Source organism: Scatophagus argus, chromosome 21 (genome assembly GCF_020382885.2).
Source record: "Scatophagus argus isolate fScaArg1 chromosome 21, fScaArg1.pri, whole genome shotgun sequence".
In the NCBI taxonomy this organism is placed as follows: domain Eukaryota; kingdom Metazoa; phylum Chordata; class Actinopteri; family Scatophagidae; genus Scatophagus; species Scatophagus argus.
The window spans coordinates 13,291,892-13,363,980 of record NC_058513.1 but is presented as its reverse complement, the minus strand read 5'-3'; the positions used below and the strand labels follow the sequence as shown (position 1 = coordinate 13,363,980).

Genomic DNA, 72,089 nt, shown 5'->3' with positions numbered 1-72,089 from the left:
CTTAGTGGAAGTTAAAAGGGACCTCCCAAAAAGAATAACTAATTAATAAGACTAATAATCAGATTCCCAGGTCACCTGCATTAACATAGCATGTTGAAAAGCTGGAGGACGTTTTGGCATGTAAAATGATGACACACATTACCTTAGGAAGTGTCAGATTGATGGGAGTTAAACAGATTATACAACGCCTTTTCTCACCCCATAACTGTTTGCAGCTTATCACAGCAGTTGTTCTATTATTGACTTCATTTCAGAACATCACTGTAGCTGTAAAGACAAGCATGTACCTTCCATTCATAAAAAAGCACACTGGCTAAATTGAGAAAACAGTGCAAGGCTTTTGCATAATGATACTAGTTCAAAGCTAAAGAGGGAAAAGGCATTTGGCAAGTTGGATACAGATCATAGCTGTGAGTGTGATATAACCCTGTGTGATGCTGGGCTTCCAGCAGCCGTGGCGATAAAGCAGCTCATAGTGAGCCATGTGAGAATGCAAAGCAGGCCATCTGATAGCAGGGAGCAGAAGGTAGGAAGGAGGCATGTGTCTGGGACAGGCAGCCGAGGAGCATTTGTCAGGAGACAGTGACAAAAGGGGGTTGAAGGGGCCTTGCTCAACGCTATTCAGAGATAATTTGTAAGCCCGGCTGTTGAAGCCAGGCCAAAGACTCGCGAACAGCTGGAGCCCTGCCGTGATTGATAAATGTGGGCCTCCAAGAACTTCATTTTGATATGAATGAAGACAAAAGCGCGACAACATTCTGTGAGTGTTTAATATTACCGTCATTAAGTGGCGACAGTGGACAAACGCCCTGTCCTCAGCTGGGGATACACAACGCCAAAAGGGAGGTCAGTACCCCCTGGTAATTAACATTTTTATGACAAAATACACATTTCGGAGCAGATTTGTAACTAATTCAGGTTTCAAGCTGAGTGATTAAAAGGACATTTAATCAGGATTAAAAGGTTTTGGATTACACCAAGGAATAATTAGCAAAACAAAAAAACATTTATAGCTTTGATGGCTGAGATAAAGTGTTAGTCTTCTTCGTCCAGAATAACAATATAAACAGCAAACGTGCTGTTGGTTTGTCATATTCTACAAGACCAAATTGTTGACTTTTCTTTATCCACCTTCAGATAGTAATTCCTGGGTGCTAACAACCCTACATAAACAGAACGAGGCCTCTCTTTTCTCACACTGATATGTATGAACACTAATCTAATTACACTGCAGGCAGTTTGTCATGCTAATCGTGCAATAACCGAATTTCAACAGCACGCCATGAAAAGAGTTTCGCCGCTTCTCTGTCACAGGCTTTTGCAGATGTTGTGACCCATGCTGATGTGGGTCATCGAGAGCGAGGGTGACCAGCTATGATCCGTTCACTTACTGGGTTCACTGACTTTTAAACCTGATGGAAATGTCTTTATCAACAGCTGATTTTTATTTCATCGCACCTCCGGTAAGACCTTTCATTTGAAGTGAAGTTTTTAGATAAAAGAAACAAGGCAAGCGGATCAAACTGAATGAAGTAATCCTTTTTTCTTATTGATTATGCTTTTTCCAAATAAGCTGTTTTATCAACAGGATTTCCCATCTATTTACAGAATTGAGAGTAAACTGTGCACATTCATCCCTGACCTATTTAATGGCTGGATTGTGCCAAAGACCTACACAGGAAAATTGAAAAGTTTGCCATCATTAAGTGATATATATGGCTGTGACCAGAGTCCATAAAAATTGGGAATTGTTCTATTCTAATTTAAAATTCCATTTCAGACACTTCTCACAGTGACAAAGGAGAACATCCATCCAGTAATACAGTCGAGATTTCGCTGCCAGGATTCACGATGAATGAGTGAATATTGATGAAGTTGAAAACTCCACCGGGTCCCCTTTTTCTACATCACTCCAGTGGAGGATGGGATGGGGGGAAGGGCGGGCTTATACTGGGTTTCCATGGAGAGGAGCACCTTTCTCAATATTCTGGATCCCAGTGTTCTGTGCCGAGTCTCAAAAGGAGATCAATCTCACTTTGAAGCACTGGGGGCTTCATTTGTTTGTGAAGGATGTGAGGTGCTGCCTAAATGACTATGCCAATTCTTCAAAACCCACTTGCAGCTGACACTTGGTGCCTCTCCATTCATTGTTTTTTTGGGGCTCAAGTTCACAGACACATGATTGAATCCAACCCACTTATGGAAAGTCTTGCTCAGGATAAAAGATCTGAGCAGTGGGAAGTCATATTTGTCACTCAGCCGAACCCCAGAATTGCATAGAGCAGAAAACTGAACAGTAAAAAAAAAACCCTGAAGAAAAAGTAGAATGAAATTTTGTTATATACAAAAGAAAATCTGAAATAAATGTGCAAACTATACACACATTAGCTGACAATTTGTCTCTTACAGCATAAATATGATTTTATTTTATTGCTACTTTGGGGGCATCTGGATGCAGGAAATCATCCCAAAAGTATAAATAACTATATGAACAAGTATGATTACTAATTATTGAATTATTGAAGTTTTAGTCCAGAGAACGCAGTAATTACTTGATTGGTTTGGCAAAAAATCTGATTTCTGGAGATAATGTTTGTGACTCTTTGGTCATAAAGTAAAAGTAAAAATCATGATGATATTGTTTTTGTTATAAAACTTTATCCTGCGTTTTCCCATTGGGTTCTGGTTTGAAAATCTGATTTCAAACAAGTGGGCAAAAAATCTTGCAGGTGATTCTCGACTCCATCGATTGTTTTTTAAAATAAAGAATAAAGGAAAGCTTTTGTAGTCCATCAGAGACCATTGCACCATCGGAAACTACAGGCTTTACTGCTCTTACACACAGGTTGTGGGAATGAAGAAGGAACCATTTAATTGCTGTTTTTGGACTACAACCTTGACATTACAGTTCATATAAATTCATATGGTGTTGTTTTCTTTTTTTTTTTAGTAAGATCAATACACTTTTGCAGCCTGAGTTTTTGGGAAATGTTACAACAATGTAAACCTGCCTGTGAAACCCAACATAAATAAGTCCTCCCTTGGTCGCCAGTGCTTAAGTAGCAGCGCGTCAAGCCATTCTTCTCACAGTTTTAGCAGTGCAATGGCCCATGCGGTTCCCTCACAGTGTGTTTAGAAGAGGGTCCTCCATGTCTGCTCAGTTGTGCCTGGTTTACCAACACTATTGATTGCAGGTGATGTTCTGGACAGAGTCCATCTGACCTCTGGAGGGGCTTAAATACATCATTGTCCAGAGAGAGACCTCCTGAGACTCTGGTTATACTGTGTGTGCAGCCCTGCACTTCACTCCCAGACACACTGATAAAGTGGCAACAAAAAAAGTCAACAGGACACATGGATAAGCACTTCTTACTGCATTTCAGAGCTCTGCAAAATCTAAAAATACAGCTGGAGGACTATGTGGGGTCATAGTCCACTCTGAATGAAGCAGTTAACATGTCGTACATTTGTCTTTCTTCAACCTGTGGACATTAAAAAAATGTGGAAAGAAAAGCTACAGCCGAAACTGGTTCATGCATGTTGTGATTCTTCAGCCAGCACACTTCAGACACTCTTGCTTGCTCTTGTCATGATCACGCTGATCTGTTCTTCTCGTCGCCTTGCTGTGAATTCTAATTGGCGTTATTAATCAGCAATCATGTTAACACTCTCCCTAATCTGTGTGGCAAGCTTTTGCTCCATACACACCTCAGAGCCATTGATGGAAATCCAATGAGACATAGGTTTACCTGCCATGAAAGTACCTCAGCAGCAGTCATCAACACATTGTGGGGAGTGAGGGGGGAAGTACACTTTAAATTAATTAACATCAGACCTCTTGTAGCACTTCATTTCTGTAAACAAACAGTCTAATATGCAGCAATTAATTAGATATGCCAAGCTTCCTTTCTGCTCCTTGTGTTGATCTTTTGTCTTGTAGTGACTTCTCTTTTTTGGGGGGCAAATTTTAGGGTTTTTATCCGGTCAGGATGAAACTGCAGAACCTCACAAAGGAGATGTAAGACGTGTGTTCAGTGTCATTTTTATTTTGAGTTCTGCCAACAGAGTCATGATAAACCAGACCAGAAATAACGGCTTTGCCTCAGAAGTTAATTTTTTGTCTTGCAAAACAGATTCAGTTTTAGTTTTCTAGTATCATTTAGATATTACATTTGAAAAATAAAAGACCATATAAAAGTAAATTTGGAAATTAACATTAAACAACATTATTAAATTATTAAAAGGCAGATATTGTCAAGATACACCAAATCCTTACTTTTTAACCGTAAATATATAAGTTCACATACAGTGACTGAAAAGTCTGTCGTAATGTTGAGAAGAAAAAAAAAACATTATTATATGTGCTTTTCATGATGATGATCTAAAAATAAAACTTAAAAAGCATCAGAAAATATTAATATCTGATAACTTATTTATTTAGCTGTAGGCCCTGTAATTTGTCATTAAATTTAAGGGTTTTGTTCGAGACCCTATCACAATCATTTAGAATTTTCACGCAAAAATAAAGTAAATAAATAAAAATAAATAACAAAAAAATGGATTATTTCTCAGTGACACTTACTCCAAAAAACAGGGCCCCACTTTTCTGTTTTCCTGATTTCCATTTCATATCTGCAACCCTCACGCGCCCAGCTCTGCATGATAGCTGCTCATGGGTGATGATTTTCAAATCGATTTGCCATTCTCACAAACGAAGGGCACAAAAGGCTGAGCAATCAGTCCAAGGCTGGCTGCTTTTGGCCCAGAGAGAGGAGAGACACTCTGTGAGTGGAGGGCAAGCATGGCTGATCTGAATCATGAAGAATAATGTTTAGCCTGGCAGATGATTAGGGATGTTAATTTTTTTGGAGGGGGTGGGGGCAAAGGGGGCTGGCACTTGGTGATGTGACTTTGGCTATCTGAGCAATCTGGCAGGGCCGATCGTGGCGAAACGCTGCTCAATTTGCTGGGGCTCCTGCTCCATTTGCCTGTTAATGAGCACTGTTGTTGGAGGTACCCATGTGTACCATGTCATGAGGCTAGCAGGCAGCACCTTCACCTGACGCTCTGACCACAGAGGAAAATGGCAGCCGCCGTGACAGATGTTTTCACAGTCCTGGGGAGGGAGCTGTGGGAGACCTGTACAGTCAGAGGGCCCGCATATATCGGCGGCAGCAACTGTTCCAACATGTGTCTGCCTCGGTGTACATCGAAAACAAGGAGTCAGCTCTTTTCTTTAAAACAATATGAAAATGACGAGTCCCTCGGTGTGACTAAATAAAGGCTTGGACTATGATGTTTTGGGGGGAAGAAAGCTATTCTTTTTCGTGTCGGTTCCTGGTGTGTGATTCAGTGGGAGGAGCTCTCAGTGTCACAGCATGGAGGGCCCGGGCGAACTCATTACGTCACAACATGACAACAGCACTTAATTACTAATGAAAGGGTGAACTCTCCACAGTCCACTTCTGTTAAATGAATCCCAGACTAAAAGGATTGCATCAGTGACACTGACTGTTTTTGAAAACTTGCTTTAAATTACAAACAGTTTAAATGACCACTGGGTGGTTTATGAACTACGCTCTAAAATTACTTTTCTGTCTTTTCTGTCAAGGTTTGGACTTACTGCTGTCGACAGCCATTGGTTTCCATTCAACTGACAGACTCTTGAAACTCACTTGAGTAGAGTAATTCATCACTGTGAATTCTGTCAAGTCAAAAATAATGCAGGGAAGGATTTAAAAAGCCTGTTCAATAATTTTCACAGCATTTTATATCAGTGGAAATCATTGGCTGTCTGGAAAGTAGGAAAATATCATCAAAAGGTGAGAAGTCTATTTTGAGGTATTTTATGCACTTTACTCAAGGATTTTTCTATACCACTCGGGTTAAGAGACAAATATTGTACTTTTTTACGCCACCACATTTATCTGACGGCTATAGTTGCTAGTTGCTTTCACATTTTACATACAAAACATTTGATCTTCTTCTACAATATTGTTATGGATCTGATTATTGGTTTATACTATTGTTAAAATTAGCTCCATCCCCACCAGCTACAACACTTAAATGAACTTTAGGAGATCAGTATTAAAAAAAACAATATTATATCTAATACATAATATAGCAGTATGAATACGTAAAGGGTACTTTTACTACAGTATTTCCAGTATGAGTACTTCTGCCACCATTGACGAGGTGCATTTCATGTGATTTGTTTAAAAAGGCAAACACGCTGGCACAAAAACCACAAGGACTGTGGGAAACCAGAAGCTTCTGAGTTGAGATGAAAGTTGAAGGTTGCTGTGGTTATTTATTGATGCCACTGAGTGAAATGTGCCAATAGCTCAGCTATACATTGTAACACTATTACACAGTGCATCATTAAATAGATCCATAAAACAGACAGGCAACCAGACCAGATTTTAATGACAAATGCGCTGATCTGAGATAAGTATAAATACAGTGTAATTCAGCAAGGTTTCATGCCTGGTTAAGCATGTACATCTTTTGGCGGCCCACTAACTGATATTACTTCAGTGCAATATTTCAGAGCACATCAACATCCCGGTGAAATTAACTCTGATGTGTGAGCTGGGCCCGAGTCCGGCACTCCAAACTGTCTTGTGATTATATCGAGATAGATAGAGCAAGCCGTGCACAAAACTCCCCACAATCTACAAGCTGTCCTGGCAAATTTAAATATGCCTCAAAAGAAAAAGAAAAAAAAAAAAAAAACAAATTGGGAGAATGATTCTCTAATGTTTGTGCTGCTAGAAAATAGGTAATACATGCAATGCCCCGAGAGTGTTTTTGGAGGCAGTTGGTTTTTCCTTTGTCTGATTACTAAATCCAGGGTTGATACACAGATGTAAATATGCTGCTTAGAAGCTCCCTCCTCCTCCTCGGCAATCGCTCCCTCCCTCTTCTCTTCCATCTGGCAGACAATAGTTTAAAATTCTTAATCCATGAGCAACCATTGAACATTAGTGAATTGCAAATTACAGATGTTTTACTGTCTCTCCCACTTCTTTTTTTTTCTGTTTTGATCCGTGCATCCCACTGTCACTCAGTGTCGCGTACGCATCCCTCGCTCCTCTGCATTCATTAGACGCCCTGTGCCATCATGGCACCATATGACACTGTCATCATTTGGTAATTAAACCTTTGCTCGTTTAAATATGAAAAGCTGGCAAGGGTGTGATCATAAACAATGTTGCGCAAACCAGATTTTCCAGACTAAATGAGAATTCAAGCAACATCATGCCAGAGATTGATTTTTTTTTTCTCTCTCTCTCCCTCCCTGTCTTCACTTTGTGCAAAACAAACATTAGACAAAGTTGCTCTTGTGCCAAACATATCAGACTGTCACACATTAAAATTCATATAAACAGATACTTTATTTAAAGCACAAAACAATGCACTTTAAAAAATAAACCCAAGCTTTGTGTCTAATGCGACTGACACCATAAAAGTATGTATTTTTACGGTCATAGTCACAGATGACAGCTCTCCTCTTTCAGTCCAGAAGTAAACAATGATAATAAACCAGTAACTGACAACTTCCAACACCAATATGTGCACAATAACACCATTATGGCAGAAGGATTTTTAAATTCTACACTTAAATGATAAGTGCAGGACATCAGTGTTGCACTCTTCTATCCCCTAAACACAGTTATGTCTTTCATCATGTTGGCCCACCAGACAATAAAATTTCCCCAGTGCCTGAGGACAGCAGCTCCCAGATTCTCATCTACATTCACACACAGGCCTCCATCACTGCAGATTTAGCCAAATGGCTGTGGAGAGGAGGAATGCCCGAACCATTACAAGCCAAACTACTGGCTTTTTATTACCACTAAACAATCTTCCTTGCAGCCGTCCTTTAGTCTACCTCCAAGCTTGGAGCCGGTGAGAAAGTATGTGGGAGGAGGCCATTCAGTCACATTATGGCTTTCCATAGATCAAGGTCACAATTTTCATGATCATTACACCACTGAAGGTGACAGGAAGCATTTACAGAAGTGATCAGGAGCTTATGTGGGAGCCGCTCATCCGTAGATTTCTGGGGAGAAGAATATATGTGTATACACAGCCTCACACACACACACACACACACACACTAATCAGCAAATCACACTGTGCTGCTGACTTATTATCATATCATCCTCACAGTGAGGACAAAAGACAAAGAAGAAAAAAAATGAAAGATAACAACAAGACAAAGAGGGAAAATAAAAGAAAATTTTTAAAAATCTACATTTGTGAGGTCAAAGCCTGCCACCAGGAGGTGACTGCTACATTATGCATTTGCATGCCATAGGCTAACACATGTCAGCGGCCCAGTGGACAGAAGCTCTGTTTCCCATATTGCTGACATGTGATTTGAAGCTGCTGGCTGTCTGGTTGGGACAGAGGCAGCTGGCGGGACACCTCTGAGCTGCCTCAGGGTGATCTCTGCTGCACACACACACACACACACACACACAGATCCACCAAAGGATCCAGACTAGGGATCAGCTTCTCCCACAGTGATGAACCCGGGGCCTTATGGGAGGACTGGCTGGTGTGTGCTGCCTCTATGCAGTGGAGGAGAGGTGGAGATGGTGGAGGTGAAGAGGAGGCTTTCTTTTCAGTTTAGTCACTTGTTTTTGTAAAATAACAACAAAGAGAAACATTTGGGAGATGTCATAGTTGAGCTTTTGTGGGAAAAGTAAAAATAAATGATCAAGTCTTTGTGCTTGATCCTCTCACAATTATCCACAATATTCCTGATTTAAGTTTCCTGTGCCCTTACAATTTGACTGTAAAGCCTCTCCACTCTTTGTTAAATTCCAACCAGAGGGGCACACATTTAACTATTCATGTGGAAAGTTTGATGGGGAAGAGAAGGGATTTAGCTCTTGTTCCCAGTACAATAAATGCAACACGGAGAATACTTTTGAAAATGACAAGATACAGACCTATTTTTAATCCAACACTGCAGGGCATATTTAACAATTACTTGCAAATCTGCATAATGAATGAGGAGCAGAGAGTTTATTTTAAGTCTTTGGCCCTTTATTCTCCAATTTAGTGTGTTAATGTACAGGAGATGGAGAGACAACGTGTCTGAAATATTTGGAATATTTGTAACAATTAAAAGGAATTATGGTGGTAAAACAACAACAACATAATGCTACTACCACTACTACTAATAACAATAATAATAATATTATTGATAATAATAATAATAATGATGATAATAATAATAATAACAATGTTGGTCCTTCTTTCACGATTAAATGCAAATGAGATGTTAATTTTGCTTAATGATTTGCTGTACCTGAGGCGTGAAAAAGCTGAGAAACTCAACTGTCTGACTGCTTTTGTGCTCGGGGTATGAAAAGTAATTTAACAAAGTGTTTTCTAATCAAAGTAATGTAACCTGATCTCACTTGCATTCGGATCTTTTAATACAATACAAAATGACTGAAACCACTCAGTAGGTGGACTAATGACGGGACAGATGAGCAGCTGAACCTGAAAACACAGCAGAGGCAGAGAGAATTTAATTGGAGTTAAAGGTGGGAGCAGGTAACGTGTGTGGATGTGTTTTATTTTTGTCAGTACTAAGAGTGAGAGCTGCTCAAAGTCCTTCATCTGTTTTATCATCTGAAATACGACCCTGACAGCTGTAAACTTCCGCATTGACTTTTACGCCTCTTCTTAATTTTTGATGATTTCCCATCAAAGACAGTAAACGGTTAAATCGGCGGCATTAAACTGACATGTTTAGCGTTAAGCACATCTGCAAAGAGAAGCAACGAAGTAGGAGTTGGAGCACCAAAAGAAACAAAACAAAAATAGGTTTAAAAAAAATTGTATTTTATAATGTTTGAATTATAAAAAAGAAATTGATCTGATTTGAAAAAATCAGTATTTTATTCTAGCGACCAAAAAAGAACAGTTACATGTCCCTGAACTAAAAAGACGACTAAAACAGTCATTTATTGTTCATGTCAGGTTCCCACAATCCTGTCTGTCAGCTATTTGAAAGCTGAAAACGTGAGTGAAGAGTTTCGCAGCTGGAGCCACAGTTTTAAGCCTTATTTACTCACAGGATAATAAAGACAAAAAAAAATGTTTTGGTGCATTAAAAACAGATGCAGCCTGGTGAGTGAAGACAAATTAATGATTGATTAAATAGTAATCCCACAATAAGGAAAATTACAGGGGAATTATTGGAGATATCTTATAAAAACGAACAGAAAATACAGAAAACTGTCAGAATATTACCGATTTTTCCTTAAGAGAAAAAGTTGACCAGTGATGTGTGAAAATCAACAGCCCACATATATTGAGTTGATCACTCTGCAATATTAACGCACAGCTTGGTTTCACTGCATTACGAAACAGACGCTGATATGAAAAGATCGTTTTGTTTTGTTTTGTTTTTTTGCTGTAAGACTTTCCTAAACAGACACAATCACACAAATGAAAGAGAAATCATATCGATAAGAAACATAGGTCACGTTCTAATTTTACATTTAATCGTTGGGATCGATGAAAAACGGTCGTAATGATCCAATTAATTATGAGCAAAATTAAAAGCAAGTGCAAAATCAATCTTTCATGGTGTCGAGGATGGAATCAAATTGATGCTCCATCTGTTCACGCCAGCGAGATTTGTAGCCCGGAGTACAGCAGGCTCGCTGCTGGAGCGCAGGACATCAGCGAGGAAATCCAATAAGGTACAGTGTCGAGAGGTATTTCTGTTAGTTTTACAGGATTTGGTGGAGGTGGAGGACAGTGGGGAGGCTGCAGCCGAGCTCAAGTCTCTTCCTGCTCATTCAAGTGTAAAATTATTAGAATTAACACTCATTTGAATATATTTCAAGAGCAAATAGCTGGGCTTTAGTGTATTTTTTTTTTTTTTTTTTTACAAATTTGGTCAAAGAAAGAAACTGAAGAGAGTATTATATAACATTTATTTAAGCATGCAGAATTTTTTTTACATTAATTTCAGCATTACGTGAGTCTAAAATCAGATTCATTTAAAAATGAGCAGAAAATCTCCAGACGGACCCCCTTCCCTTAAATCCAAAAGGATTAATATTCAACTTACAACCAGTGGTGTCAGCTCCACTCTGCTGGGAAACTCAGATCGATTGGTGACGTTGGAATAACGCGAGACAACCAGCAGAGTCTGCATGGGTGGAGGAGGAGGAGGAGGAGGAAAAAAAACACACATAAATGACACCTCTCCCACCTCTAGAAATAAAAGTTCTTTACCGCCACCCAGACGCCTCGATCATCCTCCCCACAGTTGCCTGAAAGCGTGAGCTGATGTGCGGCGGGTGGAGCTGCTGGACCCTCGGTGCTGCTCCTTCCCTCTCCACCTCCTCCTCCTCCTCCTCCTCCATGCCACCTCTCCTCTTTCCTCCTGCACAGGCCATTAGGAAGCGGGGCAAAAGATAAATTGCTCTCTGTCAATACATTACACCTCTCCTAATGGGTGCACCCGGGCTCCAAAAACATTTTCCAAACTCTTGACATGCAGTGGCATCTTCTTAAATACTGCAATTGCGCGTCAGAGTGGACAGTCAGTCAGCAGTTGTGGGAAAATGTATTCCAATTTAATTTCTTTATGAAAGTGATAAATTTGGGCTGTTTTCTGGCTTCAGTAACGAGATGATAAGATGTAAAATTGAAAAAGAAAAGGAGGCGATAATTGATTCAGTCTTTGTATTGTTGAAATGGCTTTTTAGGAGCTCTCTGACCCCGAGTTGTGGCAGCTGAAAAGGGCGCCCCCCCCTTGCCCCCCCCTTCCTAAAAAGAAAGAGACAGAGAGGTTATTGGGCCCATCTGACCACCCCGCACCGCACGTGCTGTTCAAACACAAACCAAACAAAGTAAAAACGTGAAAACGGTGCGTTCTTCAACTTCAGCATCTTGCCCTCCCCCCATTACTCCCCTCATCCTCATCTTGCTTAATTTTTGCAGGGAGATCCAATTGTGGGGAGCAGGAGGGAGGACATGTGGGGGGGATGGAAAGGGGGGGGGGAGAAAAAACTGAGGGAGGGGTGATGATGGTTGTAGTGGTGGTGGTGGTCTTATAGGAGGTGGGGGTGGGGGGGATGTAGCTTTAAGGGAAATGTGCAGCCGGGTGTGAAATTACAGCCTATAGTGCTACATATTGTACCAGAAGCTCACTCCAAAAACAGTAACAAAAAGAGAAATCATCCCCTAACCTGACCAGGAGGCAGCGCGCATGATGTGGCCGCCTGCCCCTAAGAGATGCCCCCCAGCCCCACCTACAGAAGCCCCCGACCCCCGCCCCGCGAAATATGGCCAAATGTGTAGCAGGAGCGCGTACCTAAAAAATAAAATAAAAAATAATAATAAAAACAAGGAAAATGAGCAAATCATCCTGAAAGCGCGTTTTATTTTGAACTTTATTTTATTTATTTTCATTGTTATTGATAGTTGTCACGTCATGCTAAAATAATAATTATAATGATATATATACATTTTCATGCTTGTTTTTTAAAAATCCCTTCCATTTATTTGCTATTTTGTTTTTCTCCAATAAAGCACTTTGTAACTTTGTTGGAACAAGTGCTTCACAAATTAAAATTATTTATTCTACAATTTATCTAAAGAATCATATTTTTTTTGTCAGTTAAAACAGTTTTTTTTGAGTGTTTGAGACATTAGGAATTTCTATGAACTACATACTGAAAAATAAATAAAAATATTCATAGGATCCAAAACGGTGCACCTTGACTTTCGTGACTCCATCATGCATTATTTCCCCTTTTTTTTATTATTTCCCTTTCAGATGACTTCACTGCAGGTGTGAGAAGGCCTTCCTGCTGTTTAATTCTTTGCAACACCACCTCACCTGGATCTATGCTCATGGACAATTGTTCCAGAAGAATATTTTTACTTCTCAGTTTGACCACAGGTACTCAAGTGCACCCCAAGTTTAACTTTTTGGACTACTTTGACAGCGCCTTTAAATTTGAGAAACCATGCAGCGCCATCTACAGAAGCTAAGCGGCACTGCTGCCGTGCGGATCAGTTTCACCTCCAACCTCCAGCCACCAGCAGCACCAACCAGCGCTGCTCCCCACGTTGGACCAGTGCAATCATCACACCATCAGCTGAATGTGAAAACCTCATTAGCTGTTAGATACTAAACACCAGACTGACATTTTCTACATCAAATAGAAGCCAGAGTGAAGGCTGCAAACAAATTATTTTAGGCCTACTTGGGGGCTCCAGAGCGGACCTAAACACATAAGAGCAAAAACTGAATTAATAATGAAAGAAATTAAAAAAAAAAAAGAAAAAGAAAAGAAAAAAAATGATGGAGCTAAAAGGAGGAGATCTGTGATATCCTGTGTAATCCCAGAGTCAGGCTGTCCGCGTAAAAACGGGGGAAAGGGACTAGAAAGAAACACAAATTTTAAAAATAATCTCTATTTCATTGATTCAAAACTCCCAGTAAGCGAGCACATAATTCACAGCTGTTATAATGTCTAATAAACTGATATTTGCAACTCCGAATCCGTTCCTTATTTATCTCCCTCCCCTTCCTGCCGGTGTGTCAGACCCAGAGACCTCCTCATTTGGACCTCCGTTTTTTTATCTGTTTTTGCGTTGGCGAATCACAAAGTGTTGGCATCTATTGCCTTTGTCTGACAAGTCATCCATATAAGCAAAAGGGGGGTCTGCAGAGGGGAGGTGGTGGGGTGCGGTGGGGGGAGGAAGAGAGTAGGGAGGGGAGGGTTGCAGCTTTTAGAACCACAGACACACAGAGAGGCTTCATTCCCAGCCCAAAGATCCAACCTAACGCATCCAGCGCGGAGGAGAAACCCGATGCGTGTGTGCGTGTTTCTCCGCCGTCTTGACGCGTGACTCAAGGCCACCAGGATTTGAGGAGATACCGGGCCCTGCACGCTGGACCTCAACGTTTCATCCCTTTTTGAAAAGAAACGCGGTGTGCCTGTCGGCATGCTGTGAGAATTTACCCCTGAAAAATACCGATAAACACAGGTCGTACCACTGAAACAATCCCTCGGTCATGCTGCGCACCTGCCAGACCTCCGCTCCCGGACCGGACTGTTGAAGAAAAGAAAGGCAACTTTTTGGCGAAGAAGTTGCCATTAGATCGGTTGTTGAAGTGGGGCCGGAGGGGCAAACTAGGTCCCTCCATCGAGTAGAATCGTCTTTTTTTTCTTCACATTTTCATCCTAGATAGGAAGGCGAAACGGCGACTTCAGTTGATTATCTCTCTTTCCTTTGCTATCCAATGGATATTCACTGCAAAGCAGACCCCTTTACAGCTATGCACCGTAAGTAGCACAACCCGAGTTTCTCTGCCGCTGCAGCTTTTGCATGTATGCATATATATAAAACAAAATTAAATAAGAAGAAGACACATGTCACTTCTGCACAATGCAAAGGGATGTAGCAAGAGAGCGTGGCGAGTTTTGTGTGCTAACAGCATCTTGGCGCATAAAAACAAACAGTTAGAAGCTAATGAACTGGGCACGCAGGCAGACATGGGGACGTGAGGCTGGTGGCAGAATAAATAATCTCATGTTTCACACCTGTGTGCAAATTTCAGCCAATATAGACCGGTTCTGAATTCTTAAGAAAATATAATAAATGAAAGTAACACTTTGCGCACAGAGCCAGTGACGTGCGGAAATTAAACTTGTCACAGTAAACAAAGGCAGGTTGTCTGTGCGTGTGTTTAGGCCTGATAAGTCAGGACACATTAGTCACACGTGCATTATTCAAATTATTAAAATAACAACAAGGTCTCTTAGTCCAACTTAAGTCCACATACAGTGATGTCTACTGGTCTTTTGGTGACTGCGTGTGAATAATTGATAACCTCTTCATTTACCAAATAATATGTAATATGAGTAATCAAAACTCGTTTAATTATTTAAAATTACCGTGCAGGGAAAATGAGGGAGCCTGCAACTTAATAGCCAACATGAGCCGTGGAGCTGCTGAGAAAATGTGAAGTCTGTGTTTAGACTGAGGAAAAAGTGCAGGAGACTCAAATAAATTCATATTTGTAAATATTTTAATCACAGCTCCACATACACAGGGGTCAGTACAGACTGGATTTAAGGCAAAACCTAATTGTACTTGCAGCACAATAACAGTGGGACAGCTGAAAAATAAAAATATTTACATGCTGTATAATTAGGTACTCAGCACTTAATGTGAGCTTGTTTTATTTTATTTTGAAAAATACTGCTCTATAGACATATTTGTAATTGATCTTACTTTAAAAGGACAAAGTTAAAGCTAAACTGAGTTGTTTCAAACACAAAAGGAGGGCAGAACAGACCACAAGTGTGGAGAAAAACACACCAATAAGAAAGACAATTTTTCAACTGCAATATGTGGTTTTTTTTTTGATCCATTAAAAAAATAAAATAAATTTAAAAATGCACATTCAGTTTAGGAGACTTGGCTCGCAGTGTTGTGATCAACTCTCTAAACCTCATCAAAACTTTCAAAATCCTCTTTTATGCATTATTTTTTTATTTTATTTGATTCTATTTTTTTTGGTATAATGACTAAAAAAATATATTAATATTTGGTCATTGTTCTGTATTTATGGAACATATGAAACATACAAAGTAAGACTCCTAAATGTGACAGTAAACAACTTTCTGATTAGGCCAACATAAAACATAAAAAACATAAAATGAGCTATGTAAAAAATAATAATAATAAAACAAAAATGTTTCTTAAAGGCTTTTTCATATTGCTATAAATACATGCAAATCCACCTGCTCAACAGGGGAGTTGACCTTCATTTATGCTATAAGAGCCTATAAAAGGTGCCATTTTACCTTCACTACATTTAAAAAACCCTCACCTGCGTCCTCCTCTCCTCTACGACTTTATGTAATGTTACGGTTGTGTCTGTGCTGCTGTTGTATCCCACGTAGGGCACGGAGGTGTGAACCAGCTCGGCGGGGTGTTTGTGAACGGCAGACCCCTCCCGGACGTGGTGAGGCAGCGGATAGTGGAGCTGGCCCACCAAGGCGTCCGGCCGTGCGACATCTCCAGACAGCTGCGGGTCAGCCACGGCTGCGTCAGCAAGATCCTGGGCAGGTGGGTCCAAAGCGTCCGGCAGAAGCCCCCCCTGCAGCCAGGTTCCCTCTGCTCGGTGTGAGGTGGCTGCACGTACAGCGAGGTTCAGCAGTGCAGGAGAAGCAGGAGGGAGGAGCTGAACCTCCTGCAAAACTCAGATCACTTTTTCTTTCATTTCTAAGCAGGTTTTAAATATTTTATAAATTAGATGAACAAGGCATCGAATATTACTGCAGTTCATTGGGAGTTTTCTTTTGTTTTTGTGTGGTTATTGGTGCTCACTGGACACATTAAATAGCAATTTTACAGAATGCACCTTTGTCATTCATCCATGCGTGCGCTAAAGGGTTTTTCTTGCATTTTATAGAGAAGTTGTGTTTGTTTTGAGACATCACGAATGTCTAAACACTCAGATTTTTACCCATAAAACCCTCAAGTGTGATGTTTTGCTGGAGAAAAGTTTAAGTTTGGGACACTTTCTCGTAATAAATAAATGAACAAAACTGAAACAATAGCTCTCCAAAGCTTGGAAGTGAATGAGTGAATTAATGCCTATAAAAAAACGCATATCATAGAGAGGTGACCTGCTGAATCTTAAATACCGCAAGCAATACTCTCATTCGGGATTATATTTATTTATTTATTTATGTATTTCATTGCAGATACTACGAGACTGGCAGCATCAAACCAGGTGTCATTGGTGGGTCTAAACCTAAAGTGGCCACGCCAAAGGTGGTGGAAAAAATTGCAGATTACAAGAGACAAAACCCAACGATGTTTGCGTGGGAGATCAGAGACAGACTGCTGGCGGAGGGCATCTGCGACAACGACACCGTCCCCAGCGTCTCATCCATTAACAGGTAGGAGAGCAGCGTTTCAATTTAACTTAAAAAAACATATTTCGTTTTGTAAATTTAGCTAGGTTACACAACAGGCTGCAGGATGTAAACGCTTTGATAAAGAGGGCCGGCAGAGCGCAAACTAAAAATGATTCATCACAGTAAATCCGTGCTAAGCGCACCACCCACAACAGAATATTGTTTGACCAACTTTGTGCTGCCCGGCACGCCGAGGCTGCCTGCGGTCTCAGAGGTGCAATTCAATCTTTCAGACCAAACTCCCTCAACAATCAGCAGTACATCCAGGACTGAGTGAATCTGTCGAGATGAAAACCGATCAATATTCGGTGACCAGATCCCGTGGCGCTATAAAGCAGGCCAATTTTCTTTAGCACATCTAATGTGTTGGAGCTGCTGCTGCTGCTGCTGCTGCACAGACAGCGACAGCAACACTGGGCTTTATTTGGAAGAAATAGTCTGAATGTAATCTGTGGCATCAGAATAAAACATGATGAATTAATAATAAAAAAGAGCAAAAACGCTTTCTAATAATTCGGTTTTTTAATCAAACAACTGATTTAATTCCTTGCATTTGAATTTGAGGTGACAGCGAGATAGAGAGGGATGCATGAATGTGCTGCAGTGCTTTTGCCTTCATTGTGGTACTAAAACTCTTATCTGCATCATTTACACACTGATACATTAAATGTCAACATTTAACATGTTGACTATCAGGTTTTGTTGCTGCAAATCTTCAGTTATCTTACAGTAATTTGTAAACAGCACTATAGTCACAGAAAGGAAGCTGCAGGAGGACCCAGGACACCCCCACATCCCCCCCCCACACACCCCCCCACCAGAGATCCCCGGTGATGAACTTTGGTTAAGAGGCACTGTTCCATAGAGCCAGCATCAGCATTACATTTTAATGAGCTGACGGGAGAGCACGGACAGCTCCACACAAGACATCTTTTAAATAGAGAAAAGGCTGAAGAAAATTCATTTCATGCTTCGTGGCTGCTTAAAAAGCCCCATTTAAGGAGGCTCAGACACATGTATGTGATAAATTCAAAACGTACATTAATATCATTAAAAGAGCCCTATAAAGTTTTTTTCGATTCCAATTAAAGCCTTCTATTTTGGACGGGGGAGGGAGAGGGGGGGTAGCCTTATGTGTCTTTGTTTATGTGGGAAATTAAATTGTGAATACAAAGAACTGTAATTCTATCAGCCAAATACAGTATGAGAGCTATTTTGCATTTCTATTATGACTTAATGCTGAAGATTTTACTTTTTTTTTTTAGGCAGAAGGAATGTAAGATTTCAATGTGTTGCTCTGTTCTCCAATGGCACACACACACACACACACACACAGATGCACGCACTGGAGCATACACACAAATGAGCTGACACACGCATTTGTTTTGATTTAGCTGGAGGTGAACATTTCAATATGTGTTTGAATTTCTAAAGGAGCAGTCTGCAAAAAAAAAAAATCAATGAAAACATCCTTAGTGCTTCAATCACCGTAGCACACTTGGCTCCGGATCATCTGATGTTACTTCAAGTTGTTCCCTGGAAAGAGTGAGTGTGTCTCACAGTAAAATAAGCAAGTTAGTTTGCCTTAAAATAAACTGCAAGTGAAGCTCAAACAAACAGGGCCTTCCCAGTTAAGACAATTCAGAAAACACAGCAAAAACACTGCCAAAGTCCTTTCCAGTTGGATGAATCTGACTGGGGCCAGTTGTGGGTTTCTGTGGCAGACGGTCTGACCTCAGGACTGTTGACAAAAGAGGATGCTCTATTTAAACACCTTTCCCCTGCATGCATTATTAAGTGGTACACAGATAGTGTTGTACTACGAGTCAGGGCCACCACAACCAACAAGTAACGCTAGCCTGCTGGTAGACATAAAAACGACAACAACAACAACAACAACAAAAAAGGTCCTCAATGGCGCCAGATATTATTGATTCAGAAGGAAAGCAATTTTAATATTTCTTCAGGGGATTTTCAGCAACAGCCAGGTCATTAATTCATTCTCCCAAATTGCTTATTCAATATCAAGAACATGGATACCAAATAAAGTCTTTGGATTTATGTAGCCCACACAAGTCAAGGGGTCGAATAACTGTTATGGGGAGAAGTGAAAAAAATTAAAACATCAATATGCACTCTGAGGAAAGGCTTGTTGTTAGGTAGCTTTGCCTCCAAGGGGAGTTTTCTGTCTTGGATTTTTTTTTTTTTTTTTTATCAATTTGTGACAGTGTTGGATTTATTTTTCTAAAGCCTTCTGGCACCTACAGTAACATCAACATCCACAGAAGCATAAAGGAAAATATAAGAGTGTGTATGCGTGTGTGCATATTTTCAAAATTATAATCTGGGCAATTATATATTTTATCATATTTTAATTTTCCTGACGTAAAACAGAACAAAGGGAGAACATCTGAACTGTTTTAAAAAAATCAACCCTATAAGGATCCATAGGTCTCTCCAGGCTTCTTTTCCTTGTGCTCTAAAATGGCTCTCGTGGCATGCATGATGAATCGTTTTAAAGTTTACAAATTATTGTGACAGCTCCCTTTCTCCCCAAGTGCCATTCAGATTAAAGGAATCTAATGCTGGCGTAAGCTTGTGCAAGGCAATAAGGAACTATTGCTTTCCTGTCACATATAATTTATAGCTTTCTATTTGCATCTGTTTGCCCGTGTGACTAATCCCCAACTTTTTCTCCCCAAGCCCCGATCAATACCGCCTCATCCGCATTGGCACATGGGGGCTGCTGGTTCTACAGAGATGTTTGATCCGGGAAGCAAAGGGCTACTATAGGGCTGCGATTGGCCCCAGTGAAACCCCCACCCCCCCACCACCAATCCACGGTGGGGGAGAGGGAGAGAGAGCTGATTAGTGTGGGCCAGGTAGAGTCAGTGAAGCCGATCATTGAGGTGAATTGATGTGATTTCATGCTTTGTTTGCAAGATCACTCAGACCAAAAGTGCAATGAAGACTTTTCTGCGGAGCTCACCTTTAAGGTAGAACCACTGACCAAAACCACGCCTTGCGTATGAGTTGCGCTTGATATCTTAATCACCACAGTGTCGCCATAGCGGATGCTTTGAGCAAACATTACGCAGGGAGGGAAGTCGGTCATAGAGAAGCGGCAGCTGACATCTGCTCTTCCGCTCTTCTCCAGGATCATCCGAACAAAAGTCCAACAGCCTTTCCATCCATCTCCTGATGGGACATCCCTGTCAACACCGGGACATACAATAGGTAACACTGCCACTCACAACACCAACCTCAGCAGGGGCATCATAAAGAGTTTCAGCACAAGCTGTGAATGCATGTATATTCAAATTCAAGCTGGTTACTAATTTTTCTTTTTTTTTTTGCCCTCCTCCTCCTTCAGTACCAAGCACAGCATCTCCGCCTGTAACCAGCGCCTCCAATGACCCTGCAGGATCCTACTCTATCAATGGGATTCTGGGTATTCCAAGATCCAACGGTGAAAAGCGGAAAAGAGATGAAGGTAAGAGAGTTTTTCAGTCTTGTAGGGGGGGAAAAATATACATAAGCTCAGCTCAGGATTAACACGCAGAAAATATCTAAAATCCTGCCAAAAGAAAAAAAAAAACAAAGCTTAAAAAAGTTGAATAGAATTCTTTGCAGCTTTATGCTATAAAACCCACTTTGCTGAACTTGCAATTACAGCATTAAAGCCTGCTTCGGTTCCAGTAGATGACCCTTATAAAACACCTAAGTCTGAACTCTGTTACACCGCTGTGTCAATCTGCCAAGGAGTCTTTTGATTTGAAGACACGACCTCCGCTGTTGTCTCCTGCAATTAATCTTTATGGAAGTGATTAAAGGGCTTTAGATAATTACATGTCAAGATGATGTAGCCAACCACCCGGGTCAGTCAAGAAAGCCCCTATAGCTCTGTGGAGGGGCTTTTTTTCTTCTTCTTTAACAAAAGTGTCTCCACTTCTGCTGCTGAAGTGGTAGGTTAGTGGATATAAAGGGGGCCTGAGGCGATATAGATTATTGGTTCTGTAAGCAATAGGCTTGCTTAATGTCACTACATAAGCAGCTGATGAGAATAGCTAAACAGAAGCACTCATGTTCCAGAGCATGCATGGGTATGGAGGGATGATGTGGCTGCTGAAAAGGGGCAGTTATCTCAAACAGGGTGGGGAATGAGAGCCTTATTTCTGCAGTGCTCTGGAATGAGAGCTAATCAGAGCACGGCAGTAGTTTACATTGCATCTTCTTTGTTCTGGCATTTGTCGAGAAGCACGGGGGTTTGCGGGATATTGAGTGGAATTGATGTTTTATGTGCGTGCAGGGAGGGTGGGATGACTAATGACCTGTCAGAGGTAGATTTCCTGGCAAAGATATAAAAACCAGCATGACGTGGACATGGCAAATGACATAATCAAGTCTTTCCCTGTAAGAGATGCAATCGCGCAGGCATAATGCAAACGTCTGGTATTTTCAGGGGTTCATTTTCAGTCGTTCGAGGACCTCTCATATTAGCCAGGGTGTAATGTCTAGTCACTGAATGATAGAATGCACACATTTCTATGCAGATTGCTACTGAAGGGCAAAGAGGTATTAAAGGGCATGGAGAGGAATGTATGTGTGTGTGGGTGTGGGTGTGTGTGTGTGTGTGTGTGTGAGCGAGAGAGCTGGTCTGTTTTGTGGAGGTCTTCCAGGTGACAGCACCATGTTTCTATGGCTATTCAGTCTCAAATGATTCCCCTGATGTGCTGCCATTTCTGTGATTTAGGTGCTCGGCCAGCATTGCGATGAAAGAGAAGAAAGGTGTGTATGTGTGTGGGCGTGTGCACTTGCGTATGCGTGTGTGTGCTTGCGTCAGGGTAAGACTTGTGCTGAGGGTTGACGGAGGGAGCCGTGGTTCTTACATACCATCTCAAAGGCCAGCTGGTGCCTACCTGGAACCACAGGGTTGGAATACTTTATCTTTCCAAAACACAAACCCCAGGCCTTGGCCGTACACACATGGCTGCAAAAGCAATGTCTCGCCTGGAGCCACAGTTTGTAAGAATAGTATATTACATACGATGTTACCCTGTAGACGTTATTGTCCTGTTACTGTCTTCTCTTAAAGCGCACCTTACCCCAAAAACAAAGAAAGAGAATATCAGGATTTTACAAACGGCAGGCTGAAGTGTCCTCTGACAAAGGGCCTTAGCTCTCACACTTTGGTGAAATCACTGATATTTTGGAGGATGTGCAGCTTTTTGCAACCATTCGGGTGAAAACTGAGTCATATCAGGAAAACAGCAAGTAATTTTGTTTTGAGATTTATGTCACAGCTCCATTATGCCATGACCTGTGGGTGTATATGGCTCTGTATAATGATATAGGCATTCTGTCATTGCCTCAGTTCGTGCATTTTTAGTCACTTTTTATGAAAAATGTCTGGAAATTATTAAACTGGTTACTCCTTTTTCTAAGCAAACAAGACAAAAAACACTCCACATCCAAGAAAGCTACATAAAAGACCAGAGTATGTGGCTCTGAAATCAAGCAAACAGAAGGAAGAAGCATGTTTTGTTTAGTTGCTATTGTTGTGTTTATGATTGTTTTCAGTTTAAAGCAGATTTTATTATTTTTTTTTTAAGCTGAGGTTTTTCAGTGTTGCCTTGTTTGCTTGTTTCAGACGTATTTTACTTCCCTCAGAAGGCAGTAGTCTATAGCCAGTGAATGCTTGGATTAAATTTCCTCATAGCACAGTAGCTTGCCTGAGCCCTATTTAACTTGGTAAGCCTCATGATGATTATGGCACAACCAGTCATTATCAGGGGTTGAAAACATGAACAAAAATGAGCAAAGGAAAGGAGGGGAAGCAGCGTGCAACCCAAGCCCTGGTGAAATGGATTGGCTGTGTAGCCCAGAGTATTTGTTTTAGGCAGTCGCTGTGGCGCACTGCCAAGCAGACACACAGTTTCCAAGTCAGCAGTGCCCTTAAAAAAATGGTCCCCCCCCCCATTACAGGAGGGATGTAGAGATAATGTAGTGTGACACACGTTATGTACACTGGGTCTCGGCAAGAGGAGCTTCAGGGACACAGGTGTCATAAGAGCCATTAATCTGCTATTGTCACGTGTTATTGCAAATTAAAAGTAGCATGTTACACTTGGCAGCCATTGTTGAAGACCCACAGAGTGGGAGAGAGAGAGAAAGAGACCCCTGGAGATGGCGTCTTTGGTCACCACGGCTGTCCGTTTTACAAAGTGACATATATTAGAATTTGCAATTCTGCAGAGGAAAGCTATTACCTCACAGATTAACATCCACATACCCCCACCCCAGTCCAATTCCTCCACCCCCACTGCTCTTGACACTGCAGACTTCAGAAAAGACAAAGGAGAAACTGGTTCTGTCAGTGAAAGACAGATATTTCATAAAGTGTCTGATGTTTAAGTACAAATCTGCTTTCATGGGTGTTTTTGTTCAAACTTCTTGTTATTAGTGAGCGTCTGAGTGAGCTGAATTGACCCGAGCAGACAGCTTGGAGGTCTGCTGAGAGCACGCAGTGTCCATGAAGTGTGTCCAGGCCTTTCAAAGTCCTTTCACGGGCGGCCCCACAAATTGCACAATCAGACCTGTAGATGATTCTTAATTTCAGTCGTTCTGATCGTTTTCTTGCTTTGTGTCGCCGCTTTCTTCTTGATTTATGAGAGAAATACCAAGAGAGAAATTTCATGATAAGATGGTGATCATAAATTTCAAAAGCCAACAACAATAGCCAGTGGCAGTCAGAATGAATGTGATTCTGTGCTTCAGTAGCTGTTGAATTAATTATTTCTCCTCTGTGAGCGTCATGAGGACTGAGCCGATGTGTGTGGAGGGAGATGAGTGATGGAGTAGGCCGCCGTCACACCCTGCTATGTGTATCAGCGTCTGTTTTAGGCGGAGAGGAAACATCATCGCAGGAACTCAGAGCGCAGCAAAATGTCAGCACCTCAGTGCAACCTCCAAATTAAACAAATACGGCTTTTAAAAGGTTAAGAGCATCACAGCAAATTGACGACCATCGGTTAGCAATATTACCAAAATATTCCCCTCTGAATCTGAATATCTTGATGATTTTATTCATTGTATGGTCTACAAAATGTCAGAAAAATAAAATGAACTTCACTTAATTTATTTTGTTTGACAGCCCAAAACCTAAAAAAATTTTTACAGTGACATTAAAGTAAGAAAAGCAGCAATTTTTCACATTTTGGAAGCAATTTTTCACATTTTGGAAGCAATTTCCCAGCCTGGGATCAATAAAGTATATCTATCTATCTACGTATTTTTGACATTTTTGATGATTTTTATTGATTCCATCAATCTACTAATCATTTTATTGTCTAATCCTTTTCAACACTAATCACAGATCTTTAGTGACGCAAAACAAACGTATCACATTCCAAATGCAGTATTTCATTTATGTTTACATAATCAAAACATTCAATTAGAAAAACAAAATGCAGCTGAGTTCATCCAATTTGTTTCAATTTGATTTCATTAACTGAAAATTGAATCAGGCGGGAAATTATAGAGGGGTATTATTGCAAAATACATAAAGTGTTAAGGGAACGAGAGCGTATGTATGTTGACATGTTAGTAAAACAAGGAGCAGGCTGAGAGGTGGGGGGGTAAGCTGGTTCATTGGGGGGGGGGGTTCATGACCTCAAGGTGCCAACTCACCTCTTTGTGCCTCAAACAAGAAAACAAGAACTCAGGAACTCTATTTTGATTGTGTGAAAAAGTTGAAACTTCAATTCTGAAATCAATCTTTCCTCTATTAAGAGTCAGACTTCCGGAAAAAAGCTCCTATTCATGCTCAATCTTCATTTCATTCAGGATAATTATTGTGTTTTTGTTTGGCGGGCAGTCACTCAGACTCTCTCCCGGTCACAGAGTTGCGTTGGCTAAAGCCTCCTGCTGGGGGTCGTGACCTCTGGGTGCCAAACCCACAGAGAGGAGTCTGCTTTATAGAGCTGGTTATCTGATCTGATGGAGGCTGCTCCCTCGTTACCGGAGTGTTAATACAGACTGATGTCAAGATGAATACACTCAACTCCAGAGATGATCAATAAACGACCACAGAGCGGGACAAGGCCGTAACGCACCGACAAAGCCACTGTGGTCAAAGATTAGTATCACTGCTGCATAATGAGCAGATTTGTAAACGTCTATAAAATGGATGTTACTTCTTTTAGTGATTATAGAAACTTAACAGCACTTTGAAACTTATTCTGTTCATGATGATTTAATGTGGCTCACATAGCACAAAACATGTTAAACTTGGAACAAAAAAACTAATTAGCACAAATTATTAAGAATTAATGTGTTAAAATGACTACTTTGCAAGGTCAGGGGACCTTTGTCGTCATGGTTACAATAATAACCACGTGGTTAAGGTTAGCAAAGGATCGTGGTCGCGGTTGAAAGACCCCAAAGTTCAGTGTCTTTGACTGTTGTGTTAAAGACTGCACACTTTGTACCTCTATTGTAACATCACGCTACTTCCTCCTTTGCTCCGGATGGACAAGAGTCATAATTTTTGCACCTGCATTGTCATTTGCAAGCATACAAACATTTCTCTGCATTTGCTCAAGCAACTGATGCTTTAGTTTTCTTGGGAAGAAGGTCTCAAAAATGCTCAAAGATGCATAAAACTGATTTACGCTACTTAAACATTCTGCATGTCACCAGAGTCATCTTCATCACCAAAACACAGTCATTGCTGATTTGTCAGATGGGAATCAGTAGCTGGGAGGGCAGATGGGACTGTCCTCAGTCTGAGTGGGAGGATGAGTGTGTAGGTTGACCCAGGATGGTTTGTCTTGTGTGTGGGAAGTGTATTCCACAGTGGTGAATGACAAATATGGTGGGGGTTATTGATCAGGTGTTGTGTCTCTGACCGGCTGATGGAAAGTAATTAATGAGTCTATTTGCTTTGGTAGCAAAGAGAACAACTGAGTTTGATAAAGTGACAAGCAGCAGCTATAGCAGGTGAGGGCCTTCACTGAGGCTGGATGTTCACCTGGATGTGTCAAAATGCTCAGGAGTAGTTGAAGCTATTATCAGTCATTTCTGCCAATTAGATATGAAGCCACAGTCAGGAGACAGTTGGCTTAGCTTAGCATAAAAACTGGACACGCTAAGTGACCTTTTAAGGTGCTGGTTGGAGGATTTTTTTTGGGGCAAAGGCAGGCTAGCTCTAAGATAAGCTAAGCTAAGATAACAATCTCCTGACTTCTCCTAGCTTCATATTTAACAGAAAGGTGAGAGTGTGGTTGATCTCATCAAACTTTCACCAAAACGGCAAAAAATGGTATTTAAACTCCACTGCAGTCGCACGTTGTTTGAAACCACCAATACTTCTAAAATCTTTTTAGATACAAAAGTTTAAAATGCAAGCAAATATCTTGGCTAAAATTTGGGGAAATGTGTATTTAAAAATGAATTAAAACATTTACATTATTCCCAGTTAGATCTAATAGTGCAGCTGTTAAAACACAACATCTTGGGTTCAATCATAGCACTCAGTGTGAGCAAGTATAGCTTCATGAGTAGCTTGGAAAAGGCACAGAAGTTCGTTACTAGTGCTTGTTTCACCCTTATTTAGGGTAACATGAGATCAGGGATAACAGCGCCATTAAAAGGTGATTTAGTAGCCCACTGTGGTTGAAATTATATTTAGTGTGGATCGGTGACATCATAGTCAAAACCTGACCAACCAAATAAATATAGTATTAACGCTGATTTTTGGTGCATCAGGTCGGTGCATCTTGCAAATATTTCCTGCGTTCATTTGTGCGGAGAAAACAGACTAAACTGTTGACAAGACATTGTTAGCAAATTCACAACTTATTTATTGCTTGACATTTTTGCAGCTATCAGCACAATTGCAGGTCTCTCTCTCTCTCTTTCTCTCTCTCTCTCTCTCACACACACACATACACACACTCTTTTATAGCTCCTTCAGCTCTTCATGGGAAAGTCGGGTTCATCCTCTGGCCTCAGTCTGTGAAAAAAGGTCAAGCTGCAGAATAGAATGGCTATAACCCTCCCAAATGGTACTATCACACAGACATGATTGATCAATTGAATTCCATGGCAGAGAAAAATGTGGGATTAAGTAGAGTATTATACGCACAATGAGTTGAGGCATGATGTTCATTTCAAGTTCATTTCAGCTCCCTCTTGCCACCAGATCAGGCAATCAATAGGGGCCTTGCATATCATATATCACCACTCTCCCACTGAGGGTAGAACATAATCTGCCGCAAATTTAGAATGACAGATTTGCAAGGGAGCTGAAGCTTTCTGGGATCCGGGGAGGAGACCTCCAGACATAGCCACTGCAGCCGAGAGAGGGGTGGGGTGGGGGGGGTGATGGAGAACAGCTGGGGAGGTGGGGGTACGGTAGGATGCTCTGTAAAGGCTTTACAACATTGCGCGCAAGTGACAACGGGAAAAGCTAAGGCATCCTTTTCCCAACAGTCGGGTAATCAGGTCAGGAGTCAGGAGAAAATTCCTGTGTTTGGAGAGCAGGATGATTGAACCAGACTGTACGATTTTATTCAGCCTCTTGTCCAACGGCGCTGTTTCCAAATTGAAGCACACATTGCTAGAGAATGAAAACGGTATTGAATTGTGAGAAGAGGGAAATTGTGCTTTAAAAAAAAAAAACCTGCTCTTGTTTTCAGCGAGCACCAGCAAGGTTTTGGGGAGGAAAGAAAGGGATGGGGGGGGGGGCAAAAAAATCCCCTGGCTGGAATGAAAAGGCACTATAATGGGTTAGCTGCTGCTTTCATTAGTATACATGCTTGCCACAACATGTATGTATTTGCAAGTGATGGCAATCCATCAATTACCAGAGGGCTCTCAGATCATGATGGTGGTACTACTGTGGTGGGGGTTGCAGGGAAAAGCTGGTGTGATGTAGCCAGTGGCTCACTACAGCCATTAAGGAGTGGAAAAACCTGCACTCCATCCCTTTTCCGTCCTCCTCAGATCCCCCACAGAGGTGGTGCAGAAAAAAACATGAGGAGAATATAAAGTACATAGCTTGACGTGAAGGCCAGATTCCCAGGGTCAGTATCCCGATTGTTGCTCTTTCTTCTTGTAGATGGTTCAGATGGTTCTGGCCCAAACAGTGATTCTCAGGGTAGTGTGGAGAGTTTACGGAAACACCTTAGGGCAGATGCCTTCACACAGCAGCAGCTGGAAGCGCTGGACCGGGTCTTTGAACGCCCCTCGTACCCTGACGTCTTCCCTACATCGGAGCATATCAAACCCGAACAGGTTAGTGGCACTGCAACTCCTTTACCCCAACTGTGCATGCGATGCTGAATGAAAACTACTTTGTCACAAACATCCCCAAATCATATCCAGAAACTAAAGCTAATTAAACAAATGTCTGAGATGGCCAAGCACTGGATTAAAGCCAAGCACGAGTAATGCTGGAGGGTTTACCAGAAAAACTCCCACACATTATTGATTCTATGATGAAAAACACATTGCTTGTATCCCCTGTAATTGAGAATAACAGTAAGGCAACATGAAATGAATCAATACCTAGATTTTTCTTTATTTTTGCTGTGTTATTCGACTGCTTCTTCTTGCCTTTGTTGTGTAATTTCCAATTCTGTGTCATATCTTGATGTATAATGACATGAAAGCAGCCTTTACTGTAACACGTATTCATGAAATGGACGTATGAAAACATGTATTCCCTCTCCTTCCTTCTGATATCACGACCACACTCGCCATCCATCCTCATTTCAAAAATTAAGAGGCATTTGGGGAACAGCCACCCCCACACCAAAACGACAGCCACAAAGCACCGCTTATTAAAAGCTCTGGGCTTATTACAATGGATAACCTTTATTTACTTTCATTATACTATTAAACAACAAGAGACTATTAATTTCTCCCACCAAACTACAAGTCAGACCCATAAAGCAAAAGCAGTCGCCTAATTGAGTTCATTTTAATTTCTCTCCAATCGGGGCGAATTACGCAGGTGATAAATCAGTGGGACAGGCCTCACCTCCAGAAGAGGGCCTAATTTGCAGCTAATTACAAAACTGATTTCTACTGGAAGATCAATACCAAAACGAATTGGAAATGACTTGCAATCACAAAGAGCGTCAGCGAGAGTATTAAAAGGCACAGGGAAAAAGGGTTAGACTAAAAAAGGGTGCAAGTGAGGGAAAAAAAAAAAGAAAAAAGGAGGCCAGGAACAGTCTAGAAAAATCAGGTTTAATTTAATGCAATATTAATCAGAGCACTTTCTCTTTCATGGGTGCCTCACGTTTTTTTTTCCCTGGAAAATGTGGCCCTATTAGCCAGTGTCTGGGTTCTGTAGCGGGGCATTAAAAACCCATTCTGGAGATGCAAAACTCAATAGATTCACCCCTCCCACACTTCTGCTAGCCATTTGGTCATCCCTTTCAGACCTATCTTTTCAGCTTTCCCCCTTCTGCCCTTTATCTGCATGATAAAACGTCTGTTTGGCGTCCGAAGCCTCTGAGAATAGAGGAAAACATCCGACATTGTGCCAGTGAACAGTTGTAGCAGACAATTAGAGTTTATCGGTGATAGTGGCAGACAAGAGCGAGGTCACGGGCGTCCCCCTGTGGGAGCGCAACCCACTGAGCCACTCAGGCTCACACTGGGCTTTGGACAAACATTGTCAACACTCAGACTCCGGAAGTCTCATCTCATTAAAAAAAAAAAAACAACAAAAAATTGCTAATATCTGCCATGAGGGTCTTTTAGAGGATTTACAAAATGAAACATGACGAAGAGAGACAAGCTGGAGAGAGATTATTTTTTAGATTTCTGCACTGATTGGAATTTTGCTTGTGGAGCTCAAAGTACTGAACATTTTTCTTTATTAAAATCACTTCCAGAAACAATGTCCCACACACAGTTTTTACTGGAACTACTCAGTCTCTATGAAAACTGTTTTCTATTAATTATCCAAAGTAACTAGAAGATTGTTTCTGCAAAGACTCACTAACCGAAACGTTTTATCTGTAGCACTGAGTATCAAAAATCTCAGTTGGCATCAAAAGCCTGACTAGAGTCACAGTCTTGTTTTCTAATGACATAGAATCTGATTTAAATATTGACAATTAAAAACTAAATTGACAATCTTTGAAAAAGCATTTGAAAAGTTTTATTTGTGAAATGAAAAGAAATAATCTAAAGAAAAAATACTGAGTAATAAAAGTAAAAAGTAAGGCAAAAATGCTGTTTTCTTATTGGTACTCAGGTAACTTGGGTATCATACTGCCACCAGCACAGAACATTTTCAAAGGGTAATTAATTTTTTAATTAAGATGTGTTCTGGAAAACCAAAGCAGAACAAATTCCATTCACCTCCATTAAAGTGAGGCTGAGACGGAAGTTTCAGAAGTGAAAATCCCAAAACTTGGGCACATAAAACCATCTCTAAATGAAATGGGTGAACTAGTCCTTTAACACGATGTCTGTATGCACACAAGAAGAAACAGATCAGTGACAAAAAGTGCAAGTTGTACAAGTGATTCCATTCAGAGATGAGATGTAATAAAAGTTAAAGGTGGTTTAGACTCCAAATTAAAAGCAAGAAAAAAAAGGGGGGGGTGTAAAAAAGGTGAATGGTGTCTCTCAAACAGGGCCACATGGTGTGCCTGTAACAAAGCAGAACTGCTTTCTCCCTTGGCTGATCAGGGGTAGGACTGCAGTCAAGCACAAAGGGCCAGCTGACGCCTTGGCTTTTCACTCATCTCAAAATCCCACTTCCTCTCAGACAATACCAAAATACATTCATGATATGCTTGAACTGCCACCTTGCAGCTTGAACACTCACACCACACACACACACACACACTCACACACTCACACACACAATGCTCTCATACAAATTTATACTTGCGCAGGCCTGTGTGGAGCGCTTAATGGAGGAGGAGAAGGGAGGATTTCCATCTAGGTATTGTTTGGTTGTGTAATGATTCAACTGTCCTTTTCCCAGGCTAATGAGTACTCGCTCCCTGCCCTGAATTCCAGCCTGGACGAAGTCAAGCCCAGTTTATCCTCTAGCTCCAACCCAGACCTGGGCCCCAGTGTGTCGCAAAGCTACCCTGTAGGTAAGATCAAGTGCCATACAGTACGCCTTTATGCTGCCAAGCCACAGCTTCAGCTGAGGGGGTTTGAACAATGTAAAATGACCAAGAAAAAAAAAATACATTGCTTGTGCTATTGACAAAAAAAAATTAAAAAAGACTGAAATGTGTGAAAAAATAAAAGCAAACCCAAAAAGTTAAGTGTGAAGACTTTTTAATACGACTTCACTCTGAGCTGAAAAGGTGGTACGATGATGCGATGAAAGCTTAGCAGCTGTCTTCCGCCTTAGTTTTTTGCTGAGCAAGCAAGGCGATAAGAGAGATTGTGGGTGGGTGGCGGGGAGGGGGGTGAGCTGTTCAGTCACCGCCGGACAAGGACCTTTGGGTGTCAGCACATCAGAACTATGACTGTGTATCAGAGCAAGGTCTTGTGTGTGTGTGTGGGGGGGGAAGTCACCGTGCTGGACTGAGTGCTTGTTGGCTGCTGCTGCTGTGTTGCTCCTGTGATTTGTTCGCCTGGAGACAGTTTGTGTGTCTCAAAGCACGAGTAATGCGCCTCGGTAAATACGCTCTGGCATTTCTTGCCACCTAATTCTAACACCATGATCATTTATTTCACCCTCCCTATCTCTCTCTCTTCTCTCTCACTCCAACCCCCACACACCCGTCTTCTCTCCTTGTCACACTTAATGACTGCTTGGCTAATTGAAATATTGTTTCGTAGTTGCCGTGTTATTACCAAGAAGAAGGTTAAGTTTACTGAAAGTTTACGATGACTGTCGGGGACCTGAGATTAATATACAGAGCTTTTATTAAAATTCATATAATTATGCGGCAGCCATCAAAGGCAACGAGTTCTGGGTGGGGGAGGACAGGGTGATTGAAAATTGCAGCAGCCCTCCTTCTCTCAAACGATAGCCAAGCAGTCTTACGAGGAAAGAAAGGGCCCTTTTCTCATTAATATGTGGGAGGTAGATTTCCCCTGTAAGACAGGCCTCCTGAGAAGAAAGGTGTGTGTTTGTCCTTTGTGCGCTGATGGCCTCCGTGGAAAGCAGGTCTGGTTCTGCAGGCGGCTTTGTTTGCACCTGGGATACTTTAGATGGGCTCTGCAGAGAGGGTCTCCTTACTGCTTTACAGGTGCAAAGAGACATGTAGAGGAAGAAAGATGGGATTGTATGCATATCAGCGTGCATGTGTGTGTGTTTGCGTGTATGTGTGTGCACATTACTTGCTTTTGTGTTAGGGAATAAGTTTATTCCATGCCCTTTTCTGGTAGTAGAGGGAAAAAAAGCGTACAGAGGTCAAACTAATGGAACAAACATCACCCACTTGGTAATTAGTATTTAGTTAGTGGCTCCTCTGCTTGGTTTTCCCCTCAGTGCCTGCCTGTGTGGATATTAGGTGATATTCAGGTGTGTGGTCTCTCTAATGGCTGAGTATTACAGTTTACTTGCCAGTGATAAGCCCACCAGAGGAATTTTAAGCCATGCAAAAAGTAGTAAATTATCTGCAGTGTTTAGGCAGCGATCCAATTTCAAATTAATTGTGTCTTTACTGGGGGGAAAGAACTGCAGATTATGTTCATCCTTAAAATGTTTTCGAACACCAATTAAAATGCCTGCAGTTATTGATCTTGTTGATTTTATGTCCCTGGAATTTGCATAATCTATTAAAAATGAATGATTCATGAAGTGCTCATTGCCAGAGATTCTCAGGATTCTCAGTGACGTGAAAGACTTGAAAGATAAAAATCTTTTGTGTCCTTTGCTTATCCTATTAAGGCTCAAAAGTACCTGCAAAGCAGGCTCAAATAAGAAAGGGATTTAAGGGCATTGTGCACATCATCGAATTTCAGAGGCAAGAAGCCACTTCCATTAAAACTTTTTTTTCTCTTTCTCCCTCTTCTCCACATTAATGCTGTATTACCTGCTAAATAGTCCCTCTTACCCCATAAAAACACCAAAGGGTTCCATGAATATGTGGATAGGACAATTGCATATTGTGAGGTAATTTCTATTGTTGATATGGGAAGTAATTTCTTTGATGAATTCCCTTCGAGAGATGGATTTCATCTCAAGGGCTTCTTATTCTTGTTCATTCGAACTGCTTAAAATTCAAATGGTGTGAGCCTTGTGTGAATTTATGAATAGCGAAAGGAGGAGCTCTGAACTTTTTTTTGTGTATTTTGAGAAATAAATGGAGAGATGGCCTTGATACGGCCGATTGTCCACTATTTCTATAGAGAGTTTCTGTATTTCCTGAAATTAGTCGGAGCCCGCATGTTTTCTTGATGGTGCTTCAGACTTCTTTCGAGCGCTGAGTGGATTCCCTCGAGCACTCAGTGGGAGTTTTATACACCTCCACTCAGTGACTGCATACTGAAGACTCTTTAAAACGTATTCCCTGCTGGGCCTGTTAATGGAGGCCTCCAAAGGCTTAAAAGCCCCTGTGTCAATGACACTTTCCTCCTTAAGCAGCTGCCTCCACACACTCCTTTATCCCCTTTCCTGTCACTGCTCTAAACAAAACTTCATCCAGCAAACAAACACGTTCAATTAAGGCGAGTGAGCGCTCTCAGGGTGAACTACAGAGGAAGTATCAAGGCCTGCCGTTGTCCAGTGAGCAGCGAGCAAAGATCAGATGGTGAACCTGCAGTCAGTGATGTGTGTCCTCATGACAAAAAAAAAACCCCAAAAAAAACCAAAAACGCTTGCCTGTCTCCCCACAGGCCCGAGCTCTGAAATTAATGCTTATTTCGTCTTCACAAAAGCAAACTAACCTTTGAGCACACATTTGATAATGAATGACTTTCAGCTGGTGTTTGGGGAATTAAAGCAATTTGGCTCTCCAAACATTCTTTACTTAGTTGTAATTAATTAGGGTGCTGAGATTTTTTGGCTTGTGATAAATTGCCCTATTCTGCATATAGCCCAGAAAATGGAGGTCAGAGATTCTTGGTTGTTGTTGTAGCAAACATGAAGGTGTCCCTGTCATGCTAAATTTAATACTCTTGCAAGCAAAAGAGTCATTCACAAACGACTTTGTTTCTGTGCCAAATAAAGAGAAGGTCACCCTGCTTTTCGCTTTGTGTTCTAAGAAGCTGAGTTGATTCTAATAAAAAAAAGCAAGCACATCCTTTCTTATCACTTTGTTTGTTTTTGGGTTTTTTTGAGGGTTGAGAGAAAACCGAAGAATCTTTGTCTTCATACATTACAATCAGGTGCTGATAAAATACTTTAAATCGTGTTGTGTCTTTAGTCAGTCTCTCACTTCTTCTCGGTTTGTTCCTTCAGACAAAATACTTGCAAATGCACAACACTCAAACAGACTTGTCTGTAAGGATCAGATATTTCAGGGTACATTAAAAGCAGGAAATGCTGTATTCCCAGCTCAGCAGCGACCATTACAAGCCACTTCTCAAATTAAGATGGAAATCAACAGGCTTTTGTAACAGCAAACCAAAAAAAACATCTTTGAATTGATTTTCGCAGGGAAGGAAAAAGAGGCCAGAGGAAAATAAATAGCTCGATTTGCTGGCGCTCAATCTAAGGGGACTGTCAGAGGAAGTAGACAACATAAAGAAGCCCATCTTTTAATGAGAATCTGGACACACATCTTTGTTGTAAAAACAACAAAGGCTAGGAAGCAGCTAATGAGGCTATCATTGCTGTACAGAGAGTTCTCCAAACCGGCGCCTCTCTGAAAGAGGGGCTTTAAAGCGGACATAAAGCAACAGTCACAGTGCTGCTGGCAGTCACTGCCAAACGCATCCTGCAATACACAGAAACAGGCTGTAATTACTATTATTAGAGTCAACAAGTGATAGAAAAAACTGTCAGTGGCAATGGACTGACATTCACATTGATTAACTGGGTAATACAAATATACTGTTGTGTGTTTGCATATTAAAATAACATTTTGCACTCTTTCCCAACTAAAATCTATTACATCTATTAAAAAATTTAAGTAAAACAAGAATGGTTGTTTTATTGTTGCTGTTTAAAGGTTGGAATGACAACTGAAGGTTAAATTGAAAGGATTGATCCGATACACTGGATTGGTATCAGGGCTGTAATTGATCAGGTATCGGCTGGAAGTGACCAACCCACGTTAAATACGGTTTCTCCTCATTCACCCATGTCAAAACTCATATCAATAAAATGTGCACCAACAGCGATGGCCCTTGGTGTGTGAGAGAGTCCATTCACAGTGAAAAGGTGATGTGTTGATACAGCCTCACTGGTGGTGGTGGTGGAGGAGGGGGGCGTACTGGATCATTGTCGACCAATCTGAATCCGAATCAGTATTTGAAGAGGAAAAGTAGACGAATAAGTGTTATTTATTCATCCCTAGTTATCCTGAGTAATCCCACTTTTGTCATATCTTAAAGAAATTAAACTAGATGATTCCCTCGACTGCATGGTAAAGGCAGGGATCCTGTTACGTATTCCATCTCTCTGAAGCGAGGTAATGAAGAGATAAGAGTGTTTACTTTTATTAAACATGTACGACTGCTGTAGCTGCTGCAATAATAATGAAGAAGAGATTGGGTCAGTGTTTGCTGAGACAGTTAGACAATAGTTAGCAATGTCCACACACACACACACACACACAAACACCAGTGGCTTCACCCTGCTGGACCCCCCACCTACAGTACTCCCACGGCTCCCTTTGACTTATGTGCACTGGCTTGTGGCTAACTAATTCTTATTATAAATGAAAGGTCCAACATGACCTCACTCTTCTCTGTAAAGCTCTTTAACTCCACAGCCCTCAACTCTCAGTGCTTAAACCAAAAGACACATCTCACCAGGCCCTCGTACAATACAGCCATCAGTGCTGAGATCTGCACATGAGAGAGAGCAGTTGTTCAACATAAGGCTGAATCGTTTCTTTATCGTACAATTTGTGATCACAAACGGAAAAGTTTTGTGTGTGTGTGTGTGTGTGTGTGTGTGTTTTAAGGAAGAATCCACTGCTGGTGTTTCATGACAACAGTATGATATTTTTATTAAGATACAAGCTCACTTTCTGATGCAGAAGCAGAAACTGTGAATAAAAAATGTTCCTAGGAATGGAAATAGTATTCATATAACTTAGCATTACCACAATCAACGACCCCTTTTATAGCATAATATTATTAAATACAGTAAATAGCAAATTACTTGATTTTGATGCTTTAAAATATAAGCAGCACTTTAATGTGGATCTAGATGGAGCTTATTTTAAACACCTTAGTAATTTAACCTAAAGCAGTGCAGCATTTTCTATCAGCAGATCAAACAATATGCCCTGTGTGCAAAATAAAATGTAACTAAAGCAGTGAAAGAGATTTAGTTTAGCAAAAATTACAGTACTTCAGAAATGTATTTAATAAAAACTAGCACAGTACTCGGATAAATGCACTAAACTGTTAACAGAGGAGTTAATTCAATGGGCCTACTGTTAAAAGTGTGACAAAAATCCTTGCAAACAAATCCCGTTTCAATATTTTAACACTCAATATCTGAACTCAAATGTTTAAGGGAAGAGATGACATTTTTTAAGTTGAAAAAGCCCGACTACTTATTTACAATGTAAAGTAATAATACAAGACGAGCTCTCTGTGTCTGGATATGATGTATGTATTTATGTATGTGGCATATATAGAAGGTCATAATGTCATAACGTGCGTCTTTTTCTGTGTTGCCTCTTCATATGGATAGCCTCAATTTACAAAAAAAAAAGAAAAGAAAAAGGTCTTCATCCATCATCACCCTACATTAAGAAAGGCTTCCCTGACTTCCCCCTCCTCCTCCTCCTCCTCCTCCTCCTCCTCCTCCCTGGCAGGCCTGAGTCATGTGGACCTCCAGGCCTGCCAACCCTGCCTCTTCACCAGATTCAGCCATTTCCCTCCATGTGACCCCCCAGTATGCCTGCCAGCCTGTAGAAACAGGTACTTCAATACCCAGAGGGCTCATCCACCCAGCCCTCAATGAAACAATACTTTCCTCATGATATTACACATGTATGAATTGGATTTTTCAAGTCAATATCTAAATTTGCCCGTGATTTAGACTGTCATTAGCAATGCTAACTGGCAGCAAGGTGCAATATCCAAAGAGATAAACGTGTTTTATGTGTATAGAAATATTTTTTTGCTAACTTTTATTTTTACAAATGTTGTATTTTCCTTTATGTACCCAGTAAGAGTTCATTTTAAATTATAAAATATCTATATTTTTCCTGGTCAAGTCCTGGTCAAAGGTGCAGCATAAAAACACTCAGTGAACAGTGAATACAACCACATAAACAGACTAAAAAAAGTATGGACAGAATCCAGTTGAGATGAATAAACAGGTATCACTTTCCAAAACTAAAACAAAGAAAGAATGAGACATTCAATAGGAGTCATACTGGTCGAAAATACGACTCAGACTTTTGCCTTTGGTGTTCTGTGAGCCGCTCTTTCTTTCCTGAACTTTGTAAAGCAAACAACAGTTGTCTTGTGATGTTGCAGTACATTTCTTCCACTGGCCCCTCATTAAAGCTCCACTGGGAGACGATTTTCCCTCAGAGTCCAAGTGGCCCTCACAGCTGACAATATAACAGGGGCCTCTCCTGCCCCGGCCCCTGTGCAGATTGGGGTTACATGCCGTTGTCCAAATGTCCCTGTGCTTAGCAGGGATGACCCAACCGTCACTCTTAATTACAGAGTTGAATATCTGCAGCCGGACGGGTGACGCTCGCAGAGGGGCCAGCGTGTTCGGACTTTACAGCCACAGACGACAAGAAAGGAGCCTTATGGAATTCAGTAAAGGCTGCCATATTTGGACAAGTCTGAGCTGTGTGTAATGAGGAGACATATTTATGCTGTGTTCAGTGGCCTCAAAGCTTCAGCAGCAGTTATAGTGTTGTCCGTCGCTGGAGAAGAAGAATGCCGAAACCTAGTGTTTAGTAACAGATGGAAACAACTCTGTGTTCTTTGAGATGTTTTACCCAAGCTCCAGGGAAAGTCAGGTTGTCGTGCCGACTGACTTGCGGTGGTGGTGATGAATCATGATGTTTATAGTAAGACGCTTTGTTTCTCAAAAGTGGCGAAATGGCTGCGTTAAATAATGTCAGCAGCAGATTTACATTGTGAAATTGAAACACTAAAAGAGGGAAAACATTGTACTTTTTACAACAGTACTTTATATACTTACTACTTACTTTTAGTATTAGTAAATTACAATTTTAACAAACCAACTTTATATATAGTAGTTCAAAATAGGTTTGTCTCTTCCTGCTCACACATTAAGCCATTAGTAATCATGTTCCAGTAATTTTAATATATGCAGTTTGAAAACTAATGACCTGAAAGTGAATTTTGATTATAGTACTAATAACTAATAATACTAATAACATTTAGTAACTAAATGCAGATCTTTTGCAATGTTGTGTTGCTTTTTTATTTATTCTACTTAGGATTTGAGTAATTTTTCCATCACAGGATATTTGATCCAAAAAGTTTTATTTTAATGACGTGTTTTCAGTTCTGATAAAAAAAAAATAGCTAAAAAAACAGATAACTATATATATATATATATATATAGTTATATATATATATATATATTGCGTGCAGAGAGGATATTTCTCCAGGTCACAGAGTAGAGCTGAAAAGTGCTGAAAATCCCTTTTTTGTTGTGTTTTGTCTCGTCTCTCCAGGTCGAGATATGGCCAACACAACCTTACCCGGGTATCCCCCTCACGTTCCCCCCACGGGCCAGGGCAGCTACCCGACCTCCACACTCGCTGGAATGGTTCCTGGTGAGTGAGAGACGACATCACTGCTTCACATTGTCATTAGGGCCCGTTTAGCAGGTGGCATTGCCCTCAAAAGTGAACAGGAGTAGGAGCTATAGAAGCAGAGGGAACAGACTTGACGCCAAATCATGCAGAGAGGCGATAAATATTGACCTGCATAGTAAGAGGCACACAATTCCTTATATTAGCTCTGTGTGTATGATTAGATTAGACAGGCTGAATAAGTGATCAGAGACAGGGGAGAGGACAGTCGCTCTCCCTTCCTTCCTGCTTTCCCCTCTTGCCTTATTGGCTCATTATCTCCTGGCGTGGCCGTTTGCACCGAGCATCGATAAACAGCCCTCCCCAGCCTCCGAGCTCCAGAGCAGATCCCTTTCCCCTCCTCTACTTAACCTGCAGTTCAGGTTCACAGCAAACAGTTAAGGGTCAAAAGGCAGAGGCAGGGGAGCGCGGGAAATATTCAAATCGCTGTCTCTCTGTGGACGTCAGGCTTGTGTTTCAATGCCAGGAACAGAACAGGGATGCAGTTTTGGTGCTGGGTTTGTATGCTTTTTCAGCTCAAGCAACATCACACACATTTTCCACCAAAACACAGCCGGCATTTTGCTTTAATGTGATTAAACCAAATGCATGGGGAAACCAGTGGAGTGTGTCCTGTGTTAGCATATCATTTACCAATCACGCAGCCCATCACAGGCTCTGGCTGTTCATCATTTCTGCTTTATGAATGGCTGCCATGAGGTGTTTTGTTATCACCTCAGACAAGAAGGTGAAAGGTAACTGAAGGTAACTGTCCTATTTATTTCTGTTTGTTAGTTAGCAGAGAAAAATGTAAAATTAGGTCATGGAACAGGGAGCAAGAAATATAAACAAAGGAATTTAAAGGATTTCTTAAAGTGTCAGTTAACAAAAACAACAACTTAACATATTTCTTTTTTACCTTTAGTTGTATCTTCCATTGCTGTTAGCTTTATTTATCCTGATTTTAAGATACCCATTTCTTATTTTTCTGTGGTGTTCAAAACACTGAAAAAGTGTTTTGATTTATGAATTCATTTTATTAATATTTGCGTGAACTGGCCCTTTAACTGGTACACTTATCCACGTTTGCTTTGATGCACCTCTGTTTTCTGAACTTTTTATGTTATTCAAATCATTCCTCCAAATTAGTCTTTCTATCTAACTCAACTTTAAGGCACAGTGAGCTGGTGTGATTTAAGTTTCTCTCCGCTTGTCAAGTTATGAAAAACTAAAAAATATAGACTACATTTTTTGACATACCTCTGCCAACAGCTGAGTCTTTCTAACAGCTAACAGTAAAAAAAAAAAAGGGAGATGTGGCAGCACCCAGTGGCAGTACAATCCAGATTTACTTTTGGATTTTGACTAATAAAACTGTTAAATCATGTTGGTGGAAAAGCGTCAAGTCAAACACACTTTTACTTCCCATTTGTTCTTATGTGACACAAAGCAAAAGATGAGGGCCTTAATCCCATGGCTTTGTGGTTCTGTGTTACAACCCATTCATCCTATACACAACCACTAAGATTTAGTGACAGGCGCGAAACACTGTTAAAGCAAAGCCATTTCTCACCAGCTTCATATAAAATCTAGCCTTTATTGTCTCGTAAAAGAAGGAAGCGTGTTGAACCAACAGCAGTGCTCACTGACATGCTCCAAGTTACTTCCCTAGCAATGAAATTCTGTCCCACCAAACACAAGAGCTCAAAACGGACAGGGTTCAGATCGGAGATGTTAAAATTCCTCCAAGAAAGGCTGCGGGATTTATTGCAGCATATCAAAAATGTATGCATGAAACTGTTTATTACCACTCTGTATTTATTAGACCAGTGTGGAATATACTGGAGGAAGAAGAATGGGTAGATATCCATAAATGGGACAGGGAAAGCTGCTTTCAGTGTCACATCCTGTATTGTTCAGTGTTGCATAACTTAAGTGAAATGAAAAAGAAATAAATTACTTGCTTGACTGGTCGCACAACGATGACTATCATTTTCCCCTCTAAAATTGCATCCTGTTTTGAATGACAAGAAATGACTGCATGTGAAAGGCGTAATGGTTTGATGCATTGAAATGCTAATTGATTTGTTGTTTTGTTTTGCAGGGAGTGAGTTTTCGGGGAACCCCTACAGTCATCCACAGTACACAACCTACAATGAAGCCTGGCGATTCAGCAACCCAGCATTACTAAGTGAGTACAGAGTTAGAAACAGGATGAGAACGATTAATTGACTGTTAGCTAAACCCCCCTGAGCTGCGATTGTCAAATTGTAGCCTTAGCAAAAGTGAAATCGTTAGCATGACCGGCTAACTAGCTAGTAACTGAGCATTGCTCCTAAAGACCTGTCATGACCAAACCTCCAGGAAGAGCACCAGGCTTGACACCAATTTGACCTACTGGCCAAACCATGTAGTTACAGCTTTATTTGATTCACATTGCCCCCCAAAAAATCTTTTGCCCCCATCAGCTTACATGGTGAAAGAAGTGGCTGTAGAATGGTGGCAGAATTTGATCCATTTTGTCTCGAAGAGTCGCACGATTAAACAATTTTATCCCCATTCAAGTTAGCTGGAAGCTATTAATGTCTGTAGTGCACTTACCCTGTGGGCTGCACAGTGTGGAAGCTACGTGGAAGATGCAAATAATTTTATACCCGGGAGGTCAAAGTTTTTCTTGCACCACCGAGTGGCATTTACAGAAATGAACAACAAATCCCATCTGACACTGTATGCAGATTTTCCTTTAATATACGGTATATGGTCATGACTCACCAATGCTGGAAACAGATGTAGTCGGAAACATTAAAAAGTCAGTTGATAAATTCTGCCATGGAAACCTGTCACTTCAGCCTGTAAAACTGACAGACACTGGCTAAACATGACAAACCTGCTTTCTTCTGTCTCTGAAAGGCTCTGTTATTCCAAAAATTACTAAAAAGTTGCGTGCAGAACAAAGGATGAGAGGCATACCAAGAGTAGCAAAGGGGAATCAGTATTAGGCAATGCTCAACTAACCATAAACATTTTTCAATAAAGGTTCAGTGTGAAAGTATATTTGGTAAATGGCAGTCAAAAATGTATTTGTTTCAAATGGTTCGTTCTTCTGTTAACTTTCAGGTTCCCCTTATTATTATAGTGCCGCATCGAGAGGCTCCGCCCCTCCCACTGCTGCCACTGCCTATGACCGTCACTAGTTACCATGGAAACCAAATCAACCTGCAGGACCATGGCCTTAGCCTCCATATCGCCCCGGTGTGAGCAGCATGGTCCACTGGACACTGAGCAACTGCGCATAAAATGTTCTCTGCTCACACAAGGACAAACTTTGGTTTTTGGGATTCCAGACATCTCCTCTCTCCTCACAGCTTTTTTTGGACAAAGCCAAAAAAGAATAAAAAAGGAAAAACAGAAAAAGAAAAAAAAAAAAATCCACAAGACATCACCAGAGACACTGAACGTCGCTACACAAAGGATGAAAACTGTGGCTAAGTGCAGCGGTCAAAAAAAAAAAAAGAAAGAAAGATAAAAGAAAAAGACTAAAAACAAAAAAGATCAGAATTTATTTTTCCCTTGTAACAGTGTCACAGATTCACCCCATCATGGATCAATACTGTACATTCCTTTTTCTCGACAGCTCTCAGCTGGGACGCTGAACGGAGCTTGAAATGTAGCAGCAGCCTTTTTTTTTCCTTCTCCATTCGTCTCCCTCTCAATTCAGATGGCAACGCAGTGAGATAAGAGGAGATTAGCAACAGAACGTGCAGGCTGTGGAAGGCGAACTTTTTGGTTTGTTTTGTTTTTTCAAAACCATCTGAACAGTCACCGACCAAACATCCGGCATGAGTATAATTGATCGCTTTTGATGCCATGAGAAGATTAGGACATGTTCTCTGTGATACACAATCAAGATGTAAAAATGAAAATGAAATAAATAAAGAAACATCCGTCTGAAAATAGCGGGAGCCGTGACGATATATCACTATGGCCTCGCTATTTGCAAGATTTCAAGAAACTAGTAATTATATTCTTAAAATATTTTTTTTATTTCACTTTTATAATTTGTAACGACTGAACTGCAGACTGCTTGGCTAGTGTTCTACTATTTCTTATTTGTCAGGATACAAGAGGTCATCAGGCAAAACATATTTGTGTTTTTTGTTGATTTTGCACTATTTTGGAGGTTTGCAACACTGGAGCGTTCTTATGCATAAAAATGATGATGCATATTTGCTTTATTTCACAAAACTTGACTGTAAGTCTAATAAGTATCAGTCTGAAAAGGCACTTACAGTTTCACAGATTTGTTTTTTTTCCTGGAATTCAAGGCCCATCATGTCACTGCCTTGACGTGCACTACTATGTCCTCACAGCTTACATTTTTTATTTAAGTCGATTAAGTCTTTGGCATTCAACCACACAAAAGAATATAACAGCCATCCCAGTTAAAACCAGTATCATCATTTGTCAATTCAGATGCCAGATGCGTCCAGATTCACTCTGATTGGGTGTTTCCGACGTCTCCAATCACATCAAAAAGCAGGGCGATGATTTCAGCTAAATGCCTTAAACATGTTGCCTCCTAGCTTCAACTCCCTCACATGTTTCGGGCCAAGTTGTTTTATTTGAATCGAGCTGGAATGATGGTTTCTTCATCTGTCAAGTGAATGTATTAGCATTTGCCAAAGACTTAGTTCTTGTTAATGTTTATTTACAGGCCGCCTATATGCATCATGAGAGCAGTATTATTATTATTACTACTAATAGGAAAAGCCCACGTTGCTCATGAGGAAAAGTATATGTATAAATTCTATGCAGTGCAGAGATGGTCATCATATGCATATTCAGCTGTAAACCTAAAGGTAGGTGGAATTTATTTAATTGTTATGTTATTTACAAATTGTTCATTTTGTAGAAGTTTTTTTGTGTGTGATGTGAAGACACTTCTCTGTAAATACAGTAAGAAAAAATGTCTTTCATGTTCATGGGTATTATCACTTTCATTATGCTGGTCTCACTTGTACAATAATAAAAGTGTCTGAAATCTTTTATGCAAAAGGGACTGCATGGTGTTTCTGACTATCTGAGAGCTGAAGTGACAACTGATAGAAAAACAATTAATCTGCAATATTCTTACCAACTCAAAATTTAACTTAAGCGATTAATCAGTTAAGTTTAGGTTTAAAAATTATACTGAGAACTATAATGATTTCAGCTTTTCAGATGTGACGATGTGATCTTTTTCTTAGGGTTTTGGACTGTTGGTCAGCCAAAAATGCAAGCTTAATGAAAAATAAATTAGCAACAAATGAAAACGATTTAAGTTGATCTCACACGCTTAATTTCTGAAACTCCAAATATGTGCCACAGCAGTCCTGTTTTGTTAAATTCTAGCCCTTGATATGCAAAACAGCCATCACTTTGATATATACATTCACTCACATACTTTATTTAAGCACAGGTATTTGTACTTTGCATAGTAAGTTTAATTACCTTGCTTCTTCTTGTATTTCAGAGTAAAATATTGTACTTTTTACCCACCATTTATTTGAAGTAAGTAGCTTGCAGATAGACATAAACATGTAAGATGTGGTGTAGGAAATAAAAGATAAATAAATAACACATGCACAAGTGAGAGACCAAGTCACAACAAAATGAAAATATGTCACAGTCACAGATGATTTTTGACTATGCTTGACATCCAAACAGGCACTCCACTGATCTGGTTCAAAAAAAGGTCCTAGGAGAAAGTCCCATATTCTGAACTTCCCTTATTGAACATGAACTCATAGGATTCAATTGTGCATTTAGCTAATCTTTCAAATCTGGAGCTATTTTTTAACAGAGATCAAACCCACCATGAAAACAAAAACAAACAAAAACACCATGAAAACGCATGTTTGAATTATTCGGTATCTCAACGCTGTTCAACAATAAACATAAGACAGAAGCCAAATCAAAGCTATTGCTGAAATAAACCACAAGGCTTTCCCTAACTTTGACCCAGAACGGCCTCATTAATGAATATTCCCACATATAAAGTAGGACAGATCTCACTTCCATTCAGCATAACACTTAAGATGTCCATATTATTGCTTAAAACTACATTATAGTGTGTAAATAATTCATTAGGCGTTTATATGCTGCTTAAAATGCAAAATAATGAGTTGCGTTGTGTTAGCATGCAGATGTACATATTTGATGCCTACAAATTTCAAGGCTAAAAACAAAACGTTAAAATAAAAACAGTGAATTTGGGTGGCTAACGAGACTATTTTGAGGTAAATGTATTTACTTTTCAGGTATAAAGATCACACAGTGCACAGGAGGCTACAGTGAGAATGCCTCTAAATGTTTTCTCCGTGATTTGGATCACTGAGCAGCACATAAAGTGTTTAACCTCTCCTCGCTTTGTAAAGCTGAATTAATTTTTCTAGCAGTGTGCCTGAATTCAATTTGCACTAAGTTGCGGGGAGAGATTTATGCATGAAATCCCTCTCAGAGCTTATTTTCACTCTTTCTTCGTGCCGTAATCCCTCCGCCACCGCCGCCTTGTATGACTTAGTTATATCATTATTGATTTACAACAAGTGGACACTGTCCTGATTAGGGCTGCACGATTTGCAAAGGATTTGGGCTGCAAGAGCTCGCAATAAAGAGGTATGTACGTTTGAAATGAAGTCGGACAGAATGGAAATATTTAAAATACAATTCTTGAACTTTTCAGTTGCTAATTCAGACATTCATTTCTCGGGTCCAAACACTATTTTTAATCTTGTTGTAACGGCAAAAGACTGAATTGTACTCTCTGGTGGTGCATGAATAGCAATGATGTGATATTAAATTAAAATATCATGAGGTTTAAAAGGTACTATGCTCAATTTCTATCCTCCTATCATTTTCCCTCCATATTTCAACACTGTAAAATCAGAAAATGAGCTCCTCTAAAACATACTGTGCTGAGCTGTTTTTTGGTGCAGTCTGACGCCTTCGGGTCCATGAGGACAGACCCCCTTTTTTGCTTTGTAATTCAATTTCTCTGCCTGTTGTTTATTTCATAGCTCCCCTGTGAAGCATCAAAAGCTGATGTTCTGTCAGCCTCTAACTGTCGTATATGTTTGTCATTCACAGCCCTTGTTAAAGGAGGAGGCGGGAGATAAAAAAAAATAAAAAAAAGGAGCTGACTGTTCTCTCCCCAGCTGAGAATTCCCAGAAGCAGAATTATTCTATTTGGATGGAAACTTTTTTGTGTCACTTTCCTGTCTAAATTGGCATATCTGGCTCTCTCCACTGAAACCAATAAACTGTGAACCTGAATGTATCTGTCAGTCAAGTTCAAATTGACTGCAGCATACCAAATGACATCCTATCTAAATAGATATATGTTATTTACTGTATATGTTTTTATATAAGAATCACCATCTTTGCTTATGACACATTCAGATAAAAATCAAGCCATAAAAAGGATAAAATTAACAGTAAAAGGACAAGACTGGCACAGATTGACTAAATCTTACTGCAAGCTTACACTGACTTTGAAACAATTGCTTAACTTAGTAAGTGAGTAAAGACATTTTTATTCAGATGAAAAACTAATTTAGTAATCAGGTTAATGCATGAGAGCTGAAATCTTGATTTACTGCGCATTTTCATACATGAAACAATTCGATCTGCAGCTATGATTTTTAATTCATCTTTTTGTAACTCAGCTTGTTTTGCTCCATGTCTAACTGTGACATTAATGTCATTACTCCTCATTGGATAAGCAGTAATTCTCTTAATGTGTATACCTCATCATGTAGATTGCTCCTGAGGAAATTGAATTATTATGCCCCCAAAAGACAAAAATGTGTACATGGGGAACGACTGATCCTGAAAACTTATGACTCGTTTAATACTGTTTGTCACTAGTTTTTAAAAAGAAACAGGTTGGGGCTTTTGATGTGGTAGAATGTGGATTAAAATAAAGTTTTGGCAGTAATGAGAAACCCTTCTATTTCAGGTAACAGTGAACCTCATCATGCATAGCTTCAAACCAGTGTCACGTCTAACTGTTGACCTTTTCGAGTTGCTCCCTGCTAATATATGCTGACTGAACACACTCTCTCTCTCTCTGCGATTTGTACAGTGATTCTATGAGTATGCAGCAGCAACTGAATTATAATTTGGTTACTGGTGTGTCAAATGTACAATAAATCCTCAGGATGTTATCATTTGCAGTGACACACCGAGACGAGGGAGGCTGCGGAGAACAAAAAAAAATATGAAAATGCATTTCACGTCTTCATATCTGAGCACTAGTTTGGATGTTATGAAAGAGAGGGAATGGATCTGCTGCTTTATGTGCTGTATCTAATTGGATATGGCAATATATAATACGATTCTCCAGTATCCATCAATTCCTGTGTTAGACCTGTTTGTATGGCCGTGTCACAGGGGCAGCCTAGCTTGTTATGATGCCTGAGCAGCAATTATGAGGTAATTTTTGACTCTTGCTGTGTGTGAGGCCATCCAGAGGATACTTGAGGGGAGGTTCCTAACGAGTAAGCATTGATTGATTGGACATAATAAGTGCCCTGCTTGACTGAAAGCAAGTGTGAGAAAAAGAGGGGAAAAAGGTGGGGGGAGTGGGGTTTGGATGACAGGATGTTTCCAAATGAAGCAAATGACCGTCGATTAGATCTGGTAGCTTATAGGTGAGCGTCGCACCTTTGCCAAAATGAGGCTAGCCGCCTGGCTGGCTCAGCCCAGCGCCAAACCTCATTTACCCTTCACCAGTAAATAATTACCCTAATGGCTATTTTGTGATACATGATGCAATTAAAGCCTAATGCAATGCACCTCTCTTAGTGAACGTGTCAGGTCCCACATAACAGGCGCTGGTGGTCCTGGGCTAACGGGGCTTGCTACCTGACTGGCCAGTAATGAGGATATCCTCCAAAGCAGACAGAGGAGCTCCCTAATCAGCTGGATCTGTCAGCCAGGCGTGTTTGTTTGCAACCGGGGGAGCTGGGAAATATTCAGAGAGAGGCGAGGGAGGGAGGGGGGAAGCAAAATTTGATGCAGGCTATTCCTGTTAGCAGAAAGGGGAATAATAGAAGCAGGTAGAAGAGAGGGCAGAATCATCAGCCCCCATCCCTTTCCCCCTGTAACCCCAGCTTCTCCTGCAGCTCCCCTCACCCTCGCCTCCTCCACCACCACCACCACCACACTCCCAACACCCCAGTCACTGTCAGGCCAAACACATGATGAATTGCCCTGTCAACAGAATTCATTCAGGGACCAATTAATTCAGCAGAAATGAACTAGAGCCATCAGTCGCTGAAAAACTCTGAGCAAAGAGAGCAAAGTAGCTCTCTTTGGAAGAAAGAGAGACAGTGTGTGTGGGGGGGGAGGGGAGAGAGGGTGCCAAGGGAGTGCAGTGGAAGTTAGCCTGACAGGAATTGGTCATTTAATGCTTTAGCGCACTGGAGACAGCCCCTGTCATAGAGGAAGCCATGACAGGACTCCCCTGGTACTTTATTTATTAATTATCCAGAGCAGCAAGGGGCATTTAACTGTCTCACTCCAGGCCTGTCAACTCGACTTCTTGTCATTTCCTCTCCATAAACAGGTCCTTTAGAAACAAACAAACAATAATGTAAAGACATTATTCACAGAGCAGGCAAATATTTGCCATTGTGACGGATGTTGCGTTTAGAAAACAAAACAATTTAATTTTCATGCTGACTCCCACTTTGAAAGAAGTGATTGGTGAACAGTCTGAAAAATAGAAAAGATTTTGTGCGGCAGAACTGAAGTTTGAATTATTTTTTATTTTCTACCTGGTTGATCAGCTTGTGACCTTTCAGGTTCATCTTATGACCCTTTAAGAGGGTCCTGATCCCCATGTTGGGACCCACTGACCTAATGTACTTTTTCCTGTTAAAGAGAAATTATCCAAACAGAGAAAGTGATTGAATATCAAACAAAAATTTTGTTTGTTCTTTTACTTGAAATTCTGTCAATTGGAACATTGTTGTTCACTTTGTTGTACTTTGCTGTATATTCATCATTAAAACTCTACAGATATTCTATTCTGACCAAAGTGGTCATCAGCCTTTACAGTTTGCCTACTAAAAGCTGCATAAACTTTGTAGCTTTTTAGTTCATATCGTTTGTCATGAATCACCACATCATAATGCAACAATGCAGAGGTGGCTAACCAAAGGTGTTGCACAGTAAACTATAAACTTTTTGGCCTAAATGGATGAAAGACAGTAAAAAGTGGACATCACATGATTTTCTTTATGTTCTTTAGGCTCCTTTACAGTCACACGAATCACTAACTTCTCTACAAGATGATTCTAATGATGTTAATCTGTAAAAAGTAAGGCCCTCTGTATAAAATATAATCTGTGAAGTGAGAAGATTTACTAAACGAATGACTGACTGATCGAGCTGTTATGGGGGCAGCACCTCATTTCAAAAGCCAGTCTGAAAGAAAACTGCTTTAAGGGATGACATCAAGTCAGGTTACACAGGTAAAAAGACACTTTTCTCAAAGAAATATAAAACAATAATACCATGAGGGTTTCTGCAGAATGTAACAGGGCAACTATTGTCTTCCCACGTTTGATACGCTTCTATTTTCCCTGCTTGAAACCTAATGAGTCTGTAGGTTGACCTATTCAGTCAAAGGTCTGATCTTTCCCTATTGTGTTGTGTTGATCAGGTGGTAAATATTTGATGAAACCTTTTCTTTAGCGCATTGTGTATTTCAGTGTAACAGGAGGATGGAGTGGCAGCTGGGAAGCTGCTTATGCCATCAGATATTCCTTACCAACATGACACAACCACCCACGGGCAAAAACAAAAAAGACAACAACTTCACCTGCCCCAGCAGCAATACAAAACACTTTTATGTAACAGAAAATACATAGAAACTTAATGAAGGACTGTTTAAAGGTTCTCCACCCAATCCTCTCTTCATCAGTGCTTTAAATAAACACCTTTCACTGAACTGATCATCCAGAAAGTATGCGTTAAATCCACACACTGACATGGAAGTCACAACCCCGAACTGAGCAGCGCCTTTCTGAGAGCTGATCTCCTTTGCAAGTTTGAAACAAAGACAGTGAAATCCAGAGGAAGCCAGAAATAAGGAGATGCTGCAGTATATAATTAATTAAATGAGACTAATTAGGAACATGAGAGCAGGTGCCAGGCTATGGGCTGACAGCACAGACAGCCAGACAACAGGAAGAGGAAAAAAAAAAACTGTGGGTAAGGGGTGTAACGTGACAAGAGGAGGGACAAAGCAACTTTCTGTATTTTGTCACATGAAACCTCCAAGGAATACATGTGACAGAAACTGTAGACCCAGACGCCATGGGGGTCTTTCCCTTTGTTTAAGACAGATTTTCATTTTGCCAATTTGAGGTTGATGTGAGTAAGAGATTTTCCTCCTCATTATTTCTGTGTGTGGACTGAAAAAAGAAGTAGAAGAAGAACAGTGTGACTGAAGGACTAGTATATGAATGTGCAGTAGCCCACTGGAGACAGCATAGAGATGTCATGCATTTAGAAATACTACGCATATGAATGTTAAAGCAGGGCTTTTATGACAGACTGAACAGCCTCTGGTGTAATACAGAATTCTGACATCATTGGTCGTTTTTGGGTGATTAAAGTAATTCCAGCTCACTAGTTCCTGATCCAGAGTGATATCAGAACCCCTGACATCACCAGTTATTGTTATGAAGCCTTCTGTTGCATAAACAGTATGCAGGCGAGGAGAAAACCTGTGTTTTTTGCCACAAAAAGGACCTCCCATCCTCTTTTTCCTTCAATGCCAATGCGATTCCCAACACCACGGACAGTCCAGCTTGTGCAGCCAGAGACGCTCAAAAGGGGCATCAGCCTATTTTATCACAATTTGTTCGCTAACAAGTTACAAATGTGGCATGTGATGACAATAATGAGGCTTGATGTCACTTAGCCTTTGGGCCGTGTGTGTGGAATAGCAAAGCAGGATGTCAGGGTGCTGCAGGTCCTCCACTCTGGCACTAAGAGGCTTCCTGCACGCGAGGTGACAGACACCTCGGTTAGAGAGAGAGCCGCTTCTCTAACAGCATTATAAATTACTGTAGATCCTATTTGTGTCAGTGGAGGCAAGTGAGGGGAAAATTCAACATCAGCCTATTTATTCATTTACTTATTCCCTGGCTCAGTCAGGCTCAGTGCTGCCGGAGAGGAGCTCTGCTTCGCTCTGCTGTGCCACTCTGCCTCAGAACAAATGCTGTGTGTTTACAGGGACACATGGGCATTTTGTTTTAGCAGCACTGTTGATATCAGAGTCAATCAGGCCAGAAAAGGGAAAACATTACAGTACAGATTATATTTTCTTCCTCCCTATATGGATAGAGGAGGAATTTTTAAACAACCAACAAGTGCAAACAATTTTGAAAGTGCATAGCATGTCCGCCACTGGCATAAACTACCTTCCTGGCGTGTGGGAGAAATGTTGCAAAGAATTCACCCACAGATCTTTTAAGCAAATGCTGGTAGTAATTCTTTATTTAAATAAAAAATTAATCCTTTATTTTGAAATATCCTATGCAGAAACAGGCGGCCTAAAAATGTCCGACAGATAAACAAATAAATGTGTCACGAGATCAGAATTCCACAAAAATGTTTGATGAAATCAATGGTCACGTGCTAGAAACATTAAAATGGTACCAAGGGAGAATTCTTAAACATTCAAAAAGATTATTAAGATCAATAACAGCTGTAAATTAACGTGATCGCAAACACATCCAGATTCTAATCTTCCCCAAAAACACTGACAGCCAAAAGGTGGCAAGTGAAAGCGCTGGCGAGATTTTTGACTTGAGCGTTCGATAAACAGGCTCACCTGACGTCAACGGTTGTAACTTTGCGTAATCAATAACAAGTGATAGAGAATGGATTCTGAAAAGAAGTCATTTCCCAGCTAACAATGCCACAAGTGATTTAAAGGAACAAAATGACCACAGCTCGATACGTTTTTGCGTCACCTCTTAATTCACATCCCAACACAAAAACAACCTAATACAGAAAAAGAGATGGAGCTTTCGTTTAATTATCAAGGGCCGGCTTGGACTGTGCATCATCATTAGTTTGACTAAATAGCGTCGGTCAGTGACTCAAGTAGTGGTAAATGGCACAATTAGCAGGCTGAGCAGGGAGAGGTATATTCAATTTGAGAGCCTTCTTTCTTAATCCATCTCCTGTGATCACGAGAAATGCTGAGCTATGGTCTTTTACACTCATTGACATTAATCAGGTTAATTCTGAGTAAAATGTCAACATTGTAATCAAAAACTAGCACACTCCAGCAAAAACCTAAATGTCTATAGATGCTAAATTTAAATATCCAGCTGCTTTAATCTTCCCCGGACTCCATTTTTAATGTGAGCCTCTCTGCACAGATTCCACTGTTAGTAAGCCGACACATTTCCTCTTCAGCTGGGCATATTTGATTAACAGCTAAGAAAGAAAAAAAAAAAGAAGAAGCACAGATTAGTTTGAAACTTACGTAGCAACCAACAACAATGAATAGCTTAAGTACAGGCACCAGGGAGGTGTTGACATGCCTCCTTAACATGAATCTGTTGTTCCTTGTTCTACTCCCAGTGCCCCAGTGCTTAATCCCTCAGTGCACTTGCTTTGTAACCCCAGCAGGTGCAGGGGGAATCTATAAACACAGCTGGTGTGTCTCAGCGTCGAAACTCTCAGATCTAAACTCACCTCGTACCTCACCCCTCCAAAGAACCCACAGTTTACCCAGAATACCACGCATAACCCAGATTCACAACGCTGGCTGATTCTTTTATCAGGGCTGCAGGCAAGACAAGGGTTCATGTCCACTAATTACAAGTACTCATTGTTTCTGACAGGAGTTTTAGAAACTGAAACAGCTTAAAGCCCATTATGGAACACTAAAACTTTCTGAATTCATGAAATTCCTCTCTGGTTTGCACTTTTTTGAAAGCAGAGTAACCCATAACACACATTCACATATTTACTGCAGATTTTTATAGACTGCTACTTCTGTGTATAGGGACAAACCTCCACTTTACTGGCATTAAGTGACACCAGGAAGGATGTCCGTCTTTAACAATAGAGAAATGTAATATTCTAATACTCATATCACAGAGGAGTTTTCGCTTAAATCAAGACTGCAAAAGTCAAGTCCAAGACCAAGTCTGGTAAAATTATGCATAGAAAAGATTCAAACAAGTAAGTCGAGAGCAGACCGAGTCAACTTCAAGACCACAATCAAAACCAAGAAAGTGTCTCTGCCATATGTTTTCTGAATCAGCAGTTACCAAAGTTATAATCTTTAAAATTTTAGTGCTGGCTGATATACCAACACCCAGTACAGTAAGTTTAATTTAAAGTCTTTTTCAATCAGTGGGGGTTGAAAATGAAAGCGGCAACTCCATTCAGACACGATGAAATGTCTATTTCTAAATGTCTGTGTATATTTTTACATACGCAATATAATTCCTTCTCAAAATGATCAGGACTGTCTATTTGACTCTTTCAGATATATGACATATGTATATATGAACACATAGAATTTATAAATTATGCGCAATCCATGCAATTTGTCCAGAACTTGCATGCGAGACCCTTCCACTGACAAGGCAACTGGAGAAGTAGCCAGTGAGTGTAAGTACATTTAATTAAAAAAAAAAAAAAGATTCTATATGACAAATTATAATTTATCTTACAGCTTTAAACTTTGCTTAGGTCAGAAACATGCATGTGCATGCAACCATGGCATTCTCACACTTCTTCCAACTCTTAAAGGTCATTATTTGCATGACCACAAGAGACCATAATGAAAAATGTACATCTATTTCCAGGAGTTCTTACAGTCATTATCCAAGTATTGTTGGATTTTAAACAATTAAGAATAAGTTAAGTCTGGTAGAGGAAAAAATATGTAATATTTGAAAATATAAACAAACAAAATAAAAGCTACACCTAAACATCTAACCAAGAAAAGCAGTCTGAAAGTTTGGAAAAGTTTTATAACCCATATTCATGTGCTATTTCATATTGTACTCTGCATTTGCTTCCCTTTTTTTGCTTTTATGTAAGCTACACACACGTCACCCGTTGTCTCTCGTCTCTTTCAGAATCCTGATGACTCTGGGTATTGGTTGTCTCATTCGCTCTGATTTAATGTTCTACTTGGCTTTGCATTTTAACTCGTTAAAGTGTCGTAGTCTATACCTGCCCAGGAACGTTAGTCCTGATTGCTTAGGAAATTCACCGCTGCCTGCCTGTAATGAGAGTGGACAGAGGTTAGAACAGCTCAATAGAAGAGATAACCAGTCTTTGATCTAAACAGCCATGCAGAACATACAGGCAATACCATCAGAAAATGTACTGTCAGGAATTTTGGATTTTAAATTACACCTGATTAGCCTGAAGGGAGGTGGAGGAAGAGTTTGGTGGACTTGGGCAGGCTGAGAAGAAACATGTGGTCACGAAAACCTGTCAACTTTCGAGAAGACAAAAAGAATGAATGCTACACGTACATGCAGGTGGCACATGTAGACATAAAATGCACGGTCTCTGTGATGTGGGATTTTAATTCATGCACCTGTCATTCACTTTCATCTCAAGTGCTGCAGAAGTGTGAGAACAGCCCTTTCTGATCAAGATCAGTGAACAGTCTCATGTCTGCAGATGTCTGCTGTGTTTTTGTCAGAAAACAACTACACATCAGGTTGCTGCCGAAACACGCATCATAGAGAGGTTTGACTCAGTCGAAGCGAAATCTGAATTATTCTCACTTTTTGTGTCAAGAAATCTAAACTATACTGACACTGCAGCTATTGCACGTGTTTTCTCCCATTTTTCAAAAGAGCTACAAACAGTTTATGGGTTATTCATCTGGTGCCTTGAGGGCCAAATGCAACATTTTAAGAACCTAAATCCAGCCCTTTGTTTTAGCAGTATACTGATTAGCCCATTCATTGGTTATGTCTGTTGCTAAGCACAGAAATACGCTTTCTGTTTCTATTAAAGCAACTTGCATGAGATTTAAAAGGTGTACTGTGTTTTCCTGCACTTTTTTAATATATATATAAAATTTCTTTTCCAACTGTTAAAATTAATAAACAAAATAGAGAGGATAAAGTTTTGAATACACTGAAATTCTTGGCTTCACAAGTCTAAATGTAATACATAAATGTCTATAATGTTGACATTCAACATCTGGGAGGATCCTGCTATTACATTTAGCTTCCACTCAGAAAGTGAAAGCTAACAAGCTAGGCTACAAGAGGAACGTGATTTTTCTTCTCTCTCAGATAACACTGTCCCTGGGTATTTCCCAGTAGACTGGTAGGAAAAAAAAATCTGTTGATGGGAGATGTCATTACCTCCTGTAATTACATTTTTTCTATAATCGGGATTATGTTTTGGCACATCACCTTGTCTTGACTTATTATTAAAACTGTAAATTGATACTAAACATTGACTCAATTCCCTCGACTCTTGAATATTCACGAGGGTCAGCTGAAAAAGATTCCGAGCTGAGGCCTCAACCATAGTCTGGCAAAACACCTGAGGGGGGGGATGATTTTCTCATTGCAGGCTAATGGTGTTCATTTCTGTTAATCTATGGCCCAGTGTTTTCCAATTTGGAGGGTGTATCCTCACTTTCCACTGTCTATTATGCTCCAGGGCTACGGAAAGGCCACTTTCTCCCATTATTTGGGCACTTGAATTAAATGGAAGCAACCTGATTGCTGGGAAGCACGAGACTAAGTGATAAAGCAATTAAGACATCCCCAATTCTTAGCCAGAGGACTGGGCAGCCACAGCTCAGGAGAGAATTAATTTGTAGATAATGATAATAATGATGCTCTTGTCTTTTTACCCACATTTTTTGTTTCACGGCTTTTTTTGGGCTCTTTTGGGCTCTTTTGTGTGGAAAGTGCACATTTCTTTTGGCTTGTCAGAGAAATGAAAACAAATCTGTGGTTAATAGATCCTCTGTGGACAGAAGAGGTTTCTGAGGAGGTTGTTTAGGAATGAATGGGTAGATTGACTGAAGACACCAGAAGAAAGGATGTAGACACTCAGATAACAGAGTGGACAAACTGGTTCTCTTCTGCAGGTTGACTTCTGCTAGAGGCTCAGTTTGACTGCTACTTTGTCCCTTTGATTCTTTCATTCCAAATATCTGTTTCTGAGATTTCTGTCTCCATCCCAGTGTAATGAAAAGGAATGGTATTTTGTTTTTGGTGGACACAGAATTGAAAGCTGACAAAATCCACCCGCAGTACTCCTTTTTAGAAACAATACCCTAATGGATTTCTTTGTTATAAAGCTATTTATGTTAAGTTAATGCAGATATAAAGAAATTTTCAAGAACTGTGGCAATGTTTAATTTTGAAGACTTTGTTTTATTCTTAAGAAATTGATGCTAAATTGAACAAGAACACCATTCACCATCATTTTCAGTATTAAATAAAGGCTGATTTTTTTTTTCCTAACCATAAACAGGTTTAGCCTAAACTCAGCAACACCTGGGATGTATTTTGCAAACCCTGGTCTCAGGTGTCAATCTGCAGTCCTTGGTAAAAACCATCCACCCGGACATCCTCCACGTGACTTCTGTCTAAAACATTTTCTGGACAAGAAAACTTACCTTAAAACTTATTTTGTAACCAGGAAATTAGTGTTATATTTTAAAGGAGACAGGGTTGTTTAAAAGTGCCACAAATGAAACCTCTTTTATTTCTATTGTATTAAGATAAAGACAATATCTCCAGATCTCCCAAAACCTCAGCAAAGAAAACCAAAACTGTCTAAGTGTATATAGAAAATATGAAAAATGTGCGTTTTTTTATGAGGGGTGGGGGGTAACTGACCCTTGGAAATTATTCATTTGGTTATAAACAATTTTATGATGCACAAGAATGTGACTATTTGTTCCATTCAAAAACAACAACAACATAAAGGGAGTTCAAAGAGTGATAATCACGTCCCAATCAGTAGGGTGATGGCTTATAGACACTAAATGTTTGAGAGCAAACAATTTTCTCTCCAGCTGGCCTCTTTATAGATCATGAAAATATACTACTTAAATCAATGGGAGACATCCCACACACAATGGCAGCCCTGCTGTTCAATGATGGCTTCGTATTGGGGATAATCTACTAAGGTCATCAATCATGTCATGGATCCTCCCCTCTGACAAAAAAAAAGAAAAAAAACCCACTGGCTGATGTAAGGGATTGAAATATACCTATTAAAAACAACTCGTATTGTTCACAAAAAGAAGAGGGGAGTTTTTGTGTAATATCTGAAAAGAAATACATATGTTTTGTGCCATGCAAGAGAGATACTTTACACTAAACACCAAAGGAGACAATAAGGGAAATTGTTCCAAATTCACCGTCAGGCATGCGGCGAGGCAGACATTTTCACAGCAAAAGACTCCCTGGTTGAGCTAGAAATGTACAATTGACCCTGCCTGCCTTTTCAAAATGGTGCAACATTATAACCTGGGGGAATGTGTTGTCATCCAAATGAGATAAGTTTATTTTCTGCGATGTAGCATTTGTTCCATCAGGCAGGGAGGCTATAAAGCTAGAAGGATCAGTGGGGAGTCGAGCTCGGCACATGTGGCGCGAACGAGGAGCCCGACGAAAAGGCTTGGCCACCGCCCAAATCTCTGCCTCTGCCTTCTGTGCGGGCCCAGCCTTGGAAAGCAGGAGGCCACAATATTGTGGAACAAATTTCCTCTAATCTGAGCGTGCTGGTCCAGGGCTCCGGTGGGAAGGCTGCTCTCCTGTGCCCTCCCTGCCTGTCCCACAGATCAGCCCAGTTTACCCTTCACAGTGCCAACACACTGCAAGACGGATGAGATGTCGGCGGGGGGGTTAGAGCTGTCGGGATCGCGGCGCTTCTGTGGACCGCTCATGTGTGCTCTCAGCAGGCCAGAGCTTTGCCCTGGAGAAAGGAGCTGAGTGGAGAAGAGCTGGCACGAGATTGGTCAGCTCCCACCTGCATCCTCACAGCCAACACTGATATAACTTTCATGACTTTCATGTCATTATTAGTCTCATTGTAATTATTGTTGTTGGATTGTTCAAATCGAGTCAACGTAGACTAAAACCGGAATGCTTTGTTTTGTTTTTTCTTCCATTTTGGATACTCTAAATAAACCATTTCAACCAAAATGGCAGAACACAGATGTCCATTTTTAGAATAAAGAACCAACATTTCCTAAAACATTTCCAACAAGTGAGGATGTTCCCGTTGTCAAGGGCTACATTTAGAATAAACGTGTTGCCATAAGCGCAGTTGGAGACGGATCACGTGTTCTGCTGGGGACTGTATCCATCAGCTCCCAGTCATTTTACAGCAGCATCGAGGCTCCTCGGCTCAGGATTGATCGAGACAGGAAAGGAGTGGGAGTGATGAAATGTATAGAAGATAATTATTTATGGTGCTGATGCTATGAAGCTCCTCCAGCACTTTTTACAGGCGGCTTCTCTCGGAATAAACATTGTTTATACCAAGAGTTTTAAAACTTAAAGCTGACAGATTTAAGATGAATTCCTAAGCACACTTGTTTGTGACTTTAAAGGCTTATACCCTGATTTTTAGAAGTGTAATGAAATCATGACCGACCCAGACCGGGATTCGAACCCTCTTGCTATGAGGCGACAGTGCTAACCACTGCACCACCGTGCTGCAATGGGGGGACCTTATTTGCTTTCATCCCCATCATAACAAAACGTCTTTAAACTGAACTTCTTCATATAGCTTTTGCTTTTCATTAGACTTCCTGCTATGTTTACAGCTTCAGAGGAAAAAGTTCCTGACACCATGCAGGTGGAAGATGTCAGAATTATACATATCCCTCCTGCAGTGTCCAACTGGAGTCGGATGAACATTTTTCCCCGAGTCAGCAGTTCATATTTACAGAAGAGACATGACATGAAGGCAGCATACTGAGTACTTACCAATTACCTCAGATAAGATATCTATTAGTAAATTCAGTGTGACTCTCACTGGCACATGATTAAGGTTCATTAGATTTTGCTAGAGTGGAGCTTCCTTCAAAATAAAAAAGGTGTCGACACTTCAAATGAGATATGAGGGGTAATGTTGTTGCGTAACTACTGGATGTATAAATACACATCTGTTTGCTAAAAAATTTTGCCATATCAACTTAAAATGCAATGAAATGTCAGTGTTCACAATGTGTTGCTGCTGCCCATCAGTTACTGTAGGTTTGAGATGACTGAAGTTGTTAATTTGGCGCCACCTGTGGTTACTGATGGCAACTGCAAGTGCATTTAATGACTGGGGTCCCACTGTTGTGTTCAAACTGACACTTTTGTGAACAGCAAACACGCCTTGAGTAACTGATCTGTCAGAAGTGCAACAGAAAACAAGCAGCTTGCGAATGTCTTTACAGTGCATCCACATAAACTCCACTTTTGTCTCGCACATCTTGTCCAAAATGTCTCAGTACTGCTACCTGTGTATCTCTTATATGGGACATGAATCCTGCACTGGAAATTCAGACTTGAAAAGCACCAATACAACCTATTGTATTATATTAAAATAAAATACACTGAATGGCAATTGATAAACATAAATAATATCAAAAATGATATAATGATAATATAACAACAGCTGAATTGATTTTCATCACATTAATGATCTACAGAATTCCTCTTAGCGATTAACAGTATGTGGTTGCACTACTTTCTCAAGCGGTTATTTAAAAACGAGGTAGGCTGTGAGGCAAACAGTGTCTCTGTCTCCAGCTCTAGCCAGCTTACAGGAGCCCATTCCAGGAAATTTTCCAGCTGCAAAGCCGAGCTGAGCACCGTTAAGCACCCGAGTGCACCCCGAGCCATTTTCCATTTGCAATAAACCCTGTTTGAAACAGGGCAGAACAACACAAAAGTTGACTTGTTAACACGGGCAGAAGGAGGAGGACTTGTATGGTCTCAAATGAGCAGTCTGGGGCATTTTCATGCACTCAAGGGGGGTTGGACAGGAAGGGAGGAGGAGGGGGTTGATTTCCATAGCAACAGTCAAGTCCCCAGCTGTCATGTTTGGGCTGAGATAGGTGCTGTGAGCACAGGGACCACTTAACCCCAGCCTCACTTCAACTTAGGAAGTTAAGATGCTGCCGAGTGTCTGTGCTGTGCCTCACTTAAAATGCAAACTCTATACCCATGGGAAGATAAGGTAATGCTTCTGAATTAACCCGGGGATACAGGAGCTATGCAAAAAGCCTCCTCAGAAATAATTAACCATCAATGTTTTTGGATGTCATTGAATGATGTGTCAAGAGAAAAACAGGCAATGAGGGCATTGAGCCGGGCACACAAACAATGAATTCCCAGTTTATCATCGTGTGTCACCTGAAACATATTCACCGGTCCACAATTAAAGTAGCTGGGGTGTAGTAAACCAAGTAGATACACTGTCAGAAGTAACACCACGCATGAGGAGAATATTTCAGAGGTAAAGTGGTATCAAAAGCATTTTTTTTATAATTTCCCAAAATAAATTATTTGTCAAAGTTAATAAATTCCATTTTATACCACACTCATGAATACTAATTCACACCTTTTCATGGCAGCTTTAATGTTGTGTAACTGCAACTCTGGTTTATTAAGAATGTCAAAGTAAAGGCCTCGATAAATAGCTTATAACCGTTTATTACATGCAGCATTCACTGTAAAAACGGTGGTCACCTTACTTCTTATTCTCTGCCACTGTCCAGAGAACAGGTTTTATCTCTCCAATTACAAGAATCTGAGAACCCTTGATGCTCAAATGAATTCATATTATGTCTGAAGCTACAAGCCTCAGCTCAGACAGAACAGTGGACTGTTACCATGTTTAAAGTGTGGTTCTGCAGCTGCTGAAATACGCTGCAGGTCAATGTAAGCGCACAAGGAAAGGAGGGTGAAATGCAGTGCAGAATGAGTGACCACTGCCAAGGTGTTTTTCAATAAACAGCACTCACTGACAGGGCATTTGTTTAAGTCAACTCATTTCAAATGTTTCACACATTAAATGTGCATTTTATTAAGTGAGCACTAAGGTTGAATGCATGCAATCTGGCTGTCAGATCCAAGGACTGTGCTTTGGATTTCAAGTAAATTTGTGCTCCTTAATGGTAGAAAAAAGATCATTCCTCCTTTAATTCAAACAATTTTAAGGCCCTTTAAGGGACAAACCACCATAATCAAAATAAGTTTATCATTTTTGTTTCTTTATTTTTTTATCTTGATGAATTTGGACATACATTTTAGAGTTCAGGCTACTCAACATTCAAGTGTTGCTAAGCCCCCTGCAACAAGAATTTCCCTTCGGGTATAAATAAAGGAGTTCTGATTCTGATTCTGATAACAGCTAATTGTCATTTTTACACTTTTTTGGACAAATTAAAGATGGCTGATGGGTCTCCACTTCCTCCAGCTGTAGAAAAATGAAGCCAAAATATCCTGGATAAAAGTGCTACCAAGTTACAGTGGTGATGTCACACGAATTTTTAGTTTGGCCCATGTCACATCTGCTAACATGGAGAAGGAGGAGTTTATGACCTATACTGCAGCCAGCCACCAAGACCAAGATGCTTTAGCCTGGCTTTTGGTGAGCCATCCTGACAGCCGTTTTTGATATGCAGACAAGAATATGTCCATATTTTTAAATTTTTACAGAAATAGCAGAATTATCTCAGTCTTTATACATCTTGTGACCTTTTCGGTACAATCAGGTAGTTGGATTTTTTATTTAATTGTGTAAAACTGGCTTCTCCTAAACCCACAAGGAAACATGTACTGGTTGGTTTAAACAGAAGAGCCATGCAGTTGGAGCCAGTCGTCTCTACACGCAGGATCACTCGGGTCTCATCCCAGCTTTTCAGACTGCCTTCCTCAACATAACAGATATTGCTCGTGACAGGCCAGACAAAATGTCCCTGTTGTTTTGCAAGGGAAAATGTGGCATTGTCCCTCCACGGCAGTCCCCTTCTGGGTGTGAATGGCCATCTAATCAAGCTCTCCCTTTCACTGCAGCTGGTTTACAGCGAGCAGCGGGGCTGACCTCTGAGGGGCCCGCCTCCCCCTCCCCGTCCTCTGGGACCCTTCAACAAGCTTTAGAGGCCAAATGAGGTGTAAGTCTATTAAAAGGGAGTTTGTGTGTAGATCACAGTCCCTCTGGGGGTGGGAGCCTTTGCCTTGTCATTCAGGTGCAGCTAATTTCCTTCTGCTCCACACGCAGACATGAGGCCTGCCCACGGTCCTCATTGCACTCAGACTAGACCCGCTGCTGCTAGAATTTCAAATGACAGCTTCTTGCAGAGGCAGCAGGTGATTTATTAAAACAGAACAGTGAAACAAAGAGATGTAACCTTTATGTTGTGGATTTTATTCACAACGAATACAGTGTGAATTCACAACACTTACAAATCATGACCCAGTTCGTTTATGAGGCTCATAACTATAGTGCAAAATATCACGAATGCAAATTATGACTGAAAAACAAACTGACATTTTTGCTCAAATTTTGAAAACTTTTTTTTTCTTTTGATATGAACACAGCTACGCTTATAAATAGTTGGTCCCGCTGACTGCTGTGTTTATTGAACAGGACCGGAGAAAGAGAGAGACAGGCTGGAGATGCCAGCAAGGGAGAAGGGAAATGGAGAAACAAGGCTGCAGGCAATGCTTGAGTGAATGTGAGTAAGAATTTGTGGCATAAATTGATTGGAAGTGAGGGCTGTCAGAATAACATGATGTTCAAGCAATTGGGGTCCTATAGAGAGATCTGTTTATCACAGAACCTCACCACTCCAAACACAGAGATGATGACCACAGAGTGTGCTCACGTAATACCTTACAGTTATGGTGCAGTCAGGACTGTGATAGGACTTTCCTTGTATTGACTCTGTACTCCCACACACTGGATTTGAAATGAAACAATGACTGTGACGTTAAAGTGCTGACATTTAATTTGAGGCTGTTTGCATCCATATCAGGTAAAAAGAGTTTGAACTGTTGCCCCAAAGGGATCTTGGAGTTTTTGGATCAAACAATAAAGTGCTCTTGACTGGTCGACAAGGTCTCAGTCCAACTGACCTACTGAAGACTTGACATAAGCCAAAAAGTCCCTGAAATAACTGAGAAGTAGCAGTGTCCTCTAGAAGTGTCAGCTATTGACAGCAAAGAACTTGACACCCAACATTATTAAACTAGTGTATGTATAAAAAGGGCTATAAATCCAGCACAGTTCATCTAGTGTGGATGGTGCATTCGGACGCTGAGGCTGTAGAGCTGGTTAATCACAGCGTTATCAGTTCAATGTCTTGCTATGCCTGACCTCACACTGAAGTGTCCTTGAACAAGAAACCCCAAGTTTCTCTTTGATGATAACCTTCTACCATTGGGGTGTGTGTGTGTGTGTGTGTGTGTGTGTGTGTGTGTGTGTGTGTGTGTGTGCACGTGTGTGTGTGTGAGAGAGAGAGAGAGAGAGAGAGAGAATGGGTGAATGAAAGGGAAATACAAGCTTTGGATAAAAGTGGTATATAAATGCAGCAATTTAGCATTTGGATTTCAGCTCTTAACAAGGAAATGTGCGAGTATTGTTGGTTAATATTGGACAACATTATCAAAATAAAACATATGTTGAAATATCCTTTAAATCTGAGAGGCCACAATAATTTCTGACATGACTTAAATTACCCTTTATTAAAGGCTTTTAGTTTCAGTTTTATCAGTACTTAATGAATAATTTAGTAATGCTTTATAGAAGTTGTTGGTTAGAAAGTGGCATTAAACTTCTTTATCTTGTGCAGAAATAGAGTCTGTATGTTTATGTATGCCAAGAAGACTTCTGGATCAACTGTGCATCATGACAGCAAATGAAGTTGGCAGTTAGCTATACTGACGTATTAATGACTTCTGGACTCACATCTGAAATCCCTGAACACCCCTCAAGCAACTGTCGAGGTGGACTGATCTGATATCTGACTGAGGATAAGCTTTTCCGAATCAAGCATTGACAGTGTTTGTCAGAGGGGGCCGAGGTCAGCTGAGCAGCATTAACCTCTGGGATGCCATCTCTGTGCAGTGCATTAGTCACATAGAGGAGGAGGAGGGATGTCCTGTAATAGATTATTGACCAGCAGGCACTGGCCTGCACCGCACCATGTGGTCCTAGCCAGCTACTGACCTCTTTATCACAGATGGAGGAGCCCACCTGCAGTCCAGAGCGAGGCCGGAGGACACAAACACACACCACACACAATCCCACAGAGACACAACCCCAACGACTAATGAGAAACACACAAGTAATATTCTCTGGTTGCAAGACAGTTAGCAGGACAAGGAACCTGAGGGGTATGAAACCATATTCATTCGTAGCTATAAAATGGGAGTCCTTGGCTCATCAAATTGAAAGTGCCGGGAAACAACAATTGCTTCCCTGAACTTAGACTACCTAATTAAAGGCAGGCAATTTCTCTCCGAGAGTCACACTCAGGATCTTTAATTGAAATCAAAATGAATATCGCTGGAACACAGAGAGCAGGGTGGAGTGAGAGTGGGGGCGGGGATGGACTCATCCTTTGCCATTTCAGTGGTCTCACTGTCAGCTCGTGTGACTTCATATTTCATTTGCTTGTTGCTGAGAAACAGAGTTTGAGAGTGACTTCTTTTAAAAAGTTTCATTCGTCTACTGTTTAAAGAGACTCAAAATCACAAAAACAAGAGAGTAAAGCAAATCAGAGGACAAAGTGACTTAACCCAGAAAGACACGAGCGTCTCTAGAAACATTGCCAATATCATCTGTGCTCTGTTTCCCTTTGGCTCAGTCTCGTCTCAGCTTTTTTTTTCGTTAATTGTTTGATAATTCATCTCCGAGCTCTAATTTACCCCCCGTCGTCAGCCCTGTATGTTCGACCATTGTGTGAGACATTCAGCTGAATTTCAAATGAGCTCGCAGCATATAAAATCTTTCTTCCAGGGAAAGCACCTATTTATGGACATGTTTGTTTGTTTTTCATCAACATTAACCCTTTGGGCGAGGAACGTCCGTATGCCGGCTTTTCAAGAACGGTCCCAGGAACGTCCTTGGGCGGGAAGTCACACTGTTTTAGTTAGTCTGGTTTCTCAGTGACTCCTAGGGTGAAAATATAAGATAATTAATTTTGTTTTCAGCATCAGAATATGCAACCTATAAGTTGGTCTTTTAGCACTTGTCTTGTAGCTTAGTGTAATAATCACCTTAAAAATTCCCACTAAAATGCACCATACCTCCTCAATTTGACAATTTATTTTGCGAAGATAAACATGCATATTCAATGGCATAATTAGAAAGGACCATAGTAATCAACAAGGACAAAATCCTGAATGCCTGGTTTCCATTATCTTTAGGGGTATTTGTATTGGTCAAGTTCATATGATATATTTAATAACTATAAGCATCTTCTGGGAATCTACTGGGAATGTTATTTTCATCAACCGTCCCTCAGTAGTGCAGAATAAAAACGTGCGCACAGTGATGCAACCACGCTAAAGAAATAGGACAGGAAACATAATACAACATTATCAAATCAGTACATCACATACAATACACCTTATGACCAAGGAGTCCATGTTAAGGGTCCCAAACCTTTCACGTCAAGGACCCCAAAACTGACGTACGAACATTCACTGAATATGATTTTGTCCCTGATTTGAGGCTACAGCTAGCAGTCTGTTAGCTTAGCTTAGCATAAATACCGAAAACGGGGGTGAAATGGGCGGCTTTTCCAATCGTAACAAACGCTGCCTTCCTGCGTCTTTAAGGCTCACTGGTTAAGAGTTATACCTTCTTGCGAGCTTTGGAAAGAGCAGCCTTGTGTTAGGCTGAGCTAAGCTCCTGCTGTCTGTAGCAAATAAGCAAATTTCCCCTAATGTCTAAGATTCAGCAAGGACTGACCGAATGCTGTATCAAATGCGACAGGATGTAAAGGATTAAAATAAATTTGTTTCCATGATCGCACCTACTGCAGCCATCAAGTGAATTCAAAAATTCTCTCGAACAAAACCTTTGTCATCACTAATTTTTCTTAATTGTGGTTAAAGACCAAATCTGAAAAACCTTTAAACATGTAAAGCATTACAAAAATATATATTCCACAAACACCACAAGCCTTTCAGTGTGCTTGTGTTTGTACCAAACACACACACATGCGCATAAAAGGAACACCCACACACTCAAACAGGACTGAGAATATGAGGCTATCAAGCCCTGCACATTACATTGACTGGTGGAGGTCTTCACTGTTTAAGTGGAGCTGCCTGCTGAGGTTTTCCTCCCTGGCAGCAGGCCTATAAGAGTGGTAAGTGGCGGTGATGAGACACTGTCCCCTGTGCCTCCTTCAGCTGCCATTCCCTTTAAATTGAAACAGAGTCCTGCAAATAAATGCCACATTCTGAGCAGGGAGAACGCTTGAAAGTTGAATTTCATATAAGCACCCGTTGGGGAATTGGCCCCGGCACAGTCTGCTTTATTCGCTCTGCTTTTTGTTATTTATATGATGAAGGAACAGGGCTACGTCAGGGTCATTCAGTGTTCATTTATCTTTTTATGTTGTGTTCTGCGAGCTACTATAGCCAGGGTGCCTATAGCAACGAACTCTGCAACATGACTCCACTCTCATGGAGTCTGTCAATATACTCTCAGTATTACAGTCTTATTCTGATGCTTTCACCTCTTTGTATCAATATGCAATAGTTTTAACCCCTGTTCATTAGCTTTAAATGGTATCCCTCTTTAAGATTAATTGAAACTGAGATAAAAGAAGATGGTTCCCAAGAGTGGCCCACTGTTTGTTATTCATGTTGGCCTGAAAACAGCAACAGTAAATCCTCTAAGTTGTTGTTAAGCTGGCTGTATTACCATATGTGTGCCATTTCCATGGAGTGACAGACCCCCCTGGATCAAATGGGGACTATTGATCCTGCAGCACTCCATTTCAAGTTAATTGTGCTTGAAATGAGGTGCACACACTCAAGCATACCTGCACTGGGAAGGCTTTATTTATTTATATTTGTCAGGGAACCCATGTCAGATAAACAGAAAATATTCAATTCACGTCTCGTTCAATTTTGCTCAAAAAAGCCGGTTGTGCTGAAGTATGCTCCGAAAGCAGTTGAACCAGATTGAATCAGACTTTGATCCTCAGTAAGGCCAGTGTTACATGAGACTACAGGCTACAAGTGAACTCGTTTAGGCAATATAATGCAGGGGATTAACTGAAATTATACTTGTAGAGCAATTTATTTAGCGATTTAACCTCATCAGTGAAAAAACCTTCATCAGATTTGGATTCTCACTAGACACCCTCCCCTTTCCTTACAGGGTTTCCCTGCTTTTTCCCCCATCTGAAGATGTTAGTAAACCTGGCTGCAATATTTCATGAGGGGTCAGGTGAAATTTGGCCTCTCCCTGACCCCCATTCCCTCTGACACTAACAAAGCAGGCTCTAAGGTAACCAGGCATGAAGAGCCTGGCAGAACCAAAGAGGCCGGAAGCGCCGGAGTCCCTCAGCAGACGTCCTGCTCAGCCTTCAGCATGATCGTGTGCCAGATTATGACTTTGAATACACACTTCAGCCTACAAATCATTTATCTCCCTGCAGCATGATGGGCAGAAAGTGCTGAATCGGGGGAGAAAAAGAAGGTACAGGAGATCAAATATCTCAAACACAATGAAATCTCACCTTACCTCACCTTGTAATGTAAGATCACAAAAAAAAAGCTCCATGTTCTGCAATTTATGACACAGGATTTCTATGATGAAAAATATGCCGGTCAGGAAAGCTTGCGATTATTAAAGGTGAACTGATCATAAACAGTTTAAAGGTAGCTGTGGGTGTAATTCTTTGCTTTCTACAGCTACGCTGGCAGTGGAGGACAGTGAATATCCTTGCATCCTCGATCAGCCCTGGGGCCAATGCATAGTGAGCGGGGGCCAGTGCAACACCATTTATAGGACAAACCCCTCCCTCAGTTTGTTTATAAGCCTATCCTTTTATAATAGTATATATAAATAAGTGAAACTGTGTAATGGATCGCATTAAACGGGCAGGCATATTGCGGCAAGATTTAATTTGCATGCCAGATTAGCTTGCTATTGGTTGGGGCAGTGCCGTAGGGCAGCCTATTCATTAATAGGATCTAGTCTCTTCAAATCCATTAAGTCAATTGAACCCATACTTAATCTGATTTTAGAGGCACCATGTAAATGTTGTGCTGGTACGCCTGTTCTAGGACAGGCCTTTGCACTCCCTGAAGTGCAGTGGTGTGGTGGTGCTTTGTGAAAGTGAAGGAGTGCATGAGTCCTCCCACAAAAGAAGTAAATAAATGAGGAATGTACACATATATAAACAGATCACATGCGGTATGTTCTGTGAGGTCTGCTACATCCCTTCATCTAAACTTTTTAACCCCCCAAACAGCTATTTTTATTCAAACACAACAAAAGATGAGTACCTGCACAGGTTTAAATAACAAAATGAACTAAATGGCTAAATTCTACTTAGTTGTTTCTGTTTATGGGTTCCTGTCATGGCTTACTGGGGCACCTGAACTGAAGTGAAGCATCATTAATTATTAGCAATACCTGAGCTTTTCCTACCAGTGTTCAATACCTCTCCTGTGATATCGTCACGGCTGTTGTGCTCGTTCCTTCTTCACTTAGGATACGGTACCATCTTGTTCTTCGTTGTGACAGCTGCTCATTCACAGCCACAACAAAGCCATGACAGCATAAAGCCTGGTAGTCCAAGAGCTGGTATATTCATCCCCTGAGCGTTTATCTGACTGTGCAGGTAGGATTTTATTTATTTATTTATTTACTTTACACCTCATAAGTAATGAGTAGTTTTCTAAGTTAGAGTAGGGCCACCAGGGCACCAGATATCCATTTCTGATTTCATTGTTTCAAATTCTGTCTGTCTGTTGTGGCATGAACTGCTCTCCGCTTTTATTACCACTACTGGATCAAACTTTGGAACAAACAAAGCTTTAATAAACCTACTGTACACTCTCTACCCAGCAGCACACAGGCACAGTTAGCAATTAGCTAGTGAACACAACAGAGTGCACACCTTCCACAAAGCCTCATACACTATATAGACAAAAGTATTGGGTACTAGTACACCAACAGGACACTTTAGTGACATCACATTCTGAATACATAGGCAGCTTTGCAGCTATAACAGCTTCCACTCTTCTGGGAAGGTTTGCTACAAGATTTTGAAGTGTTTCTGTGGGAATTTTTGCCCACTTGTAGAGTAGGGCATTTGTGAGGTCATGCACCAATTTTGAACTAAAAGCCCTGGCCAGTGCAGGTGGTGGGAGAGAGAAGGATGATGGTCAAGCTATCTTCTCTGCTGGAGAACCACTTTCACCCCCCTTCCATGGGTCTCTGACAGCACTGGGCAGCTTCTTCAGTGGCAGGCTGCTAAACCCCAAGTGTATGAGGGAGTGTTTCCGCAGGTCCTTCCTCCCTGCTGCTGTGAGACTGTACAACCAGCACTGCTCCCGGCAGACCCCATGTGCTCCTCAACAAACTGAATTTCAATAAGTCATTGTACAATAATCCCCCCATCTCCTAGTGCAATGCAGGGAATTTTTACTGCTAATAATTTAAAAAACTGTAGAAATACTGTAGATATTGTGTACATTTTTGTATAGTTTCTTTTAAAAAAAAAGTGTAAAAATCCCCACAATTTTTACTTTGAATGTTTTTACTTGACATCCTTGTGCTGCTGTGAAGATGACAATAAAGGCCTATCTTATGTTATCTTATTTCTTGTTATTCTGCGCTCAAGAAATTGCTGGTTTAAAGATTCATCTGATTTTGCTATAGCATCCAACAGTACAGTGGCATGAAAAGAAAAAAGCATGCATGATTACATTATATGCCAAATTTTTTTGGCACCACATCAATTTATCTATATATTTTATACGTATGTATGTATAAAAGTGTAGGTAAAACCTGCTCAGGTCCCCAAAAAGGCTTGAGCTAGCCATGCTCCAGTAACAAGGGTCATAATGTATAAAATACTTACTTGTATATAAGTACAAGAAATACATTTCTACCTTCTGGTAAGAAATTATATACAAAACCACAAAGTGAACAACACTGGTAAACAGCTAAAACTCCACTTCCGCAGATCATCAGAGGCAGTGACTCAGAGCCATGTTAACAAACTCAGACTTGATGCAAGGGGGGTCAAGATGACCTAAATCCTTGTTTGTGAGCCTGGCTGGTCAGGACTGAGGAGGGGAGCACTGCTGGAGGCGCTCAGAAGACAAGGGCCGACATAGTCCAGGTCATGCCTGAGTGACCCGACTAGCCCCAGATTTACACACTGTACACACCCCAGCATCTGGGCCAACAGGGAGCCACACACACAACTAGCTCACAGATACACACTGTAGATGTGAAGAGAGGACAGGGAGTCACCATGGGGAAATCTATACAGTTTATAATTGGGGGAGACTACAGAAGGAAGAAGGGAACCATAACAAATCTACACAAGGGTGCATGAGGCTAAATAGACCTGAATGTCTAAAAGCAAACTGAAAAAGTGGGACAATTTCAAGAGAAGAGTTAAAATAAATACATCTGGATCCATGCAAACAGCCACACATCTAACTAGCTGGCATACACCATTTAATTGATGATTTTCCATTTACTCTATTAAGATTTTATTGTTTAGTGTTAAGGAGGTAGCTCAGGCTTTCACTTAAAACATGCAAAATTCTATTTGACATATGCATAAAGAACAAATTTATAAAAGTTTATTGAACTGGCTCTTCACAGGTTAATACTGCGAAGTCTTAAATAAAGAATCCCAATAGGAGGCGGTTAAGTACCTGAAGACTCAAAGACTTCATTTACAGTCCTTAAACTGTATCGCAGCGATTTCTGTGTCAGAGGATTTGTCACCTCTGCTGTGAGGTCTTCCTGCTTTTCAAAACACACAATGGGGGAAAAATTAAATCCCTGGAGGAGGATTTAGACACTTATATAACTCCCCAATTATAAAGTTTTTTTTCCCTTCAAGAAGCCTCAGTGCCCTCCCTTCTGTTTATATGCCTCACAAATATCTAATACTGAACTGTGTATAATGCCAGTATGCCCACATGACTGCAGAAAAGGCTCTTTTGCTTTCTGCCCGACTGAGTCAGGCATAATGGGAGGCTTGAAAAACTGCAAGCTTAAACCAGCGCGTTCTTGACAAAGCCTTGGTGGCTTGCTGGGAGACTGTGCATCCTTGGAAGTTGCCAAAAACTAATTTTCAAGAGCACTCAGCATGGTCTTAAAGCTATCTAATGGAACCACACCCAGACTGGACGTTAAATACCTCACTCCTGCATGGGCAATTTGCTGACAACGATGAAGGAAATGACTGCAAAGGCTACCCCAACAACCACTAACATTTAAGAGAACAAAAAAAAAAAAAAAAACACAGATGAAAATAGCTATACAAGTTAAAGAAAAAGATTCAACACAGTATTTACACATAAACATGTGTGATCAGAAAATGAATTCAAACATATGAAACGTGCAGCAACCAATAATATACCTCACGTACACTGTATAGCCAAAACTACATGGACTCTCCAATTCACATTATTGAAAGTCTAATACACAACATACGGGCATTAATATACCTCCATTCTTCTGGGAAGAATTTCCAGATTGTGGAACCTGACTGCATTCATTTTCTGCCATTCAGCCACACAGGCATTAGTAAGGTCAGAAACTGATATTTTTGGTGAGATTGCCTGACTCACAGTTGCCATCCAGTGCTTGATGGAGTTGAGGACTACAACTAACGGTCATTTTCATTATAAATTAGTCTGCCATTGAATCATTCGGTCTATGAAATGTGAAAAAAAGAAGTAGAGAAAAATGCAACTTCCCAGAGTCCAAAGTGACATCGCTGATTCAAATCCAAAACAAAGATATTTGTATTTTAATTTACTATGTCTGCTATCAGATATGAAAAAGACAAGAAATAGTTGTCCGTTAATCGATCGAGTGTGATGGATGTTGAACCTAACTGTTGCATCTTCAATTTATTGACCAAGGG

The 72,089-nt window shown here is 40.6% G+C and overlaps 1 protein-coding gene across 2 annotated transcripts; it reads left to right on the top strand.

The window, feature by feature from the left end:
* Positions 1-13,770: 13,770 nt before the first annotated feature.
* On the top strand, positions 13,771-44,356 carry pax2b (paired box 2b). 2 transcript variants are annotated; one of them, XM_046377560.1, is made up of 10 exons: positions 13,771-14,342; positions 15,969-16,134; positions 16,776-16,973; positions 20,149-20,228; positions 20,365-20,484; positions 28,114-28,289; positions 31,009-31,123; positions 38,786-38,887; positions 41,010-41,096; positions 42,042-44,356. In XM_046377560.1, the coding sequence occupies exons 1-10, from the start codon at positions 14,300-14,302 to the stop codon at positions 42,161-42,163; spliced, it is 1,209 nt and encodes a 402-aa protein (XP_046233516.1). In that variant the 5' UTR covers positions 13,771-14,299; the 3' UTR covers positions 42,164-44,356. The 2 variants fall into 2 exon arrangements, with proteins under 2 accessions (XP_046233516.1, XP_046233517.1); XM_046377561.1 differs by having other exon boundaries at positions 42,023-44,356.
* The last annotated feature ends 27,733 nt before the right edge of the window (positions 44,357-72,089 follow it).

Bases quoted from the DNA above. Each gene is read 5' to 3' on its own strand.
- pax2b (XM_046377560.1), top strand. From the start codon at position 14,300: ATGGATATTCACTGCAAAGCAGACCCCTTTACAGCTATGCACC. The intron at 14,343-15,968 runs GTAAGTAGCACA...TATCCCACGTAG, and splicing joins CCCCTTTACAGCTATGCACC to GGCACGGAGGTGTGAACCAG. The intron at 38,888-41,009 runs GTGAGTGAGAGA...TTTGTTTTGCAG, and splicing joins ACTCGCTGGAATGGTTCCTG to GGAGTGAGTTTTCGGGGAAC.